Source organism: Pectinophora gossypiella, chromosome 11 (assembly GCF_024362695.1).
Source record: "Pectinophora gossypiella chromosome 11, ilPecGoss1.1, whole genome shotgun sequence".
Lineage (NCBI taxonomy): Eukaryota > Metazoa > Arthropoda > Insecta > Lepidoptera > Gelechiidae > Pectinophora > Pectinophora gossypiella.
In genome coordinates, this window is record NC_065414.1 from 3691463 (window position 1) to 3763551 (window position 72089).

The 72089-nt window shown below is 38.2% G+C and overlaps 3 protein-coding genes and 1 long non-coding RNA gene across 15 annotated transcripts; 3 read left to right on the forward strand and 1 right to left on the reverse strand.

Annotated features, from left to right (window-relative positions):
* Window positions 1-4636: 4636 nt before the first annotated feature.
* On the forward strand, window positions 4637-27095 carry LOC126370666 (protein groucho-like). 10 transcript variants are annotated; one of them, XM_050015642.1, is made up of 18 exons: window positions 4637-5035; window positions 5263-5360; window positions 5991-6054; window positions 6138-6182; window positions 6840-6977; window positions 7795-7827; window positions 10831-10959; window positions 13062-13190; window positions 13806-13934; window positions 14973-15026; window positions 16885-16998; window positions 17685-17845; window positions 18129-18390; window positions 19031-19210; window positions 20475-20553; window positions 20889-21053; window positions 22364-22563; window positions 25213-27095. In XM_050015642.1, exons 1-18 carry the CDS (start codon window positions 4994-4996, stop codon window positions 25318-25320), a joined length of 2130 nt encoding a protein of 709 aa, XP_049871599.1. In that variant the 5' UTR covers window positions 4637-4993; the 3' UTR covers window positions 25321-27095. The 10 variants fall into 10 exon arrangements, with proteins under 10 accessions (XP_049871599.1, XP_049871604.1, XP_049871605.1 ...); XM_050015647.1 differs by having other exon boundaries at window positions 13806-13919; XM_050015648.1 differs by having other exon boundaries at window positions 13806-13907.
* Window positions 27096-28350: 1255 nt separating this feature from the next.
* Window positions 28351-47031, forward strand: LOC126370658 (conserved oligomeric Golgi complex subunit 1). 2 transcript variants are annotated; one of them, XM_050015624.1, is made up of 14 exons: window positions 28351-28653; window positions 28869-29036; window positions 30244-30392; window positions 34605-34759; window positions 35590-35818; window positions 36985-37117; window positions 37814-37986; window positions 38892-39191; window positions 39913-40147; window positions 40916-41261; window positions 41607-42047; window positions 42765-42947; window positions 43611-43684; window positions 46122-46255. In XM_050015624.1, the coding sequence occupies exons 1-13, from the start codon at window positions 28517-28519 to the stop codon at window positions 43674-43676; spliced, it is 2715 nt and encodes a 904-aa protein (XP_049871581.1). In that variant the 5' UTR covers window positions 28351-28516; the 3' UTR covers window positions 43677-43684; window positions 46122-46255. The 2 variants fall into 2 exon arrangements, with proteins under 2 accessions (XP_049871581.1, XP_049871580.1); XM_050015623.1 differs by lacking the exon at window positions 43611-43684 and having other exon boundaries at window positions 46122-47031.
* A 1556-nt stretch (window positions 47032-48587) lies between these two features.
* LOC126370739 (uncharacterized) lies at window positions 48588-53356 on the reverse strand. 2 transcript variants are annotated; one of them, XM_050015773.1, is made up of 4 exons: window positions 53200-53356; window positions 51981-52275; window positions 50716-50808; window positions 48588-49272 (listed from the first exon to the last, which is right to left on the reverse strand). In XM_050015773.1, the coding sequence occupies exons 1-4, from the start codon at window positions 53209-53211 to the stop codon at window positions 48998-49000; spliced, it is 675 nt and encodes a 224-aa protein (XP_049871730.1). In that variant the 5' UTR covers window positions 53212-53356; the 3' UTR covers window positions 48588-48997. The 2 variants fall into 2 exon arrangements, with proteins under 2 accessions (XP_049871730.1, XP_049871731.1); XM_050015774.1 differs by lacking the exon at window positions 50716-50808.
* An 11109-nt stretch (window positions 53357-64465) lies between these two features.
* Window positions 64466-68655, forward strand: LOC126370770 (uncharacterized). Its single transcript, XR_007566915.1, has 2 exons — window positions 64466-67283; window positions 67356-68655. It is a non-coding gene; the product is annotated as an uncharacterized LOC126370770 (long non-coding RNA).
* Window positions 68656-72089: the final 3434 nt, after the last annotated feature.

Consider the following 72089-nt stretch of genomic DNA (forward strand, 5'->3'; position numbering starts at 1 on the left):
CAAGTTTCATTCCAATCTGTTTCTAATAGGTACCTTCATATGAAAAGTGGCTGAAAGTTGGCTACCAATTTCTTGTGGCGAAACTGATCATAGGTGAGAGAGTATGTTTTAATGTTGGTAGTATAGTTTCTAATATGGAAAAATAGTTCAATTGTGTGGTTACAGTTCAGCAGAACAATTATGAACAGTGAAAGAAATATGTGAATGGTAGGTACCTACCTATATGGTTTCATAATTTCATTAGTTCTATATAATAACCTATTAAAAATGATAATGACTGTATTATAATTATGATAAACAGAGTGACATCAACATTTTTTTTTATATGTTTTTGATAAACAAGGTCTAATTTACAAACAATTATGTAAATATATACAAGTTAAATGAAGTTAATATACATGATATTTTATTCAGATAATAAGCAGATATTATTACAAGAAGTGATAGGTGGTCTTGTGAATTCATTGAGTCTATAAATACAGTGTTTTTAATAACATAATACCTATAAACTAGGATCTTTTATGTTTAAAGACAAAGATAAATTATCACCATGCAGTGTAAACATTGGAAATGTACTCATAGAAAACTGACTTGGCTGGCAACATGGATTCTAAATTTTCTTATCAGATTAATATCCTTCGCAAACACGATACGCAACTGTAACATTTATACGACAATGTTTCAGACAAAATATCATGATCACCAGTACATATTTTCTTTATGTAATCTGATCACAAATTACGTACACAGAAACGAATTGCGAGATAAAACATGGACGGACGTATAACTGTATCTACTCGCCAATAAGATTCCTTTCCACTTTCACAATAATTTAAAGGACAAAATAAAGTTTATAACGTAAAATAGACCCAGAAACTCCGTGGCGCAAACATTTTTAAATACTTACTTTCAGTCGTGTGAGATTTCCATCCCGTGCAGCGTTGAAAACGGCTGTTTTGAAATCCATAATGGTTCTCTTTGCGACGCAGAATTATCACAATAAACAAAATTCCACTTCAACAACAGCACTTTCTTCTGAATATAATCATTGAAAATGCACTGTTTCACGTAATAAAAGCAACCAAAATTGTTTATTTCAAAACACTCCGACACAGCACCTCGCGTTTTATCGAACAGCTGCAACGACACGACACGAGCAACGGCCGACGCACGACGATCTGCCAATAATAGAGTTGCTTAGACTTCGGATTTAAATATCACACTAATATCTAAATAAGTATCAAGTATGTAACTAGTACTCTCCTACTTACCGTTCTTCAGTAAAATAATTGTAGCGACCTACTGCTCTCTGTGACTGCTCTGCTTCTTTAATTTACCTTTGGAAGTAGTTTAATAGAAGAAGAAGAGAAGAAGAATTGAAAGGAATTAAGTAAAAAATACGTAGAGGGTCGTAGGTTCCTGTTGTGACAATATTCCGTTATTTCAATACCTACAAAAAAGAAGGTAAGGCCGCTCATTCCCAGTTATTCACGAGTATTAGTATTAGGTATAAGACGAGCATGACAAAACAAAAAGGAGGTATATTGTATGCACATACAAACGTAATATAAAAACCGGGACTCCATTGTCCCGAGATATGGAAACGACATACAAATAATAATAATATCTTTATTTTACAAATAATCATAAGAAGTATTCAGGAAACAACTTGCAGTCACTTTCAATAAAGCAACACCTAAAGAAAGATAGATGTAGTAATAGGTGACCTAAACTATACAATCCTTCATGGTGATACCCGGGAATATGAGCTGCTGAATCTATTTAATATTAACCAACAGAGGTCTTCAAAGACCGATATCAAAATAGTGGTACAGGGGAATAAGCTCCAGACATACCACCTTGAAATAATTAAGGGCTCGTAAGTTTTGATAAACACGGCACACGGCATAAGTCTTTTTCCCAGATTCAATATTAGAAATCACACTGTACTATCTCAGTATTCGATAAGTATCGAATACGTAGAAAATAAATATTGCGCAACTCTAGGTCAGATTTAGCCTCAGAACAATAACTAAAGCATAGAAGGAAGGCTAAAATAAAAATTCAGAAACTATAAACCGGCTCTCTTCTAGCTTACGACACAAACTATGAGTGAGAAAAGGACAAATGATTCGCTCTTTGCTTCATTTTTTCCGAGGTTGTCCAAACATTAAATGTCAGGCTTTTTAGCGGGAAACGGGAACGGGACAGTTGCTTTCTTCATTGAATAATCTAAATAATTAATACGAAGTGGTGTTTTGTGGTTAATGATCGCATTAAGTTAGTCGGAAGACATTCGCGAGTGTTATTATATTGGAGTATTCAATAAACAAAGTGTATCTGCCTATTTTCGCTTCGTGCTAGGAAGCCGCTTCATAGCTCAAAAGTTTATGCGGACTTTTGAGTTAATTCGTTTGGGGTTCGGAGTAGGAGTCTACTCCGAGGGTGGGGGCTTAGGTTTCATCATCATCATTCATCACCTTTCACCATTTCATTAATCATCAAGGAAAAAAAAATACGTCAGACATGGCTGTATGGGCATAGTTCCCTTTGCCTTACCCTTCGGGGAAAACCAAACCAAAAAAAAAAAAAAACATTAAATGTCATTTGGACCTATTGGACTCATTTTAACTCGGCCAAATAAATATAACATAACATAAGAAGATTTTACTTATATTTATCGAACTATTTAACACGGTCGCGTGAACGTTGTTTACGAGTGTCTTGTGTTCAGATTGTTTTAAGTGGTAATTTAACAATATTTTTCCAAATAAATGGAAAGAAACTTTTATTTATATCAAATAATTGAGTGTCTCGACTCAGTGACATTATGTCTTGTGTGGTATGGGGCTGCAGCTCACATTCAGGAAGAAAAGAAAATAGCCAACAACTTCTGTCGTTTCATCGGTAAGTTTTTTGTAATTTAATAGTGAAATGTGAACTGCTGAACAATTTTAGGAAAGTAATATGTTTTGCTGAATAGATTTGTAGCATAAAATATTTGAGATATCCATTATATTATACGATTTATCGATGAATACGGAATTGATTTGAGGTTATGTTGATTGTCCATAGTGATGTACTAAAATTATCGATACTTTTAATTTTTAGATTTCCTGTTGACGATAACAAAAAGAAAGAATGGATAATTCGCATTGGATTCTAAATAAGTACAGCCGTATTTGCTCGAAACATTTTACTGCGGATTATGTGTGATATGTGTGTTCCTAATTCGAAGTGGAGACGTCTTCGAGACGATGCTATTCCTACATTGAACATTATAGATCAGACAGATGAAATGGTAATTACGGCCGAACACCACACACCCGAAGTCTCGACGGCAAAAGGGACAAAATCGTGGGTCCGCGTTAAATTCCCATATTTCGCCAGCTTTTGGCTAGCGGCCCACTCGGCAGCCGCCCCTGCGGTTCGAGTAGTACGGGGCAGGTGCGTTGCTGCAAACGTGCAAGCGCAGGTCGCGTCCCACAATAAATCACGCCCCCTCCCCCAGGGTATGAGCGTGAGCCCATCGGGCCTCTTACCGTCTGTGCGGCTTAGACCCGGCGCGGTTCCAATTTGCACGGCACGTCGATCGACACCAGTGCACGGCGGATGACATCATAAATAAATTCGAATATTACAAAATACTTACCGATGAAACGATAACAGTTTGCTATTTTCTTTCCTTCCTGAAAGTGAGCTGCAGCTCCAAACTAATATAAACCAGACAATATAATCCAAAAAATGGTTAGATACTTACCTATCAGAGACAGAGTCTCCTTTCATCAAGAAGAAGATAATTGCATCCTACAAAAAGAAATCTTGAAAAAAAAATTATCGACATTAATTGTAAGTAAATTTAATTTTATCGACATATTACTAAAGTGAAACCCAACACTAGGCAATGAAAAACCTGTGACAACCTACGAAATTACGAAACAATTTTTGTATATGCGTCTTTGTCTAACATTACGCCAGTTCCGTAAGATAAAGTAGAGCAGAATTATAGAGTTCTGTTGCTATTTTAGCCTTCCTTCTATGCTTTAGTTATTGTTCTGAGGATTTAGCACAGATAATCAAAAAGTGTTGCACATAAACAAAATGTACCTTTTAATAAAATTTACTACTAAAATAATCCAAAAATAACTAGCTTTATGTGGTAATTTTTGCATTACTATTATTTTAAATACGCATTACTTACTTGATTATTTAACATGACTACAACTTGTAAACTTGTTGTAGACGGTGAAAATAATAATATGGGTAGTTTTTCGTGGGTCACACTAGACAGACAGACTATAAAAGAAAGTCACAGTGAAACTATACTTTAAAAATATCAAAAAAATACATGTTCAATGCGCCATCTATTGATGATTGATTCAAAACTTTAATAACGTAATCTAAACATTTAAAAATGTTGACAAATAAAATTAATTTAAACTCAATGTTTATTCGCATGTTTAAAAACTGATACAATTAAATCCATAAAATAATTCCAAAAGTGTCCAATACACGAAATATTGTCGCTTGAAATTAAATATTATTAAAAGTTTCCTGTTATCGGCAATAGATGTCACAGGTGTAGAGTTCTTTTTGTGTAAATAATTTATCTGTCACGCGGATGAAAAATGATGGATGACATGACAGCCGAACAAAAATTATTACGGCGTGGATTTGTAGTTAAAATTTTGTGAAACTTGCACGCTTACTGTAAGAAGTATTTGTTATACAATTTGTTGTGTGTTTTATACCGTTATTGGTAATCGTATTTAAGAATTTTATAAGTGAAGATAATGACCGATATTTCAAAAGTTTTGAGTCAAAGTTTGTGCATATCATTGTCCCTCTACTCGAGTTCCCCGGTGTTTTTGCCGTTATAGCAGCAGGAAACGCGTTTACCTGGCAATGTTGAAGAGAGTATTCGATTTACATGGAACTGAAAGAGATTATTTTTGATTGTTTGTGTTGAAATCGTTGGATTTATAGTGACGAGATGTACCCAACGCCGACGCGGCACCCGGCGGCCGCGGTAAGGGTTTGTGTTATTTTCTAACTCCACGCTTTCTGTTTTGTTTTTACGTCACATTTGACTGAAAAAACATGGTATAATTCCAACTTTAAGGTTAATAAACAAAGTTAGAAGCATCATCTTACTAAACTTAAAGTACCTTGCCTCTTAAACTTGGAATTGTATTTAGTAACTTAGCTCTTTGGGGATGTTTTCATGTTGACTTCCTTATTGTGTTTGTATTTAATTTTTAGGGGCCACAACCTACTCCAGGACCTATAAAATTTACAATAGCAGATACTTTAGAGCGTATAAAAGAAGAATTTAACTTTTTACAAGCACAATATCATACGTAAGTATTGTGTACTAAATAGAAAATAACACATGTTTTTGGTTGATTGTGTTAAACTTTAAATTGGGTTAAAGGTGTGAGAAAGTGTTAAGATATGCTCTGTAACACTATTATCATAATAATCTTGTATTGTAAGTGATCATTGTGTTCATCATCATTTCATAAAGAGGTAATGGTTACCTACGCAACTGGCAATATTTTCAGTAAGTTATTGAGCAGAGGATGAATTGTTAGTTGCTTACTAATCAATAATATACTAAATATTCAAATGTATGTATTATATACTGTATCTAAAGCAACAGACAGATAATTTATATAATATATTATTCCTCACTAGCTGGCAGTGAGAATTGATAGCGGGGGTTACTTTTCATTGTCTTTTTTCTTTTTAACCAACTTCAAAAATGAAGAAGGGTATTAATTTGTGTATCATTAAAAAGCCTCCTTGTTTATCTGTGTTTTTGACTCATGTGGTATGTGAAAAAGTATACTACTATGTAACTGCTTGCAAAAAGCAAAAAAGTGTAACTACTTAATTGTGTTTTAAAAGTAGATGGAGAGATGGTAACTGATAACAGAGAGAGAGGGACAGAGTATTTTATTTTAATAGCAACATTATTTTTATTTCAGATTAAAATTAGAATGTGAGAAACTAGCTAGTGAAAAAACTGAAATGCAAAGGCATTATGTAATGGTAAGTTGCTTAATAAAATAAATACAATTCTTTTTATATTCCCCTAAATATTTTCAGACTCATTTTGTTTTTTCTCTTTGCAGTACTATGAAATGTCTTATGGATTAAATGTTGAGATGCATAAACAGGTATGAATATATATTTTTTTACCTATAAACTTAATATCTGTCAATTGCTTGCTAAATGGCCTTTGAACCTCTGGTAATAAGGTATCTGCCAGGAAGATGGAAAGGTTTGTGCTTGGTAGTGGTATGTGTAGATGCTGTATTCATAATTAATTTGATATTTATATTAAGTAACATTACATCACTAATGAACAATACTCTTCTTGGTGTAGCATTCTCCATGCAACTTTTTTAGGGAATAATAGAGCCGTGGTTTCTCTCTTGCCTTCCGCCCTGCAGTACTCTGTCTGACGCGAGTGGAATGGCGCGTTTTGTTAGAACTGAATTATGAGTATCTGGTAAATCATCATGATCAATAATCATAAATAAATATAAGCTCACAGCTGGATGATGGGCTGATTACTTGTCACAGTAGGGTTCATCATATCCATCTTAGGACTGTATCAACAGTGGCTGCAAGTTGTCTTTGATTACTTGTGGTTCTGCCCACCCCATAAGAGATAACGGTCGTGAGTATGTCTGTATAAGATTACAACTATATTCCATATTTGTGTAACCAGAATGACACATCCAACGAATTACGAACTAAGTACCCACATTTCACCGAGCTTGTGAGGTTTATGAGTGTATTTGATGGATTTTATTTTCTTTTTTTTCCAGACGGAGATAGCAAAGAGGTTAAGTGCTATAATAGGGCAGGTGCTCCCTTTTCTAGCACAGGAACATCAGCAACAAGTGGCCTCAGCTGTCGACAGAGCGAAGCAAGTTACTATGACCGAATTGAACTCTATCATTGGGGTAAGAAAGTCTACATATCACATCTTTCTCTGTTGTATGTATGTATGTAGTCCAAGTGAATAAGTAATTACTACTTTTTATTTTAAAATTCATAAATAGAATTTGAATACCTTTTGAATATGAAATGAACAGGCTTTGTATCGACATTAGTGATAGATAACAAATACTGTACACAACTCAAACTACACATATTAACCAGTAAACATTAATTTTACCATACTTAACACATGAAGAACTAAGGCTGCTTAGCAATATGGCCGCCTATTGTGCTTATTTAATGCGAATTCTACTGTCCCATGTATTTCATATTATCATATATGCAGTAAAGAATTATCGATTGATTAAAGAACTCTGTTTCTGCTCGCGTGTTCGTAGTTAGTACTATAATTCTGGAAACTACCCTATATCCGTCCGTATAATATGTGTGCCAATTTTCAACGAAATTGTTCCAGTTGTTTAGGTGAAAAAGTTATATATAAGCTGATAGACTTTCGCATTTATTTTAATAATAAATAAGTATGGAGAAAAGCAAAATGATAATTCTTTCAAGTCTTGTAGTATATTAGACTGCATATTTGTGTAGGTGCCAAAAATGGTAAAAGCGAACAGCGCAGGCGTGAAACAGATGGCCATCATCTGGGTTTCCAATTTTTCATAGTCTTGTAGTTTTCAAGACTAGATAAGAGTGGATTTGTTAGGTACGCACGCGTGTTCCACTTTAGGCCACAACCGTCACTTACCAACAGGTGACATTATGGTCACGAGAACCTATAGTAAATAAAAAAAAAGACAAATTTTCATTGCATATTTTCCACAGCAGCAACAGCAGCAAGGTCTTCAACAACTTCTAGTAAGTCCAAAAACTTTGGATTTCATAATCTATGGTTTTATTTGTGTGTTGTGATTAACATCTCTTTACATTGGCACATTTTTTTTTTCATTTTGTAGCCAGTTACTAGCCGGTATAAATATAAATTGCTTTTTGATTTATTTTTAAATTTATGTCATAATTTTTAAGCTTATCTCGGAATACAATTACTTTTTAATTTGCACCGTATTGATGTAATCCTAAAACTTCATTGTATTCATTTTTTAATCGCTCATGTAATAAAAATTGTAATAGTTATGATAAAGGCGAAGCATGTAGTAACATAAATGGGAAATAGTTAAGTTGTCAATCATGCATATTTATATTATAGAAAAATATATATAAATAATGGAGCCGAATGTGGCAGACTCAAACTGTATTTTAATTTTACGTGTCTAAAACTAGCTCTCTTGAATATTTTGAATCTTTTAAAAATATTGTTTACGGCTATCCGGTATGAGTATTATGTGGCCGCAATCTAACCCGATGAAGTATTAGTTTGCGGCCGGGGTGGACCTATCTTGGTTGATTTTGGCGCCCCCCATATTTCGGCGCCCCCCATATTTCGGCGCCCCCCATATTTCGGCGCCCCCCATATTTTGGCGCCCCCCATATTTCGGCACCCCCCATATTTCGGCGCCCCTCATATTTCGGCGCCCCCCATATTTCGGCACCCCCCATATTTCGGCGCTCCCCATATTTCGGCGCCCGGTGCGGTGGCACACCTCGCACCGCCCTATGGCCGCCGCTGGCGAGAGAGTAGTTTCCTCACTTCTTCGCTTTTGACCATGCTCCAGCATACAAGGGAAATAAAACTCAAACTCAAAAATTTCTTTATTTCAGTTGGTAACATAGTTACACTGTGATTGAGGGACTTTCTAGGCCACGTTCCCCAAAAATAATATAAATGGCGCTGTCGATTATAGAAATTCTCGTTATTTTGATCAGAATAATAATGGGTGAAAGGTGTAATTGTGCCTGGGTGTAAAAGGGACATCATTTATACCCAAAAACAAAGATAAAATATGCATCTCTGTTATCCATGAAATTAGAACGTTAAACGAAGGAGAATCTTTACAGCGCAATCTATATTGTTTTTTGACTAACATAGCCTGGAAAATACTGTCACGAGCATTAATATGTATTCACTTTGGTACCATGTCACATTAACTTTTTTGACAAATTGAACTGTAAGTCTCACTAAATGTCAAATATGTTAGTGCGACAGAGTTCTAAAGTGGGTACATTATATTGCTCATGCATGACTGTACCTCATATTATTTTTTTATATGAACATATTTTTGTATAATGTCTTATCCACCTAAAACTACTGAAGCTAAACACGTGGCCACTAGTAAATACATATTAACAATAGCTAGCAATGGAAAAACTAATTGGATTTAACTGTTTTATTGTCTAACCTCACATTTCATTGTATGTAGCACTGTTGATTGTATGATGCCTAACTCGTACTAGCAATAAAATTGCTTTTAAGATGTCATAAATTGATTGTTAAACAAACTTTGCGTCCATATCTACATGTTATTTTTATTATTTTAATGGTATTTTAAATATTATTACATTGAATTGATATTCATTTTTATCGTTCTGCACTGTTGTAGGAGATTATTTGATTTCTAGAACGTTTCATTTTGTTTTGATCCTGTAAACTTTTGAAGCGAATTGAATTATTAAGTAGCTATCTTTAGTTGTTACACTTACGAAATTATTTTTATTCAACCATGATAAGCCTTAAATCACATCAAATCATTACAGCCTCCGTGGTCTAGTGATAAGAGCGTTAAGCTTACGATCTGGAGGTCCGGGTTCGATTCCCGAGTGGGGACATTGGTCGAAATCGCTTTGTCTTTCCTTTCTTTGGTAAGGGCATAGCAAGCTTGGATCACCTGATTGGGCGAAAAAGTAAGATGATTTCCTGCTTCGGAGGGCACGTTAAGCCGTTGGTCCCAGCTATTAGCCTTAAAACCACCTCCATCAACCCGCGGTAGAGCAGCGTCGTAGAGTATGCTCCATACCCCCTCTGGTTGAGTGAGGGGAGGCCTGTGCCCAGTAGTGGGACGTATATAGGCTGTTATGTCATGAAAGGCTTAAATAGTATGTTGGTACAAGTATTAGATTATATTATTATTATGAGTAGTATTTTGCACAGTACATCGCAAAAGTCCTCAAGAATTAACGGAAAGCTTTTCTGCCCCTCGCTGTTAATGTTATCTGAGAGATATAGCGCAACGGTGTCTTATTGGTTGACATTTTTCATAGACAAAATTTAAATCGCGTTCTACATTCGCTGTATTGTATTCTGCTCGTATAACTACTTGTAGTCTATGTAACTACAACATAGCGAATGTAGAACGCGAATGCGGAACGCTCGAATAAGTATTTGACCCCTTCTGTGTGATAGGATCTTTAAATAGTCAATAAAATACCACCCGAGACAAAAATGCAATTAGGTCAAAAATATACAAGGGTCGTTCTTCTTTTTTATCGACAATAAAAAGACATTTTCTCGATTTATCGGATTTAACATCTTTAAAATTATAACGGCAATAAATATTTTAAAACATCATATAAAGATGTGTCTGTAGAGGACTATTTAGTGGTTCTCTTTATCTTGGTAACATACTTTTCTTTGCAGGCGCATTCCAAAAAATATTGTGACAGAGTGGCCCTTTTCATCGGAGACAGCATTTCAATTTACCACTCTGTTACATAATTTTGTGAAAAACGATCAAGCTACGTTAATAACTAATTGAGGAACCGATTAGTATTTTGCTTGTATTTTGAGTATAATAAGATAACTATATTTTTGGACAATCAAAACATGAAATAAAATTCTAAAACATAACTTATCAGAAGCAGAACGAAGGACAGATCATTGTCGATAAAAAAGAAGAACAACCCACAAAACAAATCGACAACCTTTTTTCGAAGTCGGTTAGTAAATACTTATTTTTGTCGTTGCAGCAGCAAATCCACGCGTCCGCAGGCCTGCCGCACGGCGTAGGCGCAGCCGGTGGCTTACTAGGCGCAGGCGGGCTCCTATTCGCTGGTGGAGCGCCACCGCCGCCGCATTTACCGCCGCCTGCGCATAAAGTTAGTCGACACATACGCACTTAATAAATAAAACATTTATTTACTGTTCATGTACACGTGTTTGTATTATAAGATAGCATCAAGGCTTGTATCTCCGAAGGGGTAGGCAGAAGAGGTGTCTTTTTTATTTTATATGGGTAACATCATGTGTCTTCACGAGTCATGTACGGAGAGTCGTACAGTCATGAGCAATATAATGTACCCACTTTAGGACTCTGTCGCACTAACATATTTGACATTTAGTGAGACTTACAGTTCAATTTGTCAAAAAAGTTAATGTGACATGGTACCAAAGTGTATACATATTAATGCTCGTGACCGTATTTATCATATCATGCTCAGGTTACAGTTACCCTACGGGGACCCTACCATTCAGTGATGCAAGTGCCTCCGTGGTCCAGTAGTTGAGCATTGGGTTCCGCAGGTCCCGGGTTCGAATCCCGCAAATCACTACATAACAAAAATCACTGTGAGCTCTGGTTTATTGCCCGAAAGTAAGATGATCCGTGCTTCGGAAAGCACGTTAAACCATTGGTCCCGGTCACTGCATCGGTTCATAATCGACATAAATGAGCCGATGCAGTAGACACATTTTTTTGACGTGAATTATTGTAGATTTGCCGCAAATGGCATTAAATACTTGGCCAGTCAGAGTACACCCGCGCCTCTGCGAACGTTCCGAATAGTACCGTAAAACGGGGTAAATTGGTCCAATCTTTACTTTCAATTGGAATTTTGACCTACTTCCGTAAGTCATAGGCTATGCAACTTTTTATCTTAAAGATGTGTCATAAGCTCTTCTTTATGATAAATAGCTTTAAATTCCCAAACTAACGTCATATTTTAAGAAAATCGATAAAAAGTCGCTTGGATTCCAATTTACCCCACACGGGGTTAATAGGTCCTACAGAGAGGTTAATTGGAATTTTCAATAGGGTTGAAACAATTAGTTTTAGTTCTTACTAGCGGCGTCTCGCGACTTTGTCTGCACTGTATCTTAATAAATTATAGCCAAAACCCAATGGATGTCGCCGTTCGATAGGGTCAAGGTGTCAACCTTGCCAACCAAATTCTTCCTCTTTAATAACTTTTTTACGCATAACTTGCGCATTTAAAGAATAGATTTAAAAATGTCGTCCGCGCGCATGGTTTCTCGTTCACACTATTTAGCTGTCTACAGTGTGTGAGCGAAACAACATGCGATCGAATTTCAAATCTATTCTTTAAATATATGAGTTGTATTAACTTTTTTACTCGGAGTAGGAATTATTGTCTTTTTGAATGTCATTACCGCACTAGTGCGTAATGGGACACATGCTTTTTCGAGAAATTAAATTAAAAAAATACTTAGCACCAAAATCGGCATTATTATGGATCAATTATGAGCAAATGTGTTGAAAAAATAATAAAAAGAAAATGTAAAAAAAGGGTATAAGAGGTTTTCTTGTTTACGACTGCAACATGATATAAAAACTGTTTACCTATAGGTATAAACGTGTATATTACATCATATATAACATAGATTACCTACATCTTACTCACGAATTAGGTGGATTCGATTTTTGACAACCCTATTTAGAGATTCCAATTTACCCCTTAGTCAAACCAAGTAACCCCTACTTCGTTCCAATTATACCTGTACATGTGCCTATTTCCCCCCGTTGCGTTCCAATTATTCCTAAAAGAATCTAAAAACGAGTGCCTGACTAAAAACTAAGATTATCAGTGAAATTTAGCAATTATTTACTTAGTTACTATTATACATAATAACAAGTCGATTTCAACCCTTTTTTAAATAAAACAGCAAAAACCTGAAGTTAAAAAGTACAATTTTTACGTGGCTAGGAAGACCTTACTTTAAAACGGTTTTTTTAGGTGAATCCTGATTATTTCGATAAAATTCACAGTGTAGCCAATAGCAAAAAATGTAGGTTCGTTCAAAAATACAAAAAGTATTGACCTAATCAAAAATAGTATGACAGTAACAGAGTGGTTTAGAAAAGCAGAGTTTTATTCCAATTTACCCCGCCATTCCTATTTACCCCGTTTTACGGTAAATTCCCAAGCAGTTTACATTACAAACGCCCCCTTGAACTCGTTAGGTGGAGCTCCCTCCTCCAGCAGACGTGAAGCCTGTATTGCCTGGAGGGCCGCCGCCTCCGCCACTATTGCCAGGCCAGCCGCCACCTCGGGAAGACGAAAGACTGCTCGCCTCTAGAGCTTTGCAACAGGTATTTATGGGAAAAAATACTTAACGACCTCGGTGTTGGCATCACGATCCGGAGGTCCCAAGTTCCAATCTTGGTCAGGACTTCACAAAAATCTCGTCATTACAGGCTGATCACTAGTTGTCCGAAAGAAAGATGATCCGTGCTTAAGCCGTAGGTCTGGGTTACTTACTGATCTGCTAGTGATACGTAGTTACATGATCCACGTCAGGGGTCTTCGGCGGCTCAATAATAACCCTGACACCAGGAATGCTGAGGTTGGTTATCTATTTCACGACCCAGATGATAGAAAAATATATGGTTCATTTCCCGGGGATGTCAAAGTCTTGGCAAAACCATATGTTTTCAGGACAACATGGAGCCATTTAGGTAAATGCGGTCAACTTTAGAATCTATGCACACAACTTTTTTTAATGAGCCTACACAATTTGCCGACAAGTTGTGTGAAACAATGTCCTACTTAACCGCTGAGGGTCTTGAAACTAAAGTCGTGTGCATAGACCCTTGGCTATACCATTAGGACACAGTGATATTGCGGCGAATACGAATCCATTTCTACAGTTATAGTTCATGTATCTAAACGACACAACTAAACATCATACCGTCTCTTTCCTGCAGCGGCGTTCGGTATCACCCCATGAGCGAGAGCAGAAATACCGCCCGCCCCGCTCCCCCGTAGAACCGGAGGCTTTAGACGTGAAACGCAGAAAAGACGAGAAGGTACTCAGCCATGTGAGTCTGTGTAGTGTATGTGGCCTTTCAATAGTTCCGCTTCTAGAACATTCCAAGAAATTCTCGGCGTTTTCCTTGAAATTTGGTGGATGTTAACTTGTGGAATTGGTTTGTCAGGATTTTTATATGGTTGATGGGCCTTATTAATGGCCAACAGACAACCTCGAAGGCAAAAGGGATGTCTACGATGTTGGGGTATTTGGCGTCGTAGCTTGGATTGGAGTTTCATGTTGATTTGTATTGAATATTTATGTGCAAGTTTATGCGCAATGGTGCTAATTCCTGTACACATCATCTAATTTTATTTTAAGTTATACCTGTCATTTTCAGATAGACATAAAATTTATGGAACACACGTCAATTTTTGGCCGAAATTAAAAAAAACCCTCCCAAAATTTTGTATTGGCCAAGTTGACGTGCCTATTTTGTTCGCCCGGGATATTCATACATACATACATACATAAACTCACGCCCGTTATCCCTAATGGGGTGGGCAGAGCCACAAGTAATCAAAGACAACTTGCAGCCATTTGATACGATGTCGATGTCGTGTCCCGGGATATTCAATCATTTTAAAATTAACAATTGTCAATAATCCGTCCCTTTCCTTTTCGACGGATAAGAAAATGACGCGTGTGTGTTGCTGTTGACCTTATAAATAAATAAACATCTTCTTTAAATGATTTTTCTAAATGTTTTTGTTACTCAGTCAATATCCCGATTCTTTTAAAACGTTATATAATATTAAGACTGAATTAAAACCAATATTCGTTTAAAAAAAGCTTTTATCCTTCTCGTGCATACATCGCACTTTCATGAGCCTTTCCATTCTACTCTTATGAATTTCGACACTAGAGAAAAAAAATATTGGGGGAAATCACATTTTAGCATCTGCACCACATTTCATTTGAAGCTTATTATGTGTGAAGCTGCATGACACAAAGAGTTTGCTTTTCACCTGTCATCAAAAAAAAAAACACATCAAATTATTGCTGTTTTGGTATTGTAGACTTTTCGTGAGTTAATTAAGTTATATTTTTTATTTATTTTTAGGATAGCGACGCTGAAAAGAGTGATCAAGATCTTGTTGTTGATGTTGCTAATGAGGTAAGATATATACAGTATGAACTATAAGGCGAAGCCATATGGTCGTAAGACCCAAACTCTTTTGTAGGATCAGAATCATTTATTCAACGTAATTATGATAGATAAACTTGTTGAAGACATTTTTGAATCTACGTCATTTCGCAAGGCGTTAGTGGCTGCGGAGAAGAAATGACAAGAAACTGCAAGAAATCCAGACCCTATTGATAACTATTTTGTCCAGAAATCTGGGCCGCGGTAGAAAGGACGAAACAAAACAAAACACATATATATACTTTTTGTAATTATTTCTTTATATTTTGGTGAAATAAAGTGTATTTGTATTGTATTGTATACAGGACGAAACATGATAGAAAGGACGTTATCCCTATGACAGTTTTTATAGAAACGATGGGCACAACCGCATTTCAATTGAACAACTTGCAGCTTCAGGAGTTAAAAAAGCCACATCGAAGCAATTCGCTTAAAACAAACAAGTGCTCAATGTCAATAAATGTCAAATAGTAATTGTAGACAATTGGGTAGTTTCCTAGGTCAAAGATAAATTATGAAATTTACATTACTAAGTAAAGACATATCTAAAGGTGACAAAACTTTTCTTTTTTCTATTTAACTTATTTAGGAATTTTAATAATGAAAAATGTAATAATGAGTGCTACATTTTGTCACGTTTTTCTATGACGTCACTGGTTGTTTTTCCCTCATTCAGCGCTTATCGCTATCGACCCGCTAGGGTCGATTAATTCTTTCAAATACTTTTCCTCTCAGACGACGCCCTGAGCTGAGGTTCGCGCCCAACTGGGCACCCTCAGGCCTGTTGTCTTAAATGTTGTGCCGGGTGAGCCTTCAGCGCTCCCCATTTGTCCGGCCAAGTAGTTAATGCCATCCGCGGCAAATCTACAATAAGACACAAAAAAAACTGGTTGTTTTTTCATACAAAATCCATATCCATTTCATGTTTTGACTAATTGGCCTATTAGCGTATTGCAACATAAAAATACCTTTTAAAAAAGGTTAAAAAATAATAATTCTTTACATTTTAATTCATGTTATATTTTTATCTCTATCTCTTATTGTCGGACGTGTTTGTAACCTTTTGTAATTACTTAAAATGAATTATATGCGAAGTGGCAAAACAATCAGGGTTTTTTACTATAGTCTACTAGAGGTGAAAGTAATCAAACAACACTCAGCAATATTGTTTTTTTAGAAAAAATGCTTCAATGTGGCCTTTTGAACGCATTACCGAGGCTGAATTTGCTAACAAACGTACCTGTAATGTTTTGATAAAGCATACACAGGGTGTTAGTGACATCGTAACGAATACTCAGGGGGATGATTCAGACCATGATTCTGAGTTAATATCAAGTGTAATTTTTCGTCGCAAAATCCATGATTTTTTTTAGTTTTTTTTTAAATTATTTTCAATTCTATACTTTTGCGATGGAAAATTCCACTTGATATTAACTCAGAATAATCAGCTGAATCATCCCCCTCAGTATTCGTTACGATGTCACTTACACCCCACACAAGTACATACGGTAGCCATACAAGTAGGTATGGGTGTTAGTGACACCGTAACGAATACTGAGGGGGATGGTTCAGACCATGATTTTGAGTTGATATCAAGTGGAATTTGCAGTCTGAATCATCTTGAAATTTTTTGTGTTTTTTTAAATTATTTTCAATTCCATACTTTTGCGACGGAAAATTCCACTTGATATCATCTCAGAATCATGGCCTCAATCACCCCTCAAAGTCTTCGTTACGATGTCACTAACACCCTGTATGTACACATTACTGTTTATTGGACAAATAACAAACATCTTATGTATGCTACAGTAATAAGTGTACTTGTCAGGAGGAACGAGGGTCGCCAGCGAGGACGGAGGGAGAGAGGACAGAGAATGGAGCCCGACCCCCATCCAGATCCGGGTCCTCCTCCAGTCGGTCTACGCCGAAGAGTTCTAAAGACGTAAGTGTATGGATATTATACAGGGTGCTAGAGACACCGTACCGAATACTGAAGGGAATGTTTCAGCTCATGATTCTGAGTTAATATCAAGTGGAATTTGCATCGCAAAACTCATGAAAATATTAATGTTGTTTTTTTAAATCAGAAATCAGAATCGTTTATTCAACGTAATTATCATGGATAAACTTGTCGAAGGTCTATGTAATATTTTTGAATTTACGTCATTTCGCAAGGTGTTATGGCTGAGGAGAAGAAATGAGAAACTGGAACAGCAACACATCTTTTAAAAATTATAAATTACAAATTATTTTCAGTTCCAAATTTGCAATTTTGCAATGGAAAATTCCAGTATTCGATACGGTGTCACTAACACTCTGTATATCAATCGGCGTGTTTTCAACAAAGTCTTATTTAACTTGACTTATTGTTGATTTGCGTCGGACGACAGCCTCTAGTAGTGTGTGGTCTAGTAGTTAGAACGTAGGGCTCGACGACCGATGAGGTCGAAATCAGTTTGTGAGACTGTCCTTTGTTTGGTCCTTACCAAAACGTCTGCAATGGCTCTCCATTGCCTATCCCAGTTTCGAAAGCTATTTTAAGTCATTCGTTTTGCTCGATGAATTAGGGTTGGTGAGATTTTTTTATAAGAAACTTTACGATGTTTAAATAATTCATTCTATTTACAGGAAAAGCCGGGCACACCAGGAGCTAAGATAGGCCGCGCGTCTACCCCGACAGGCACGCCCAGGCCGGCGGGGTACGGGTTCCCAGGGTACGCAGGGTACAGACCACCACACCCCTACGACAACCCACACCACAGAACTAACGGCGTCGCGCCCGCTAAACCGTAAGTGATTCTTGATTCCTCACTGTTCGGCTGGCTGGTGACATCTTCCCTTAAACTCCACTCAACGAAGAAAATAGGGGAAATTAATTATACGTGAAAAAGCGAGTTTTTACTTTGTAGTTTTTGAGATACAAAAAACTAAAAAAATGAGCCCTTTTCAGCCCCAGAAATCAAAAATCAATTATTTTTCACTTGTGTTTCAATCTCATTTGACTAGAGAAACCACCCTCCACCTTTTTTAGCCCCCTGAAATAACTTGCAAATATCAATCTCTTGTCCACAGAGCATACTCCTACCACACATGCGGCGGGCCTCTACAACCCGTCCCATTCCCAGCCGACGCGTTAATAGGCCCGGGCATACCTAGAGGGGCGAGACAAGTAGCCGCGCTACCTCACGGCGAAGTGGTATGCGCTGTGGCCCTGTCAGTGAGCAATGGAGCGAGACACGCGTACACTGGTGGCAAGGGATGTGTTAAATTGTGGGATATCACGAATCCGGGCTCGCCTAACGCGCTGGAACCTTTATCGCAGCTGGATTGTTTGGTGAGTTGGTTGAAGACTTGCGGCACGCTGGGTGGTGAGGATGGTATCCCGACGTGCCGGCAGAGTAGGGGAATAATTGGTGATAACGATGATAAATTAGAAGCAAGCAGCAAGCAGGAATATATACAGTTTATTAAAAACACTTCACAAACAGTATAGGAATATACATAGTTCACAATATACACAAAATAATCAAGAATTAGAGGGCACGGCCCTAAACAGTATAATATATTTGTGTTGTTTTTATGAAGGTCGGGGATGCAATGAGTCAGTGTAAAATGAAAGGAAATGCGGAATGGAATGAGAATTTTGCAATTTAATGTGCAGAGGTTGTACTCTGTTACAGACTTATATCTGGGGGGTTAAAAAGTCCGTAATGATACAATTCATATAAAAACGGTAAAGTAAGCGGAATCCGTGAAAAACGGGATAAAGCTAGGGAGATGACGACTGTGACGGCAAATTTTCTTTATAAGCAACTATCGACTCTTATTACAGCCTACACCTGAAGCGTCGGACCTCTAATTGGGTAGTGTAATAAGCCCTTTACTTTTCAGCATCGCACTGTAAAGCTTACTGTTTATAACTTCATGTTTACTTTATTTTACTTCAATCTTTATAATTGTATCTCTTATTACAGCAAAGGGACAACTACATTCGGTCAGTGAAGCTGTTACCGGACGGACGTACGTTAATAGTGGGGGGAGAAGCGTCGACGCTGTCCATATGGGACTTGGCTTGTGGCACGCCGAGAGTACGGGCGGAACTTACATCGTCCGCGCCCGCTTGCTACGCTCTAGCCATCTCTCCAGACTCGAAGGTAATACAATATACATAAATTCACACCTACTTAACGCCTACGCCCTAATGCCGAAAAACAGCTACTGCTCCCTCTGAACCTCCCACACACACACACACAAACACACACACACACACACGCGCGCACGCGCGCGCGCACACACACACGCACACGCACACACACACACACATACATATATTACTCCATACCTAAAAGTTTTATTTTTGTTAAGTTTAAATATTTTTATTGTTTCATTATTGTCTCTTTTGATATAAGCAGTTAAAATTTTTCATAGTGCTCTGTATTCTGTCCGTGTGTCCGTTTTGTAAATATTAACATAGGAAATCGTGCTCTGGCCCCTACGATACAAGCTGAGCTTAGTGCAGGGACCGCCGCATAACTAAAGTAATTGGTCATATTATAGTTGTCTGTATTTTTATTAATGTAAAATTGTAATACTATGTTTCAATAAAGATTATTATTATTATTACTTCAGGGTAAGCAGAGACAATGGAGTTCCATTTGCTTCGATCTCGACACACTTCTCTGGCCTCCACATTTATCAATCGATTCATACACGCACGCCGGTTTAAAGTAGATCGTACTAAACCTTTTCTAATAACATCTCCAATTTGGTCAATGTACGCCCTTCTAGGTCTTCCTCCGCCAGCCCTAAAAACCTTCGTTTTATATACCGCTTTCGTAATCCTATTATCCTTCATCTTCTACTTTTCCATAACAACTTGACATTCGCTTCTCAATCTAATTCGCTATATCATTTTTTTTTTTGCGGGGCGGAAGGCAAGAGGGAAACCACTGCCCTATATTTCCCTAAAACAGTAGCATGGAAAATGCTGCACCGACAAGAGCGTGGCTCTTAAATTGATGATGATATTTTACATCACTTTATCACTCTTATCTTATCACACGAAACGTAAGGTAAAACAAATCAGAAATACTACGCGCTATACGTCACGCTAACCCAAGACGATTATACGTCACGCTACGCCAAGATTGGTGTTATAAGTTTCATCCCTTTGTCTTTATGCGCTAAAAAAAATTATGTTCTGCTAGCTGCAGAACGGATGGTCCGATTTGGTCACTATTTTTTTGCGTATCAGTACATCCACCACCAGCATTTGATAATTTCGAAGAACATCTTTTTTACAATTTTTTCATTGTTGTTTTGTGAATATTTTAAAATTATGTTATTGTCTTGTTCTTGTGTGTGGCGTTCTTCTACTGCTAAAATCAGCTCATGTTTAAATCTTTAATTTACTTCCAGGTATGCTTCAGTTGCTGTTCCGACGGTAACATCGCAGTATGGGACCTTCAGAATCAGACTTTAGTTAGACAATTCCAAGGTATGTCCTTTTACTATTCTATAAAAAACCGATTATGAGATTGTTTTTTGATCGTCTTAGACTGGCTTCTATTTCTAGATACACCACATAAGCCCACATACATTACACATACTTACACATACCCTTACACACCCTCACACACACGCAGACACATACGATATGTAAAAAATAGCTATGGAAGTTCGGAGCCTCTTATTACAAGCAACTTCTTGCTTAAAAGCAGACCCCGAGCCCTTGTATTGTAAAAATCTACTTTTAAAGCAAATAACATATTTTTTTAGATTAGCATTTTGTAATTTTTCTTTGACCCGGTCAAATACCTTGTTCATATTCAGGGCACACAGACGGCGCGTCATGCATAGACATAAGTCCGGATGGGTCGCGGCTGTGGACGGGCGGGCTGGACAACACGGTGCGCTCGTGGGACCTGCGCGAGGGCCGCCAGCTGCACCAACACGACTTCTCCAGCCAGATATTCTCGCTGGGATACTGCCCTACTGGTAACATACTACTACTCGTAACTACTAACTGCTACTGGGTCCAATACAGTTGGCCTGAATCACTCAAAGCAACTGATTAGACCTTTTTCTCAAAAAAAAATATCAGAGTCCTTACACTCACTAGGGGGCGGGTAAGAATCTTAATAAGGGCCCTCGCGGGGCATTGCAGACTCAACAAGCACCTACGTAGAATGGAGCTAACCGAGTCCCCTTTATGCAGATTCTGTTTAAAGGAAGATGGGACGCCATTACACCTATGATGTGCAGGTGTGAGGCTCTCATACACAGTAGAAGCCGAGCACTGGGGGGGCCACATAATGGATCCCCAGGATGTCACGGAGCTACCTCCCAAAAAGACGATCTAATCGAACGGATCGGTCTAGAGGAGTTATAAATATGTAGGGACTTGGCCACAATAAATCTGACTAGGTCGCAGTGGCCATTCGGGCTGCATTAGTTTGAGCCCTCTTGATTCACAAATAAAAATAATAATAACATACTACTACCTATTTTATCTACTTCGTCCACTGACATCCTTTAACCTCGTAAGTACCGGATTTCCAGACACAATAGTTAAACAATGGGATTTGGATTTTAAAAGGCATCTGGTTCTGATGACGATAAACAAGTATACCACATTCGCTAAGGATTTTTTGTAAAAATATGTCCTAATTAATTAACGTATGCATTAAGTTATGTGGAATGTATAAGTTCGTTCCCTCAAATTAAGATGTTATGGCTGTTAAAATAAAGTGCATTATCGGTTGTACAGTGTCGTTACACGCTGTCGCTTGTGACAAGATGCGCCGCGGACACTTTTTAAAAGAGATTGGTTGTCTACTTGTTATACGAGGTCTGTGACTTCGTTCTTTCGTTTTGGCTCAATTATAACACCGGGAAATGTAGATGAGATTGATTATCGAGAATAATTTACACGTAAAAATAACCAATAATTAAATATTAAATAAAATAAGTAAATATTAACCGAAACTGATTACGTGCCTTCCAAAAGATGGATCATCTCACTTACGGACAATCTTGTGTTCAGCCTACAATGTCCTAACTACGGAACACACTGATTTTCGTGATATGGCCTCACCAGAATTCGAACCCGGGACCTCCGGATCGTGACCCCAACGCTCAACCACTGGAGCACTGGAGCACCTGGGATTCGGAGACATTCTTTTAAAGCCTTACATTTACGCGAAGCGTACGTAATAATGTTGTCAGTACTAGGCAGTTCACTATCACCAGTTTCTCGGGAAATCTTACCAACTTTTCCCATGATACGATGTCTTATCCGTTCACAGGTTCATGGCTAGCAGTAGGTATGGAAAATTCGCACGTGGAGGTGTTGCACGCGGGCAAGCCAGACCGCTACCAGTTGTTGCTCCACGAGTCGTGCGTGCTCTCACTCAAGTTCGCGGCCTGCGGGAAGTGGTTCGTGTCCACGGGGAAGGATAACCTGCTCAACGCGTGGCGCACGCCTTACGGCGCGAGCATATTCCAGGTACTAACAACAACATAAACAGCCTATATAGGTCCCGTTTAGGGATTGCAATCCGGAAAAACGGATCCGGCGGATCCTGCATCATTTAATGGTTACCGGATCCGGTACCAATATACCGGATCCGAAGACCGGATCCGGTGCTAGCAGTTTGTGGGAAAATAATATAGCTATTGCATGACTAGGTACTTTAAATGAGATATTATAGTTACTTGATAATTAATATTGTTAGTTATAAATTGATCTATCTGTAAAAGTGAAATCTAGAAAGACTGAGCTACTCGTTACGTCGTAAAATTATTACTAGTTACCTACATTACAAAATTTTAATTGTTTTCTTGTTGTCTATTTGTCTTAGCATTGGTTAGCAAATAAAGTCGATTTTATATACACTTCTCATCAAAAAAATCGAAACACTTCCGTTTTCATTGTTTCTGTCCGAATTTAACACAAAAAAGAATTCATACGATGAAAAAAAATACATGAATGTAGCTGGCAGTTTGGCCATTACAGTAATAAGCGAAAATTCTAAATTCAAAATTAGAATTTCATTTGTTTATCTTATAAACGAAATGAATCACTGTTTTGAGACAAATGTGTGTTTAGGGTTGGAGTACATTTAGCGTTTAAAAACTAAAAATTGGCGCCTATCCTTAAACTTTTTGTTTTTTATTTCAATACTGTAACTTTGGGACGTCTGAAAAAAGGTTTTTTTTCTAAAACGTATGGATACTTCGCCCACAGAAGCCGCCCAAGTTGTGGCATTGCTGGATTCTGGCCTTAGTCAGCGTGTTGTGGCTGCAAGACTGCATCTAAGCCTGTCATCTGTTCATAGAGTCTATAAACGTTATCGGGAGACTGGTTTGTTCACGCGCCGTTTAGGATCTGGCAGGAATCGGGTCACTTCTGAGCGAGATGATCGATTTATTGTAACAACTTCTTTAAGAAATCGACGCCTTAACGCTTTTCAACTGCAGCAGCGGCTTCGTGTTGTACGAAGGGTGGCTGTAAGTGACTCTACAATTAGAAGAAGGTTGAAGGATCGTGGACTGGTACCGCATAAGCCAGCAAATGGGCCGAAATTAACTGCAGACCATCGAAGAGCGCGCCTTAACTTTGCACGTGAGCACCTAAATTGGTCATACCTACAGTGGAGCAAAGTTCTCTTTTCTGATGAGTGTAAAATTATGCTGTATGGTAACGACGGAAGGAACAAGGTCTACAGAAGAGACGGAGAACGCTATGCACAATGCTGCATTGAAGAAAAGGTCAGCTATGATGGCGGTTCGTGGACGGTTTGGGGAGGAATCAGCGCCGACGGTAAGACAGAGCTTGCTTTCGTGTCTGGGCCACGTCTGCCTGCACTAAACTGTCATCGGTACGTCGAAGAGTGTCTCGAGCCTCATGTGATGCCCTATGCATATTTTATTGGCAACGGCTTCATATTCATGCACGACAATGCTAGGGCTCACACCGCGGGCGTCGTACGAGATTATCTTAGCGAAGTCGATATCTCTATTATGGAATGGCCAGCAAGAAGCCCGGACATGAATCCCATTGAACATCTGTGGGATGAATTAAAGAGACGAATTCGAGCAAGAGATCCTGCCCCAGAAACACTTAGCCAGCTGCAAGATGCAATCCAAGAGGAATGAGACAATATACCACAGCATGTGATCGTGACTCTCATCCGATCGATGAAGAACCGTATGGAAGCAGTAATTAGAGCTCGGGGAGGGAATACAAGTTATTAAATAAACGTTTTTTAGCTTTTTTTTTTCATTTACGTGTGTTGTTTTATCCATTTCCTTTATACTCCATACGGAATAAAAATGACTCATTTAACAAAATACGAAACCTATGAAAAATTCATTTAAATTTAGAACATTAACATTAAGATTTGATAAGCTCATATTACTCACTATTAAACGACATTTAACATTTATTCCTAAATGTACACATTTTTCTGATAATCCTGACAAAACGTAAACTTGCAAGGTGTTTCGATTTTTTTGATGAGAAGTGTATTTGTGACTAATTTTTATAAACTACCTACATATAAGTGCAGTGACACTTGATTAACTCACTTATTTTGTACTAAGAAGCGAAAATCGTCTTGATTTAATCAGTCCGGCCGGATCCGGCCGGATTGGTGGGGATCCGGTCGTATCTGGCCGGACTGAAAATGACGCCGGATTGCAATCACTAGTCCCGTTGTTTGGCGTAAGCGTTCTACCAATCAACCGGAGGGGCTATGGAGCATACTCCACTATGCTGCTTCACTGCGTATTTTTACGACTAATAACCGGGACCTATGGCTTTACGGCCCTCCAAAGCACAGAATCATCTTACTTTTTCGGACAATCAAGTGATTCAAGACTATCCTTACCAAGTCTCACAAAGTGAACACGGACTACCAGAGTGAGCCCAACTCTCTAACTAGTAGACCACGGAAGCTCTTGAGGAACGGCAAAAATGTACATAACTTTTTGAAAAAGCACATTTTGATTACATTTTTACAGCAAAACCTAAATTTTATTCAATTTATTTATTATGGATTTAATTGAAACTTTTTTTTTTTTACTTAGATTTGTTTATTTGCTAGAACATAGTCTTATGACAGGGTTGATAGTCTCCCATTTTTATTTCCAGTCAAAAGAATCATCATCGGTGCTTAGCTGCGACGTGTCAGCCGACGACAAGTTCATAGTGACGGGATCTGGTGACAAGAAGGCGACAGTCTACGAAGTGGTGTACTGAGCTGAGTGACAGCGGTAATCTCATAGGCAATAACACGGTCCACTACTGTAGTGAGATTCTGGTTTGGCTGCTGTGTTCGGCTGGTTGAGGAACTGTTAAAATGTTACCTCTGATGTACCTCTGACTAGCCCTATTGGGAATATATCCGTGAGCTTTGTAGATCTCTCAAACCTCCTTTGATTAGACTTCATGCATTTTAAATATTATGGTAGTTTATAATTTTTTAACGTATGAGGGCTAATAATAGCAAGAAAAGGCCCGCCTTTGTCCTTCATTACAAAACATTTAATTACTAAATACATTCCATACATTTAAACTGGGAAAAACAACGACATAATTACATTTAGACTAAATTGTCTTAAGGGGCCTCTACGTATTGGCTTCGGCCCCACGCACGCCTTCTAAAAGTCCGGAATTCCATAGGTCCGAGATAAAACACTTTATTGCACAAAACATGTTTAAAAGGTAGCTATCAAATTAACGCATTCACTATTTGGAGCCTTTTATAATAATAAAGACGGCCAGCCGAACACAGACAGGCAAACTTCGTTTTATAGTACATTAAGAGTATGTATGACGAAGTACTAAATATAATTTTAAAAATAATATGTATCAAATAGATCAATGTTGCACCGTTAAACATGGATATGTTTAGTATTATTGTATATTTTTATAATTAAATAAGGAAAAATCGATTTTTTATTATTTTCTAAGTTGATAGTTTCAACAGTCCGTTTCTTACGAGTATTTATTATGTTAGTAAGATATAGATTTATAATTTGTAATATCCAGACTGATAGACTCAGGATAGTGCTGATGTTCTCAATAGGTACGCTTTGCCAACTTATCTTTAGTTTTGGGGGAAAACTGTGGTGCAAAAGTCGTATTTTTTAATCGTCCAAATAGTTTGAAATATTTTCATTTTATTTTTATCATTCCAGCCAGTTCAAAATATAAAACATATCAAAGATTTTTAAATATAATCAAATTATAAATGGAATATAAAAATACGCATTTGTTCTAGTAATCAGTCATATTTTTCTACACATAGTTTTCTCCTTCTATAGATAATGTTGTCCAATATCAATAAATCAATTCTCAAATAAAATTTTGCACTTGAGATTAGACTAAGACTACTATTTTTACCACTAGCAAGAAACTCAGTTTAACACTGGTTTGTGGATAATATCTTGGCAATAATTATTAATATAAAATGTATAAGATGTAATTTGTAATAAGAAAGTTTTTAAAAGAGAGTATAATATGTTCCTATTCTTATTTCGACACGCTAGTGGTAGCTTCAGTTGCTTTTATAGTGTGTTAAATAAGATATTAAATGTAACTTGTGCCTTGTTTATGATTAATATTCACCCGCCAGTGAGAAACAAATGTCTTTCAGTGTTACTAAATAGTAGATATGCTAATGTGTGCGTCCCTTTATTTCGCTGCTCATTGCGCTTATAAAATTAGTACAAGATTATAGTTCCTTTATTTTACGAGAACAATTTAGTAATCGATATGAAATCTGTGTATTTATGAATGTTAAAATCTGTAACAGAAAAGGTTCTTTTGTACTTATTAAGAAAATCATATTTCATGATCTGCAAAATGTGATAAAGCAATTTTAATAGTTTCTCCAGTGACGTCGAATGAATGCAATTTTAGTATTTAATTAATACGACACGTGAATTGAATATGTGTAGTTGACCAATTGTTATTTTTATGCAAATCTTAATGGATTTACTTTTAATTATATTTATTATTTCGATAAATTTTGTTTGTTTTTGATTAAAAATCCTTTCCTTATTTTTTCGATTCGTTAGGTACCAAAAAGAAACAATGGCAAATAAATGAAAAACTCAGTCTGTTTACCTTTGTGGAAAATAAACGTGAGTCTACAGTACTGCCATAATATTACTATAATCCCTAGTGAAATGGGTAGAGCAGAGCCACAAATAATAAGCAACCAACTCGAAGCCACTTTTGAAATTATACGGCGCCTTACGATGAATATAATGGCAACCATAATCAATGGTCAGCCCAACGCCAACATGATCCTCAGCAACTGCTTTGGATCACTGTAGAACTACACTGATGCCCAGCTAACTGATGGGCAAGCAAGATATGCATACGCCTCGCTCGGGAGAGGGAGGCTCATATTTAGTGCTTAGGTTTAGTTATAGACTTGTTTCATCTACTAAGGTACAAGGTGAAGAAGCTGTTTTGTATTGTCTGTTCTCGAAACACCGATAAATTGCAGTAGGTATATATATATACTTCCTTGTAAGTACTAAAGAAACAAAAGCAATGTTTTGCCGTAGAATGTAAGTAAGTAAGTACTATTCTCCACCCGTTTATATAAAACAAAAGCTGCTTATAACGGAACGTACTCATGATGACATTTAGCGATGACACTAGTGTGGCTTTTCGGCGGGAAACGGGAACGGGACAGTTGCTTTCTTCATTGAGTAATCTAAATAATTAATACGAAGTGGTGTTTTGTGGTTAATGATCGCATTAAGTTAGTCGGAAGACATTCGCGAGTGTTATTATTTTGGAGTATTCAAGGAACAAAGTGTATCTGCCTATTTTCGCTTCGTACCGGGAAGCCGCTTCATAACTCAAAAGTTTATGCGGACTTTTGAGTTAATTCGTTTGGGGTTCGGAGTAGGAGTCTACTCCGAGGGTGGGGGCTTAGGTTTCATCATCATCATTCATCACCTTTCATAATTTCATTAATCATCAAGAAAAAAAAATACGTAAGACATGGCTGTATGGGCATAGTTCCCTTTGCCTTACCCTTCGGGGAAAACCAAAACAAAAAAAAAAAAAAAAAAGATGACATTAGTGTTCTTATAGATAGACTTGTATTTATCCAATGTCTGACATGAATACCGAATAACTTAGAATAAGATGAATACACCCACCATTGACTAACATAGTTGTCTTTGTGTACCTAATTTACCTTTTTGGATAAGCGGCTGTGTAATATTTTTTTTTTAGTTTGTCAAAGATCATATAATACTGTCAAAGTGCTCCAAACCACATTCGTTATGGAATGACGAGTTGGCAAGTGTTATCAGTGTATTATTTTGCGGTATTTGTGTGAATTGCTAAAATAATTATGCGCCTTTGAACAATATACACATGTGTTTTGAAATAATTAAACAATAGGAAAGTGCTAGTTCCTTCAAAAATGTCACATCAAAACTTACTGGACATAGTTCCCGATCAACTATTTCAGACCCATTTTATTGGTGATATAGATCAAGTCCAGAAGAAATTGCAGTATGAAATCGAAAGGAAAAGAGAAGAACTGCGGGCTATGGTTGGGTACGTGTGAATAACTATCGAAATTACTTCAAAAGACAGCTCTTGTTTGATTTCCATACATTTTTATGCCTTCCTTTCTCACTTACCAATCTGAACAATTAATGTGAATTTAGTTATAATTTCTATTGTGAGTAAATATCTGGTTAACATATTCAATAAGAGATTGTTAGAACCAAAACTGAAGAACCTATATATATTTATTAATCTTTTCGCAGTGAAAGATACCGAGACCTCATCCATGCAGCAGATACAATTGAAGAGATGAAGGTGACATCAGCAAGCACTCTAAACCATATTGAAGAAATGATGACGGCCTGCAGAAAACTGCATGATACTCATCTTATTGGATTTAGGATTGATGACAAACCTACACAGTCACAAAGGTATCTAGATTATACTGAAACTGGTTGTAAAATGAAAATCATTTATTACTACAGCATATCACACACATAAAAACAATACATACACATAACATACATAACATAAACAGCCTATACGTCCCACTGCTGGGCACAGGCCTCCCCTCAATCAACCAGAGGGGTTATGAAGCATACCACCAAGTATGCTCCATTGCGGGTTGGTGGACATATTTTTACGGCTAATAGCCGGGACCAACGGCTTAACGTGCTCATAAAAACAATACAATGATATCAAAAGAAAAAACAAATACAAAATGACGAATTTATAAGTGACCTACATTAAAATATAATAGATATAACAGTTACAATTAGAAAACTTAAATGGAAGCGGGCAGGTCATACAGTTAGAGGGAGAGATAAATGGTCCAAAACAATTCTATTTTGGATCACCAGTAACAGGAAAAGAAAAAGAGGTATACCTATCAGAAGGTGTGGAGGACGAAATAAAACACAGCAGGGGAGGATGGACAACAATAGCAAAAGACAGAGAAAAATGGAAGGAGCTGGGGGAGGCCTTTGCCTGCAAAAGACACACAGGCGAAAACAAAACATAAAATATTATTTTATTATTATAAGCCATTATTTCTTATTCTTTTTTTTATTATTATTTTATTTTATTTTTATGTTTTATTTTTATAAAATATATGCATATAAAATAAAGGCTTAATAATAATAATAAAAATACATTAAATTGGTTTGTCTGTTATGTGGTTTTATGAACAAAAGTCGTCTTCATCTGAATGCAATTTTTCAAAAAAACTACTACTTTCACTATATTTTTTCGCACCATCAGGTGACACAAACCTCCTTACCAAACAAAGGACAGTCTCACAAAGTGATTTCGACAATGTCCAAAATCGACCCTGGACCTCTAGATTGTGGCTGTAAAGTTCTACCCACTAAACCGCCGAGGCTGTTGAGGAAAAAAAGTAGTTTACTTTTTTATTTATTTGGGTACAGCTTATTCTTAACTTTATGAACCTGGAATCGAACGTGGACCTCCAGATCATGGTTCTAATGCTCTAAACATGGAGGCTGTTAACAATAACAATAGCACTTAACTATTCAACTTCTCATCCACTGAGATACCAGAGACAATAGATTTTACAATGTGTCTGATCGAGATCTGCATTCCAGCGTTCAAAAATGTTAAAGTTGTGTTGTCTTTTAGTTTCCAGTTGAGCTCAAACCCAGCACATGGAATATCAGTCCAAGTAAAACTGCTGATGGAGATACCTGAGAAGATATGGATGTGCATTGAGGCAGAAGACTTTGTTAAGGCCACACAACTGTTTATCATGGCGAGACATGTCAACACAGGTAGAAATATCGTCGCTGGAAATTTCAATTGACGTAAGGGACAAATGACAGGTTTTCAGGAGAAACAAAAAACATTTCTTGATACTTAAAGTCTCATAACTTTTGTCATTCTAAACGTATTGAAAGATGTTAAATACCAAAATTCTTAGAATTTTCTTGTCTACCACTTAAAAATAGAATTACTTTAATAACTAGCAAAATAAGAAAGTTACTAACCCTTACGCCCTTGTGTTATTTAAAAAACTTCCCTTACAACCATTAGGTAAACATTTTTTTTTGCATTTTTGGGTTGTAAAGGTCAGATTTTTTAATATTTTGTGTATTTTTGGGTCGTAAAGGTCAGTTTTTTAAATATTTTGGTAAAATATTGAAGTAAAGGTCTGTAAAAATTCACAACAATTGGTCAAAATCACTTATATTTATTGAAATTATAGTTGAATTTTACTTTGAGACATCTAAACACCATGTGCTTGAATATGTTTGCCGATTTTTAATAATAGGCAAATTAAAAAACACATACTTATTAAATATTTGTGTCATTTTAAACTTAATGTATCTAGTTTTGTTGAAATGTAGGTAAATTACCTATAGTCTTAGGTTATCAGATTGAGAACAACATACAACAGAATTGACAGAATCGCACTTCACAGACACATTTTTCTTTTTAGCTTTCGGCATCGTTAAAAAGTATCGCCCTTTGAATTGAATTCTAAAGAAAACGTGTCCTACTCTGATGGCGCTTGAACGCAACCACTGTGAACGCAACTGAGGAGCCGAGCCGTTACCGTGCGCCGCGAACCCGCGAGCGGGTACGGGTAGTGAGGGCCACAAGGCTCCGTCCTCTCCCCTTTACATTTTCATGGTATACTAGTGACATTCCCAAATCCCCTAACACCGAACTAGCCTTATTTGCGGATGACACAGCCATCTATTCTTCGTGCCGTGGTCGAGTTATGATGACCGGAATTCTCCAACGCGCGGCCTTGGGCAAGTGGTTTCGCAAATGGAGAATCGAGGTAAACCCGGAGAAAAGTGCAGCGGTGTACTTTTCAAAGGGCTATTATAACACGCCACGGTCACGCCGTCAACTTAAAGTCATCAAGATGTTTGGCAAGCCGATCCCTTGGGAGGAGCAAGTCAAATATCTCGGCGTAGTCTTAGATAGACGTCTTACTTTCAAGGCACATATCAAACGTGTGCGCGATCGCGCCGCGTGTGTAATGGGCCGTCTTCATTGTCTCCTTAACAAGCGTAGTAAATTGTCCCTAAGGAATAAGGTGAAAATCTACACGACTTGCATCCGTCCGATCATGACCTATGCAGGGGTAGTTTTCGCTCACGCGAGTCCGTCTCAAATCCACCGTCTACAGGTAATACAAAATCGTTTCATGCGGAAAGCCACGGGATCTCCGAGGTTCCTTCGAAATGAAACTCTGCACATTGACCTAGATCTGCTAACCATTGCCGAATGGCTCAAATTAGTTCAAAACTTTTTTCGATTCTGCTCCGCACCACCCAAATCCTTTTGGTAGTTGCGGCTTCTGAATGCATCCAGCTTAGGGACGGTACTGAAAAGTATCGGAGTCCGAAGGACGTAATAAACGATCCCGACGACCCGATTACTCTAGCCATAGAGGCAGCCAATCAGCTCGCGACACCAAACACTTCAGGACCCCGATACCGACCCCACCGGCGTGGTCGACGAATTCCCTCAATCAGCGCTTAATCGCTATCGATCCACTAGAGTCGATTAATTCCTTCAAATATTTTTCCTCTCAGACGACGCCCTGAGCCGAGGTTCGCGCCCAACTGGGCACCCTCAGACCTGTTCTCATAAACGTTGTACCGGGTGAGAGCCTTCAGCGCTCCCCATTTTTCCGGCCAAGTAATTAATGCCATCTGCGACAAATCAACATTAGTCACGTCAAAAAAAAGGGTGTGGAGGGGATTCGGTGCACGTACACGCTGGCGTAGGCATAAAATGTACGGCGAAAGAGCTGAGTAGTATAATAAGGTCTTAAGCGAAGTTCTATCTTTGTTTATTTCTAAATGAAAGAATAATAATTAGTATACCAGTTTAGGTTGTATGGTAAATATAAAACTACAAGATTTTTAAGACAGCGGACTCATTGCTAGTTACGTCGTGTTAATACGTGTAGACATAAATGACAAAATAAATAACCACAGTTACTTACGTCCCTATATCAATATTGTATGTTATAATTTCATGTCAGCTTTAGTGTCGTAAAAGACAGTGTCATATTTTAAATATATTTTTTTATAAAACAAGACCCTTACATCACTTAAGTAAAACAAAAATGTGATATACGTCATACTTTCAAAATCTTGGGTCCTTTACGCCATTTTATTCAAAAATATCAGAAAATTCAATCGTTAATAAAATAAAAAATATGAGGGCTATTGGTATTTCAAATGTATCAATCGATGGAGAAAATCAAACTCTATCGAATAATGCAATAAAAAAAAATTGGCCAAATGTCCCTTACAGCAATTGAAATTTCCAGCGACGATATATTTTTTTTATATATTTAGTTATTATAAATAAATAAAAAAGCTTTCTATTTCCCTTACATTGTAGCAAAAAATATAATATTTTTACTTTATTTGTAAATTTTTGTTAGTACCTACTTCTTATCTTAATTCTGTGTTAGTATTGTTAGTAAGGGCGGGCGGTTGGCGATTTACCTGTGCGGTAAAAGCCTCCTCCAGGTTCTTCCACATGATCCTAGCCCTTCCTGTTCTAGCAATTTGGGTAATGTCATCATCCCATCTCTTCAATGGTGTTCCTCGTCTGCATGTTTTAAATATTATTATAAATAGGAAACGATGGCGCGATGATCTCGACGGTTATCCAAAAGACTAGATAGAGCTCGCTCAGAACCGGGATACTTGGAAAGACATGGGGGAGGCCTTTGCCCAGCAGTGGGATCATACAGGCTAATAATAATAATAATAATAAATAGGAAAGTCGCCGGGATAAAAAGCAGACAAAACTAAAACTTTAAAAAGTTAAGACAAAAAAGCTTATGACAATTCAATTCTTGATTAATGTCTTATGCGCGATCACAGTTCTGCCAGTATCACCCCTGGCAGGTGACAGCCCTGAATATTCCCCATGTGTTCAGTCCAGAGGTTAGCATAATTATTGGACACACTACAATTCATCACCATCACAAATTTAAGAGCCACGCTCTTGTCGCGCTGTAGCATTCTCCATTCTTGTCTATCAAAGACCAAATGCTTCACCTCCTTATAAGACACGACGTTCGCCTTCTCTTTAATCTGTTCCATGTAAGCTCTTCTTGGTTTTTACAGTACTATACAAAACGCCTTAAATGCGCATTAACACAACACTAAAAAACAATTACAAAATGACAAGAGAAGCTCAATCGGCGGCCTTCTTGCTGTAAATTCTTCCATTGAACCTTAGGATGAAACGACTTGCTAACAATGGAGGCGGTACAGGTTTTTCTTCTCCTATTATCCCCTGTTGGGATGAAGGGCTTGAACAACAGATCTCCAATATGCAGATATGCAGCCTCTGTAACATGCTACCATAGCATAACGGCCTCCGTGGTCCAGCGTTGGGTTCACAATTTGGAGGTCTCGGGTTCAAATTCCGGTGGAAACACATCACAAAAATCACTTTGTAGTCCCTACTTTGGTTATAGGACATTACAGGCTGATCATCTGATTGTCTGAAAGAAAGATGATCCATGCTTCGGAAAGCACGTTAACTACGTCCCGGTTACTACTTACTGAATACTGATGTGAGTTAGTAGTCGTTACATGAGCCATGTCAGGGGCCTTTGGCGGCTCAATAGTAACCCTGACACCAGGGTTGATGGAGATGGTAATCCACTTTACAACACACACGAGGAAGATGACATGGCGGCATTCTCAGTCAACCGAGCGTTGCCAGGTCTCTTTGGGTAGCCCCCTTTACAATACAGGCATGTGTAAATAAAAGATTTTTGGTTTGTTGCGTGTTTTGGAGTGGTGACTGCGGTTACGGAAACGCAGTGAGTGTCGACCCCTGGCAAGATGGTGGGACGACTTGCAGGGGGTGGCTAGAAGCGAATGGACGCGTAAAGCTGAAGATAGGGCTTTGTGGCGCGCCTTGGGAGAGGCCTATGTCCAGCAGTGGACTGCAGTGGGCTAACGATGATGGTGATGGTGTTTCTTATCCAGGTCTACAACTGCAAATCGGCGGCAAGAATGTGAAACCAGGCTTCCAGTCGTTACAGAGACTGGTTCAGCAACAGTGGAACTCCATATCCAACTTTAATCAAACTATAATAAACGTCTGCAGAGATAAATTGCAAGATGTTGATATTACTGTTGAGGTAAGACAATTTTCTATACTTGTTGTAAAGTTTGGACCATGATGCGGTTGCGGCCAAGTAGTTAATGCTATTTACGGCAAATCTACTATAGGATACGACAAAAAAAAGTAAAAAAGGTTAAGGACGGATTAAATGACTGAAAGTCCCATAGCAGGGAGTTTTAAGTGGCCTTTTTTTGTGGCATAGTAGGTACATCTATTTACAAAAATAATGAAACTATACTATACACGATCTGGTGAAGGTCGCGGGAAGCCGCTGGATGCGGGCAGCGCAGGACCGATCGTCGTGGAGATCCTTGGGGTAGGCCTATGCCTAGCAGTCTGGGCGTCTTACGGCTGATGATGATGATGATGATGGTGTTATACACAGTAACTACGGAACTACCCTTTATCTACTATTGCCGATGGAGATCTGTGTGCAATATTTTATGTTTCTTTTTTAAGAACGTCTATGGCTCTGTGCCGAGGTTTTTCTTGTAGCTTCTTTTCCCCGGCTATACAGGTTGTGAGAAGCTGCAGTAGTTTTAGGCGGATGAGACGATCGTTACGTAAAAAAATACGATTCAAAGTGTAACTATGTTATCTACTGAATAAATAATTTTATGTACTATGAAAGAATTATCATCATGTCCAAACAGTATCCTGCGACGGCGACTCCTAAATATATATCCCGGGTCGTTGTTGTGGTGGGCTCTGCTGTGGCTGTGGTCTTGAACAACCGAAAAAATATCCATATAAAAATATAGTTAACGGTTTTAATTTTAACATTTCTGTTTCACAATCGTGGCCACCGCTTTCTATTTTGCGCCCTAAAATTCTCTTTAATTTCAGGCAGCCAGTTCCTGCTTAATTAGTCTTTACCTTATCGACTCTCAAACTATGGTGGAACTCCTAAACTCTTTGATAGCCTTACAAAGCAACAGCAGCCTCAAATCTACCTTACAGTTTGACCTTACAAAGATAATAGAGGGAGACGTAAAAGCTAAGATTAAGGAGAAAATAGTCAATGGAGTGAAAATTGTGTTGAAAACTGTTGTGTTGGTCTATGCTTGTTTTGTTGGTAAGTAGATATTTTAATGTGCCATTATTGATTTACTACTACCGTGTAGATACAGCGCTTGTACGAAAATGTGGCAATGTGGTACACAGCGGTGTATATGTCGTGGCCAGATCATAGAATTGATCATTTCATGATGTGCTCGATCATTTCATGAAATGGTCATATTTCATGCAATAGAATATCATTCGTGGGCCACATCATGATGTAGTTTATCCAGATCAATGAACACAAAACGTTTAACGATATGATCAACTAAATGCATGATTACTTCATGATATGGCCAAACGTTGGCAATCATATCGTAAAATTAGTAACATTATCCACCGGTAGAGGCACCAGCCGATTATATTTAAAACTTGATTGATATTATAATCATTCAATTTTCCATATCGAATATGTACATAATTTTGATCCTAAGAAATTAACCGACTATTCGCATTTTTATTACACCACATAACATGAACACCGCGTACATTAACGATTGATATATCATTAAACGTTGACGTTTCAACGATATGGTCAACTTAAGTTCGCCATTTCATGAAATGGTCGAACACATCATGAAATGATCAATTTTACGATATGGCCACGACATATACATTCACTTTGTGATCCTGTGGTACACCGGCTTGCTTCTCAAACAGGGAGCGCCGGTACGAACCCCGGTACTGGACTTGCACCAATGGATTATTGTTTTATCCTAAGTGCAATTTTCACTAACACAGTTTTTTTTTTTAATCTTTATTTAATGAGCTTTGTCTCAAAAGTGACAATGCCGTTCAATACAGCCTCATAGAAAATAAAACAAGGCTTGAAACCCAGACGCAAGTATTCACTCACATCTCAATTTCAAACCCCGCTTGACCAAATTGTATAGCATCTTGGCCTCCTTAGATAACGGAAAAGCCATAATGCTGTTACATGCACCGATCTGATAAAATTCAGGACACATAATCTGCATTGTAGACTAACACAGTTGGTTCGACCATTATAGACGGCGAAACCACCCACCACCTACCACGTAGGTCTAACAGAAAGCTCGATAAGGTTTTAGTTCATCTTGCGATGGATGTACCTCTAACTAGACCCATTGTGCGTACAGGTGTGCGTTTCTAAATATACATTAAAAATGCAGATCCAACTATATTTATTTTTAAATATTTCAGACAACGACGGAGGTGCTGTGCTAGCAAAATTAAAGAACTTATTTAGAAAAGATTCGCAGCCATTAGTAGATTTAGTGCACTTTAGTGACCCAGCTGCTTTAAAACTTCTACCGTCTGTTATTTCTAATTATAGGTAAGTTTTTTTTTAATTTAAGAGATGGCGCGACGACTTGGACGCTTGCTGGAGGGACTGGCGGAATAAGGTCCGCGAAAAATGGAAAGAGGAGGCCTTTGCCCAGCAGTGGGATCTTGTAGGCTAGTTTAGATTACATTAGATTTTTTTAAATTTGATTTCTTACTAAGGTACCAGAAATACTTACACGCAACGCCCAAAAGAAATGTCTATCTACAGCGAGACTGTACAAAACTAATCGATAGCGCTATGCGATATTATTATGAACCAATTCTATTCTTCTCTTCGTGTAGATTGTGAGGTGGATTACCAACCTCCAAGCTGGTGCCAGGCTTACTATTGAGCCGCCAAAGGCCCCTGACATGACTCGTGTATCGGCTACATATTTACAGAAGTAACCGGGACGAACGGCCTAACGTACCTTCCGAAGCACGGATTATCTTACTTTCGGACAGTCAGGGGATTAGGCTGTAATGTCCCAATGAAACTAGGGATTACAAAGTGATTTTTGTGATGTGTCCCCACCGGGATTCGAACCCGGGGCCTCCGGATCGTGAGCCCAACGCTCAACCACTGAACCACAGAGGCCGTTTTTGTCTACGCGATTAATGATCCACGTGCGATATGCTTATGCAAATTTACGGCTAGTTACCCTTTTGCTATACCACAGTCCCCTTATCCCCATATCATTTTCAGATTAACATCCAACAAAGAAGTGGAAGCACTACCAAAAGAGGTCATAACGAAATGCGTCCAGAAATGGAGTGTCTGGGTGAAGTCGTTCATAGATGACAATGTCCAAACTTTATTGCAAAATATCACCAGAGTCAAAGTATTGCATGAAATTAGAGAAGAGGCTTTTAAAATAGGTACGTAGTTTTCTGGTGAGTCCAAAGGTCGCCTGGCAGCAACGAAAAATAAATCTTGAGACATATATATTTCGTAATGTACAGAATGTACGAAGGCTTCTGTAAAAGACCTTCTGTCAAATCTTTAAGTTAGGTAAGCGGACTCCATGAAAAACGGGATTTGATGGGAGACGATGGTACGAAGCAAAGGAGTAAATTTGTGAAGGCATGATTATTAAGTCTCTTTACAAGCGTCCACTTGAACGGGACGATATCTATACCATCTAACGGCCTTTAACTAAAATGCCAGTCGTGCGGCCACTACTGTCGCTCTCGCATTTGACTTTACAGCCATTTTAAAAGCTGTCACAAGACCGCTGCTTGAATCATCTGGCAAACATGTAAAGACCTGAGATGATATAAGCTGAACATCCATCAGTACAAACTCATCAACTGCCAAACGACGTCCATAAGTACAGCTTAATCATCTCAGGTATGGACCATAAGGAGTGTCTACATTTTACTATTTTTATGAGTTGTCATAGTTATGTCTGCTGCGGATTTGCTGATTTAGTGAAGTTTTACCTTTAAAAGTATCAACACGTGTCCTAACCTGTTCTGATTCAATTAAAAAATATCTATATCTTCTTTGTATGAATTTGTATGGCGCAAGGCCCGCTAGACCGTTCCGTCACCGACCAACACCGTAGCGCGCCATGCACGGACGGGCCAGAATTCCCGGTACATACGGGGATAGAACAGCATTGTTCCGTTGCGGTGGGCATGGTAACGTCCGGCATGCGCTGGTCAGTGCCTGACACGGTCCTAGCACTGTCCTGGTATGATACGGTGTAGTGGACACAGGCCTAAAGTGAACGCGCAGCTCAAGCGTATTAGAAATGATCAATCTTTTTATTATTTAACAGAAACACCACCGAATTGGACAGCAATATGCTCTTCATTAGACATACCAGAAGTCCATGTATGGTGCCACTACTTCCAACCACTTCTGACGTCTCGAGTCAAGACTATAGTAGACAACCGTTGGCTCAAAATCTATGATTCGTTCAAGACTCAGATACTCACGGATTTGACTAGAGTCTCCTCTGAAAGTGAGATGGAGAAGGAATTTGATATAAACTGGTTTGTGTGGAAAGATTTGATTGGCGAAACTGTTATCGAGTCCAGAAGTGATGTCGTTAAAGTCATGAATTCGCTTATGAAAGGTGAGTTTAGGAGCTAATTATGGGTGGTATTAATAAACTAATCTCAGCTGAGACTGCCCTCAAGATCATGCCTCAGTTTTTATATAAGAACTGTCACATTGACATAATCTTGAGGGCAGTCTCAAAGCTGATATTAGTTTATTAATACCACCCTAAAAAACTAGCTACTAGCGTAGCTTGCTAGCGAACTCGTGTCTTCAACACCGACTGTAGCGTATTTGTTATTTTTTGTCTCATGCGATCTTAGCCTCGATCTCTTACATCAGTTTCTTCCTTTTGTCATTTCCCTTAAAGTATAATTCATTTTTGATGCGTTTTAAGTTTGATGCCCATAAGCTCACGCCTATTTCCAGTCGGGGTAGGCAGAGACCACGGAATTCCTAACACACCACTTTCGTTTCTTTCACTTTCGTCAAAGACTTAATGCATCCTCGCCGGTTTAGAGTATTCTTGACCAACCTTTCTTTTAAACATCCTGTATCTGATCGTGGTATGTACGCGTTGAAACACATAGAGCCAAATAATTGGGATAAGCGGATAGGGCGCCAGATATTGTTTGCGGTTTCGTATAAAACCTCTGGTCCTGTATGCATCAATCATTAAGTCATTGAAACCTTGTTTTATTCTTTAATATAATCTACTATTTCATCTTCACCATAACTATAGATTTTATTTCTCAGTTTTCCCAAAATCCAAAATTCAAATAACCCTTGTTCCTTAGGTATGTCTCGACAAGACCGAGGGTTTACTCCAAACCTAGAAAAGCTCTGTCAGACGCTAGACAATGAACTGCAGAAGTTGTTAGAAGACTTGAAAGTCTACCTGTACCAAGACAAGAAGACGAGTAGCAAGCTGATCTTCGCCTATGATGAAGACGATGATAGCGATCAAATCTACAGCGACAAAGGAGATATAGAGCAGTATTTGAGGCATATATCCGGCAAGAACATTCAGAGGTTGGTACACATGTTTTATTTCATATTTGGAATTAAACGTTTTGAGACTGTACCTTTTCCGACTGATTTGACAGACATTTCATAAGAACTAAAAAATATATTGATCACTATTGATAACCTGGTATCCGGGTGCTTGGAATTTCGTGTTTCCTACCTACCCCAACGCGAAATAGGTCTGATCTTATGTATGTATGTGCATAAATCTAAACAAGTACAGCACTTGGATAACAATTTGAGAAACGGACATTCTGTGTAAACTTGTTAGTTTCGGTGTAAAACAATCCAGCAGTTCAGACAGCCTTCAGATAGTTTGAAACTATTCAACGTAGCATGATTTGGATAATTAAAGCACATAATAACGGGTTCTTACCGCGTTTAAATGGGGATATGAGACTCCCGATATTTCGACACTGTTGCAAGTGTCATGATCACGGGATGACCAACCATGATTTGGATGGCAACAGGACAGAGATATATAAATCGCCCAATATGAAAGAGACGAGAGATATGTTACTCCACACATGTACGGTCACGAGCATTAATATGTATACACTTTGATACCATGTCACATTAACTTTTTTGACAAATTGCACTATAAGTCTCACTAAATGTCAAATATGTTAGTACGACAGAGTTCTAAAGCGGGTACATTATATTGCTCATGACTGTACTCATTGGGGTAAGTGTGGCACCGGAGATCGAGTCGGCGTTCTACATGACCACAGTGCCTTACGTGTCAATGTTAACTATGTTTATAATTATCCACAGCATGCTTCAATACATCAAAGCCTGCTTTGACGAGCCAACTTTTCAATCCACTGATCTCCAGAAGAAGACCACATCTATATACACAGCAAGATTCACACAAGCAACTATTGTCCTAATGCCTAATCTACGCAAGTGCTACATTCCCGAAAATTACAATCACATAGGCATGATTCATATTGAGGAAAATGCTTTGAAAAGTTGGAATGACATTTGCGCTGTTTTGAAGGAACATTGCTTGTTTTGTTGGGGCAAATGGGTGGCTATTGTGGTCGAAAAAGTTGTCGAGTTGACTAAATGTCTTCCTCAAGAGTTTACTTTAGAAGCTAATGTGGACTACTTGATGATGGTAAGTTGATAACAACATTGAAATACTTAATATTACCTGTACTATATTTTGGTTTGATTAGTGAAAGGTACCAACCTATTAATAACTCTAATTCTAACTATCATAATAGCTCTCGATCGATGAACGTGTGTATAAGTATTTGACAGACAAGCAAAGTTCAATCGTATTATTTGATAATTGAATTAAATTTTGCTTGGCTGTCAAACATACGTTCACCGCTTGTTTATTGTTTATTGGTAAGGCAGGGGTTAAGAGAGCCTGACACTTCTGTCCGTCTGACTAATAAAAGAAGCTTTAGTTAAGAATAAAATCTCCTTTGATAATAAACTTATTACATTTTTCTAGCAATGGGATGTCATTAAAATAGAAGAGAAAGACGAAGAAGGTAAAGTAATAGAATCCACCATAAAAGTACCAGCCGGTCCTTCTTTGAAACTTCAAGAATACTTATATTCTGTCAGTCGAATACTAGACGAAGTCGTACCTCACACGCTACCCATAGAAATCCACACATCTTTCATCGAAAAAGTTACTGCTATCACTTTCGAACATTACAACAGAGTCATAAGAGAAAAGGACACGGATATAAACCAAAGATGCGCGCTTCAGTTGCTAATGGATATTCGACATTTGACTTTGCTATTGGTACCTCGAGAAAATAAGAAGTCTATGGAATTTTCTTCGGAGATTTGCGAGTTTTTGAGGCAGAAGATTGATCCGTTTGATTATGATGTCTTCTATCCGTATATTCAAACTAATTTGAAGAGATCTGTCCAAAGAGTTCAGGTGGGTATTCTATTTACTATTTACTTTTTCTGTCGTGTAAGTTGTGAGGTCGATGACCGAGCTAGTATCGAAGGCTTAACTTGTCATCCAAAGACAAATTGAAATTAAAAAATATCTTTATTCTATTGGTAACATAGTTACACTTTGAATCCTCAATTTTTACATATATCAGCCTAAAACTACTCCAGCTTCTTACAACTTGTATAGCCGGAGAAAAGTAGCTGCAAGAAAAACCTTGGCATAAAGCTGTAGAAGTTCTTGAAAAAATCCATAAAATATTGTTATACAACTTAGTAATTTAGCTGTATAATATCGGGTCCCCGACAATTAATCCCATGCATTCATATCTTCTAAATAATCACGGTTCACATGCCACCTCTCAGTAATGGAGTATCATCAACCTCGCTACTCCATACTGGGTTAGTGGAGGTGTTTGGTCTAATAGCCAACCCATTCGACACAGTTTTTCTGACGTGGCTCAACATGATCAATAATTTGACTCAGAAATAGAAGCCAGTCTAAGATAATTAAAAATCAATCTCACTTTACTTTTCGATTTTTTTTTTATTTCTTTTTTTTATTCTAATAATGAGTGCGACTTTTGATCGCTTTTATTGATGACGTCACAACACAAACTCCAAAGAAAAATTTCGTTTTGACGTTTCGTAAAAAGTATCTCATTTGACTAGGTTGTCAAGTAGCCTATTCCTTTTTCAGACACTCCTAGGCAGCCTGATCCTCCATCACGGCCAATTGACCGGCATTATTGGGACCAAGCCAGTACTATCCGGCGGGAGTGGGGATAAAGCGGCTACTGTACTCGCAACGGGCGATTCCCATTGGTTCTCGTTACTGCCCGTAGCAGCGCCACCTAGCGCTTTAAAGAAGCAGGATAAACCGGTAAGTTTGAATTTTACTTTGTATTTATGTAAGTACCTAAGAACCGTGGTAGGCTGGTAGCCCAGTTGGTTCGCTTGTCTCTCACTTTGAGGTCGCAGGTTCAAATCCAGCACAGGCCTAAATCAATAATTGTCGAATTTGTTTTCGAATTCATCTTTTGATCATAAACGATTATCACGTGCTCAGCGGTGAAGGAAAACATCGTGAGGAAACTCAAATTCCCGAGATGTATTTTCGGAGGTATGTGACCTAACCTGTATTGGGCTGGTATTCCCTTCGCGGGTTGGAAGATCAGGCAGGCAGTCGCTTCTGTAAAAAACCGGACCTGTCAAATCTTCGGGTGAGGCTATGTGTGTGATTTGTTGTGAATGAGTGGACGTATGTGTGTCGCGAGTGTCTGAGGTTCTGCGAGAAGATGAATGATGTGTGAAAATTAAATGTTTTTATATTGTTTACACTTAAGTTTCTTATGTCTAATTATATTATTATTTATTATAAAAGTTTATATTGAAAGTTTCACGGCGCATCGACGCTTCTGCACTGTAAAGTAGTGAAATGTAAATAAATAAATGTACCTCTGACTACCCCGATAGGGATATAGTCGTGAGTTTATTTTAATATGTTATTTTTTAATTGTGTTTGTACTGAATTTATAACAAACAGTATCCACATCAGATGGAAGTTGGCAAAATAAGGAAAGTTAAAAATCGTCAATTCTTCATACTGTAAACCATGGGGTATGATTAGTGATTTGAGAGTAAATAACACGTTTAATAAACAATTTAATATTACCGTAACTAATTCTTGATCACGAGTCGGTTTTTGGTTTCTTTCTTTTATAGCATAGCCGTATGTACTAATAATTTGCATGTATTTCGTGTCAAAAGTTAATGAGCGATTTTCCAGGTTACCAAAAAAAAGGCGCTGTAAAAAACAATCCTTCGTCCTAATTTCATGGATAACAGACATATGCATCGTTTATCTTTGTTTTTGGGTATAGATAGGGTTGCCATCTCTAACATTTGGAAAACAGGACGAGAAGCGTGAAAACCCCGGTTTTTAGAGTCCGAAAGCCGGACACGTCAACAAGATCTTTTAAACATATTCAATGTAATAAAAAACAATTGCAAATGTCATAATTTACCTTTTTTATTCATTCATAATTTTAACAAAACAGAATCATATTACAATTTGTTACAAATTGTTTATATAAATCAGCTTTTTTAATTCTTGAAATAAGAAAACAAAACCTTATTAAAATATTAAACAAAAACATAAATATACTTGGTTCGTCGGTTGATCGTGGTGTGCGTGCGAGCATAGTGCGTGTGTCGCGGGCGGCCCAAATTTCTTTATTTATTTTTTAAAACCCGGTTTACAAATACAACCTTCCCCGGACGGATGGCAACCCTAGGTATAGATGATGACCTTTTTTATTACACCCAGGCCCAATACATCTTCCACTCATTATTATTCTTATCAAAATAGAGAATTATCGAGAAGCAATATAGGTAGCAACATAACTCTGTACATATCTGATCCAAATATGAAGCAACAATTATTTTTATACAGGGTGTTAATGACATCGTAACGAATACTAAAGGGGTGATTCAGACCATGATTAGAATCATGGTAAAAAAGTAAAAATTAAGTGGAATTCTTGTTTTTTTAGTTTTTTAAATTATTTTCCATTCCATACTTTTGCGACGGAAAATTCCACTTGATATCAACTCAGAATTATGGCCTGAATCATCCCTCCAACTTTTCGTTACGATGTCACTAACATCCTGTGTATGCTTCTGCTATTACATTAGATTTTTGAATAATTATTTACCCGAGTAATGAGAAAATAGGTAATTATCGCGTTAAATCTGGTCAGCGCCATCTACATTACTTTTGGCGAACGTAGCCTGGGAAGTCCTTCATTGGATTCACAGTGGTGCTAATTCCTGTACACATCATCTAATTTTATTTTAAGTTATACCTGTCATTTTCTTATCCGCCGAAAAGGAAAGGGACGGGTAATCGATAGGCATAAAATTTATGAAACACACGTCAATTTTAGGCAGGAATTTCAAAAACCCCTCCCAAATTTTTATATTGGCGAATAAAATTAAGTTGATAGCACATGTCAAACGGGTCGCATCCCAGCGAGCTATCATTTTAAAATTAACAGTTGTCAATCATCCGTCCCTTTCCTTTTCGGTGGATAAGAAAATGACGGGTATAACTTAAAATGAAATTAGGAGGTGTCTGCGGGGATCGGAGCCAATATCTTATAACATCTAATTTTATGTTTCCTTCATTACATGTTATATAAAAGATGAGAGCAGGCGTGTACCCAGCAGCGGGATATAAATGCTATAATGTGTATTTTGTGTTTATTTTATGTCTTGTTTGTGTCGGTTCGACACAAACAACCCCCAAACCAACCCCCAACCCCCAATTGCGTGTGTACACATACACTCACACACACACACACACACACACGCAAATGTACACGCACAAACACATACTTACGCAAACACACACACACACACACAATACTACGAATTGGTGGGCGAAACGTTAATTGGAGAATCATTAAGTGGGGAAATGCTTACGGGCGAAACGTCAATTGATAAATAATTAATTTGCTGAAAAAATAATGGGTCATACTTTCTGTGGGCTGAAAGGTGACTGTCAAAAGATTATGTTGATGAATCTTTGATTGATCTACTGTTCTGTTGACGAACAATTCATGGATTGAACGGTTGTGGGCTTTCAGTTTCAAATTCGAACCCCGGTACCCTGCCAATGAGTTATTAATTTACCTTACGTGTAGTGTTTTCACTAACGCAGTTGGCTCGACCATTATAGACGGCGATACGGCTCACCACCTATGTGAGGTGTGGTACTTAGTTCTTGCGATGGATGTTTTTCCTCTCAGACGACGCCCTGAGCCGAGGTTCGCGCCCAACTGGGCACCCTCAGGCCTGTTGTCTTAAACGTTGTACCGGGTGAGAGCCTTCAGCGCTCCCCATTTGCCCGGCCGAGTTGTTAATGCCATCTGCGGCAAATCTACAATAAGTCACGTTTTATCTGAATAAACTTTTATTTTTTATTACTACCTCAATTGGGGTATTAGTTGTAAGTTTATGTTATATCTTGTATTGACCTTCTGTTTGTTTCCAGACAAAGAAAAAGCCGGTATCATCAGCGAGTCCCAACAAGTCCAAGTCAGATATATCAGAACTGATGACCAGCTCCCTGCCTATCAACTTCGCCAACGCTCGATCTGGTGCCGCGTCGTTCTTCAACTCCATGACCAGCGATTGGTTTAGCGGTTCTTAGTAACAAAAAGGTAACGAGGGTCTTGTCAGGCTACTTTCCTCAATAAATATGGATGGCGCTGTCCAGATATTAACGTCATTATTACCGATTTTCTCGTTACCCTGGTACATAATTATTCAAAAATATAATGTAATTGAGGAGCTCGGTGTCGCAGCGGTAAACGCGCTCGGTCTGCGATTATTGAAGTTAAGCAACTTTCGCAAAGGCCGGTCATAGGATGGGTGACCACAAAAAAAAGTTTTCATCTCGAGCTCCTCCGTGCTTCGGAAGGCACGTTAAGCCGTTGGTCCCGGCTGCATTAGCAGTCGTTAATAACCGCCAATCCGCACTGGGCCCGCGTGATGATTTAAGGCCCGATCTCCCTATCCATCCATAGGGAAGGCCCGTGCCCCTGCAGTGGGGACGTTAATGGGCTGATGATGATGATGATGATGATGATGATGATGATAATAATGTAATAAATAGAGTCATATATAAAAATGATGTGGTATAGTATTATGTTGCTACCTACATTACTTCTCTTTATATTGATCAGAATAACAAGGGGGGTATAATACATTTATACCCCCTTGTCTGTTGATCATATTGATCCATGAAAATAGAAGGTTAAACGAAGGCAAATTTGGACAGCGCTTCTATATTATTTTTTTTGGGAACGTAACCTAGAAAGTCCTTTATTGGGTATCCTAGGTCAAAAATAACATATAAAATTCTAATTATGTTATATAAGGCTTTACTAAATAAAGACAGAGACAGAGAAGATCTAAAACTGATGAAAAACATTTTCTTTTAACTTATGAATTTTAATCAAGAAAGACATAATAATAAGTCTGACATTATTACGTTTTCTAAGAATCGTCACAGTGTGATTTTTTTATACGAATTCCATAGTAATTTCGTGTTATGATTTTTTGTAAAAAGTCACTAATTTGGCTATTTGGAAACTAGCCTATTATGCAAAGTTATAATTCATTTAGGTTTATCTATTTAATTTAAAACATACGTATATTTTCACCCCAACAGTTGGGTAGTTTCCTAGGTCAAAGATAAATAAAGAAATTCTGATTATTACTAAATAAAGACACATCTAAAGGTGACAAAGGTGATGGGTGACCACAAAAAAAAAGTTTTCAACTCGAGCTCCTCCGTGCTTCGGAGCGCTGTCCAAATTTGCCTTCGTTTAACCTTCTATTTTCATTGATCAATATGATCAACAGACATCATCTTTAGTCTTCCTTTTCGGGTATAAACGCTGTTTGAATCATCTGATAAAGATGTAAAGGCCTGAGATGGAGATGGAAAGGTGACAAAAAATGTTTTATTTTTTGTTTTTAACTTATTTATAAATTTTAATAAAGAAAATTGTAATAATAAGCACTACATTTTGTCGCTTTTTTCTGCTTTTTCATGCAAATACCATAGTAATTTCGTGTTTTGATGTTTAGTAAAAAGTAACTTATTTGATTAGCTGGAAACTACTTTGATCCTTGAAAGTATAATGTGTGAATAAAAACAACATTGAATTATTTATAATGTATTAAATTCAAATGTTTAATAAAATTTTGTTATTTAAAATTAACTATTTTTTTATCCATACCTACGTACATTAAAAAAAAAACGGTAACGGACAGTTGAATCCGTGATAGCCTTGTTTGGAGAAGGCGACACTTACATCGCGGTGTCAATGGTTCTAATTCTATTTGAGGCTCTAACTGCACTCACTACACAACTCCACTACATTCGAGTTTGAATTCATGTTTGAATCATAGATAATTGATATCATGGTGGTTTCCAGGATATGTACGGTCACGAGTATTAACACTTTCAAGGACAGAACGTCTAGTGACGTTCTGATTCCAAGGTGCCATACTACCTATTATGAACCATCAATGACCCATAGCCTCTGTCCGTGAAAGGGTTAATATGTATACACTTTGGTACCATGTCACATTAACTTTTTTGACAAACTGAACTGTAAGTCTCACTAAATGTCAAATATGTTAGTGCGACAGAGTCCTAAAGTGGGTACATTATATTGCTCATGACTGTACCTGGTTAAGGGCAATAGGCTCGCCCCCGTCGAGGAGTAGGTGTGTATACTGAGTAAACATCTCTGCCTACCCCTTCAGGGATATAAGCGTGATGCCATTACATGCTATACTATAATATTATGCATTATTATCCAGTACATACATTATTGTAAACCTAACAATTAAGAATCGATCTATTGTAGAAATCTTTTAAGTCGTATGAATGGCATTGTCTCATTCTTTCATCTTCTAACACAAAAAGAGATTAAGAAAACAATTTATGTTGATAAATAATTACGTATATTGTTTGGTAACAAAACATCAGTGCAACAGTATTTATAAGGTAACCAAATTAAAGAACACTTACCTATACAAATTAGTGCAAAATTATGGATATTTTATTTTTACCTTTGATGGGTTTGCTCTAGGCCCCAGACCTGCCCGAAGGCATTGACGAAGCCTAAGATGGAGCGAGCTCGCCCAGAAGGTGCCTGTTCACTCTGGCCTTATTTAAAATACTTATAGGATATTTAAATACTTAATAATCTTTGTACTAAAATTGTGTAGGAATTTATTGGAGATATGAATTTATTTATGTATCATTAATTTTATTAACTAATGTTATCTATTATAATATCCATAATTTGGCACTTACATCTGCAATAGTCATTTTATTCCGTCATTTATCTAAGCATCAGTATCGGCTTTCTTCGTTTCTTCACCGGCCTTTCTTCCAAGAAGCCTGAAGTTGTCATTGTAACCATCATTGTAGCCTCCGAAGTAATTACCTTGGTTACCAGGGTAACCTGGTCTGAACTGGTTGAACCCGGGTCTGTTGTAACCTGGGTATCCTACGTTACCACCCGGGTATCCTATATTACCACCCGGGTACCCAGCGTTACCACCCTGGTAGTTAAAACCTGGGTAGTTGTTGTAACCGGGCCTATATCCGGGACGGTAGCCTAGAAAGAGAAACAAAAACCCTTTTAGTAAGTACTTATGCTTTTAAACTGTTTACGTATTAAACTTTTTTAACGGCTATCTTGTAGAACTATTGGCAGACTTAAAAAGTAAGTAGTAGGTAAGTAGGTTAAGTTTTTAAGGCTACTTAAGAGAGCAGGAGGAGTTTCGTACGCTGCTATCTCAGTAATATTACGGGTAACGTATCAATCAAATCACGGGTAACATATCACCAGGTTAATAACTTATAAATTATTGAAAAATAATGAACATTATCGGAGATAGAGTCTAACGGCCTTACAAATAAGATAGTGAAGAGAAATTTAAATCGAAAAATGTAACTCTGACGGACTTGAACCCGGAACGGAACTTGAGCTGTCTTCAGGAGGAGGATCCGGTGGTGTTATGGTTAACACGCTCGTCCCGGCTTGACAACAGCTGCGGGTACAAGTCCCGTCCGAGACAGAATTTTATGAGAATTTTTCTTTTTGTGGGTTCCGTCTTCTTCTATCGTGTGGGTTGTGAGATGGATTACCAACCCCATCAACCGTGGTGTCAGGGTTATCACTGAGCCGTCGTAGGCCCCTGACATGACTCATGTAACGACTACGGACTTACATCAGTAAGCAATAAGTACACAACACATCAGTAGTAGTAAGTGTGGGATTCGTAAGCACGGGCTATAGAAACAAAAATCCTTTAAGAACGTGAAGTTGACGTATTTCACGTCAGTCACTTTTTTAAGGTGTACCGGATTTAAACTTGGGGGTTGGTTTAGCACTAGTTAGAGAGACAAGGTTACGCTAGGGTTAAGGTATTCCGAGTTTATTTGTAGACATTTTGGTTAGTCTTGGGTTATATGATTTTCTTTATTTGATTTATTTAGTCTCTTGTCCAGCTTATGGTCAGTATGTTATGCTAGGTTTATTGATAAGGCCGTAAGTATCTCTCTTAAATACAATCATAGTAAGAAATGATAGTAATCTGTTTTGAGGTTTAAATACCTGGAAGCAACCCGGATGGATTTGGGACTCGATATAAATCCAAATCACACATGCTACGGATATAATTTTAATTCAAATAACCTTGAACTGATACCGCATACCACACCCGGCCGTACACCTTGCTAAGTAATAAACAGTGCATCCAACGCACGCACATGCAAACTTATTTATTGTCATGCAAGCGGTGACTACAATATCCGTCAGAACGCACTATTAGCATAAAAAAACCACTGAAAGCGACCAATGAGAAGGTAAGTAATAAAATTGATTATTTCTGCATTACTTTTGTTAAGTTTTAAATAAAATAATAGGTAACTCAGTAGATAGTATAGAGTAAGTACGGACTTATAATAAACTTTCCGATTTTATCATTAATTAAGTTCACCCAACCAACAACCTAATGTTAGTGAGTTAATAACATTCGTAACGGCATACACAAACCTCCAGGGTAACCTGGACCGCCGAAGCCTCCGGGATATCCCCCGAAACCTCCGGGGTAACCCCCATAGCCGCCTGGGTAACCACCGAAACCGCCTGCGTATGTAATTTACTCGGCTTAATAGATAATTAAGTATTAAGTATATAGACTAGAAGATTGTATTCCTAGTCAGCAATTTATCCGGCTAAGTAGAATAGCATCCGAGGCAAATCTACCTCTGTAATGAGTTAGGTATCTCAAAAAGGGCCCGATTTAAATAACATAATGGCAAAAGATTTTGATTTTGTTTGTTTTGAAGGACATTACAGGCTTGAATCACCTGATTGTCCAAAAAAGTAAGATGATTCCGTGCTTCGGAGGGCACGTTATGCATTTAGTCCTGGCTATTAGCCGTAAAAACATCTCCAACAGCCCGCAGTGGAGCAGCGTGGTGGAGTATACCCATACCCACTCCGATTGATTGAGAGGAGGCTTGTGCCTAGCAGTGGGACATGTGTAGGCTGTTTTTTTTAAGAGTTGTCTAAAGGCCCCTTGATTCCTTGATCCCTTGATTGTGTCTTTTCCAACATTACTATTACATTGCAATATTCGCGCCGTAGGCCGACACCTGTCACCATATGGTTCATTATATCCATCTTTAGAATTCAGTATCAAATGATTGTCATCAGATTGCATATGTACCGTTTTATGAATATAGCTTATTGTTCTAATTGTACTATGGCGTAGTTAAGTAGTCCTATAATGATACAGTAGAGTCATGTAAGTACCTGGTTACTGAGTCACTAACCTTCGTCATTCTTATAGTCACCCTTCGGATTTACCCCAATTATACAGACGTTTATACAGATAGGTACATTTTGTTAATCACACGGTATTGTCTTAACGCAATTATCACCTTTATTTCCCCTATAAACCTTAATGCATATAGAGCTGGAAAAGCGGGCCTAAGCGGGATTTTGCTAACGGTTTCTTACAAAAACCTTGGTCTTGGTTTGTAGAGATACTCAAGAAATTAAGTGCTAAATAAGCATCTAACGCCTCTAATCGTGTAATTCAGTTAGTAGATTGACATATAGAATAGAAATGCTATCCTGTGATTGGTTGCAGGTGAGAACTTCTGTAAATTCTTTGAAATTTTAGCCAGTCATTGGAAAGGATTCTATTTGTTAAGAGAAACTGAGTTATACATACACGCAAGCAGGAGGGCTTGACACACTCACACAGTGCATTAAAATAACTATGTACTTATAGAAAAAAACAATCTTACCTCCATAGCCACCTTGATATCCACCCTGGCCTGGGTAACCTCCTATGCCTCCTCCATAACCCGGATATCCACCTAAACCGGGGTTGTAACCAGTGTTGTAACCGGTGTTATAACCTGTGTTGTAACCGGTATTATAGCCGGGGTTGTTGTACCCGCCGCCGTAGCCTCCCTGATACCCGGGTCTTAGCAAGCCGTAGCCCCCGGTACTTCTTCTTTGACTATCTGTGACGTCATTTGTCTCGCCGAGTCGTTGTGCCGTCGCCACGGTCAACGAACACGCTAATAAAAATATATTCTGAAAAAAATAAAACAAAAACTGTTCAATTATGTTGTAGTAAAAAAATGCTTTACCTGAGACTGTCACTATAGCAATTTATTTGAAAATTAATTGGTTTATAGTGTTGGAACAAAGTAATTAATTTTTATTTATGCCTTCATTATTACGATTTTTTACTGAAAAGTTTATTTAAGTAGTTTAATTTAGCCAACGTATCGCGCGCGAGGGAGTTGTTATAATAGTCAATTTGCTTTAATTAATTTACATTTTGGATTGCTTCAATCTTTTTTCCATGTAATTTTATTTTGTAGGTACTTACTTTTAATTTAGATGTAAATTTTGCTTGTTTAATTTAGGTAGGTACGCAAAAAACCACGATATTATTTAATTGATTCTTCTTGTGTTGTTTTATAAATTTGAGTTTATTTACTAAAGTGTTTGGTGTTTTATAAATTATTCTATCCAATATTTGCACCCTTAAAATACCTGTAAGTATATTTCTTTAGTTATTCAGTATTATTTTAAAGTATCTACCTAAGTATTTATATAGGTAGGTATAGGTAAATTTTGACTTGTGTAATATTTTATTAGACAAATAAAATAAAAAAAATCTTACAATTTTTTAAAATAATGTATTTACACTCAAATACCTATTCAAGTAGTTTATTCTTGACTCTTTATCCGCGATTCACACGTGTTGGCAATTGTACCTATAATATCACTTAATGTTACAGTACACGCGTGTTTAAAATATTGTTTAATGATTCCATAAATTACTTTGAAAATTATTTAATTGAAATATTTGACAAAAATAATTCAAATCACAAAACGCGAAATAATTTTAAAAATTCTAAAACCACTTCTAAATTCAAAATCACTTCACTAACAAAATGGAATACCTAATTATATTTAAAAATAAAAACGTAATAATAAATATCTCACCAAATAATTCATATTCGGAACACTACACTGCACGTTATACTTGCTGCACTATCGACCACACAATCGCTATATCCATCTGACGCCGGCTTTATATCACATTATTTGTCAAGAACACAGGTTTTTACGCGCTTACTCTGCCGCTGTTGTAGATATAATTGATACAATTATGCTACAAATATTTTTCCTATACTACGGATGTTACTTTATGTCGACAATCGGAGATAGCGCAAAGAGGAAATAATCTATATTTCTTTAGGAAATTCATTATTAACCTGTAAGAATGTTTGTTATTGTTCGAGCCCTGTTAGTGTTTTTATCATTGATAAGATTACAATTTCTAATGTGAGCGTAGGTATTATGTGTATTTGACGATATAATTAAGACAGTAAAAACCCAGGAGAGGTTTCTTGTATCAAAATTATTATGACTAATTTGAGACAAGGCTGTTGCATATCTAACAAACCTAGCGATGTAACACATTGTTCTCTAATTATCTGCTTATTAATACATCTCTGCCATGCCAGTGTAAAATACCTACTTCCTGTTTTTTTTTTGTTTATGTGATCGTCCATTACTAAATAGTTACCTACGTAACCTACTACTACTTCTAAGTATAGTGCAAGTACGTCTAATTGAGTTTCCTACTCTAATCCCGTATTTCACAGGGTCCGCTTACCTAACCTGAAGATTTGACAAGTCCGGTTTTTTACAGAAGTGACGCCTGTCTGACCTCCCAACCCGCGAAGGAAAAACCAGCCCAATACAGGTTAGGTCACATACCTCCGAAAATGCATTTCTCGAGAATGTGGGTTTCCTCTCGATGTTTTCCTTCACCGCTGAGCACGTTATAATCATTTATGATCCAAATATGAATTCGAAAACGAATTCGACAATCATTGGTTTAGGCCTGTGCTGGATTCGGACCTGCGATCTCAGAGAGGCAAGCGTTCTACCACGGCCTACTCTTACTTGGGTGAATATCAAAATGTGTCAAGTTTGGTGGCGACTGTCATATAATTTTTTCGTGAAAAATTGGGGAAATTGGGAAAATTGGGAATTGAAAAATTCCTTTTTCATGTCGGAACCGAGGATCCTTTTGGATCTTTTTCATGTCGGAACCCATGTTTCACGAAAAAATTATGTGAAATTTCGCCACCAAACTTGAAATTTTGAGATTCACCCACTTATAGATTAAGAACAGAAGTTTGTAATTGCTATAACATTATTTTTGTGGTGCAACAATAAACGCTATGGTACGAAAAAAATATGTAAGTACGGGGAGTGGGTGTGTATACCATACGCCTACCGCTTCGGGGATTCGGGTGTAGCTATGCTATGTTGTGTTGTAAATATGCATCCAATATTTGGAAAACAACGAAATACCTACAGCGGTCCATCGTACTGCACACAATTAAGACAATTATTTCTATCGGACATGGAAATAGAGGTCATTTGATCCATTTTATCCCACTGCTGGGCTAAGACCTCAGCTGTCTTCTGTTTCCCACGATACGTGAGAGGCCTAATACCCATTGTTATTCATTTAGTAGAGGATACAATGTTAAAATTTGCGAAACAAAGAGTTGCAATTTGCGATAAGGAAACTTCCCATACTGAATTGCCGTTCGACGTCTGATGATTTGTAGGCGTGGTAGATAGTTAAATCAAAAAGCATATTAATCAATTACTCCCCTTATTCATAATAGACGTACAATCAAAAGTGCAGTCACTGAGCCCAGCTAGTGATGAAATTATGAATCATTAGTTGTCATAATTATAATTTTTTTTTGACGTGACTTATTCTTAAGTATATTTGATTTGATTTGATTTGATTTGCCGCAGAGGGCATTAACTACTTGGAGCGCTGAGGGCTCGCACCCGGTACAAAATTTAAGACAACAAGCCTGAGGGTGCCCAGTTGGGCGCGCACCTCGGCTCAGGGCGTCGTCTGAGAGGAAGAATATTTGAAAGAATTAATCGACCCTAGTGAGTCGATAGCGATAAGCGTTGTATGAGGGAAATTCGCGACCACGCCGGCGGGGTCGGTATCGGGGTTCTGTCATATTTATAAAAATTGATGTTTTTGTAGGTGTTTTTGGTCTATTACAGAAACGACATGTAACCAGGAGTTCTTTAAGTGCAACCAGTTAAATTATTACTTTGCCAGAAACTGATTGGACTTTTACACCATATCGTATACTTATAGATAAACTCACGCCTTCAATCCCAAATGGTATGGGCAGAGACACAAGCAATCAGAAGATAACTTGCAGTCACTTTTTATACGATGTCCTAAGAGGAATACGTAGGTACAATGATAAGGTGGCTCATCATGTTAGAAAGGACACAATCCCTTTGTCGGTTTTTACGACCTGTCTGGAAAGATAGGCAGCTGAACGCGTTCTATGGTTTTTATTCTTTCCCGTTATACTCCAATTAACAAGCCGTTTATAACATAAATATCCTATATCTACGTTCCACTGATAGGCACAGATATCCCCTCAGTCAACCGGAGCATGTATATAGCATATTACTCGAAGCGGGCTCACTGCGGGTTGGTGAAGTTGTTTGGGCTAGTGGCCCTTTGGTAGACGGGTTAGAGTGCCTTCCGAAGCGCGTACCTAATGGTCTTACTTTGTCGGACAATCAGGTGATTCAGCAATGCCCTAGCCAAACAAAGGACAGTGTCTTAAAGTGATTTCCGAATGTCCCTTCGAGAATCAAATCCAGACCCTGTTGCTATGTCACTGTACCTAGCGATTGACTATGATCTGGGTCGAAACGAATACACTTAATACATCGCTAGCTTTTCTTTTCTTTATATATTTTTTTTAAGGAAACGTAATTAATTTCATAATTAAAAAGTAGACAAGTAATTACAGTTTATTTAGAACTAATAGCCTATACACATTTTGTTTTCTTAAAGTGCCTAATTTGAAAAAAACATCGCTGGCAAACTGTTACGGCTGGAGTTAATTTTTATAAAAATTAAAACGAAACAAATGACATATTGTATAGATAGATAGAACTAATATAGAACTAATTATTAAGTGTATTCGTTTCGATCCAGATCATAGTCCATCGCTAGGTACAGTGACATCCTGTTGGTTTTAACAATACAATAATCTAAAATATTATAATGAGAGTCTGTCTAACAATTCATATCAACGCGATGTCTATACCGTCTGGTCTAGATAGTTCTGCTCTAAGCTTCGTTTTATAGCATTGACAAACACCTATATTTTTTGGCAATCCAACCCCTAAGGGATTAGGGAGAGTGAAGGATTACACGTGGGCTTACCCGCTACTGCAGTTTACAAAACTGCTTTGGAAAACATAATCGCATTATACCAAGGCTTTGTAGGATTCAGTATTATAAATCATTAAACTGTGATTGCTTACAGAAAAGACTACCTAATTAGCATAGCAGACTTAACCAAACAATTTCAATTTGGCTACCATTCCCTAGGTGGGGATATAAATAGAAATCAATAGCGCGGAAGGGAGTATTATTTCATTGTTATTATAAAGCGCACAGTAAATACATACAGTATGATAGGTAACTTCGTTCTATATCTTCTTTGCTGGACTGGGACACATTAAATGGCCCGGATCGTGCAGACACCTCCTAATTTTATTTTTAGTTACACCCGTCATTTTCTAATCCGCCGAAAAGGAAAGTAACGGATGATTGACAACTGTTAATTTTAAAATGAATGAATACCCCGGGCGAATGAAATAGGTATCTCGCTGTTAGGTATACAACCCGTTTGACGTGTGCTGTCTACTTATTTCTGTCGGGTTATTGCCAATATAAAAATTTGGGAGGGTTTTCATAATTCCTGCCTAAAATTGACGTACTTAGTACTTATGTTATGCGTTTCCTTTTCGGCGAATAATAAAATGACAGGTATATGCTAAAATAAAATTAGGAGGTTTCTGCAGCAATCGGGGCCAATATACTTACTAAGCTTATATATTTCCTCGGTGCGAAATAAAAACCACTGCCCTATTTTCCATAAAAAAGTAGCATGGAGAAAGCTACACCGACAAGAGCGTAGCTCTGAAATTAATGGTGACGAAACTAAAAACACATTGTAATGTGTTTTGCAGCCATAACGCTTTATATCCTTCACCAACCCGCAGTGGAGCAGCGTAGTGGAGTATGCTCCATACCTTCCCCGGTTGATTAAAGGGAGGCCTGTACCGAGAGGATGTATACTTATATCTACTTGATACATAAAAAGACAAACATAAACAGCCTATATACGTCCCACTGCTGGGCACAGGCCTCCCCTCAATCATCCGGAGGAGATATGGACTATGGAACATACTCTACCACATTGCTCCACTGCGGGTTGGTGGAGGTTACGGCCAACCTGATACACTAGCGCATATTTATAGCAGCGCGATCCTAAACGAAATATAATGGTTTATATAGCGTAGCCTTAACGGGGAAGGATAACGCAAGGATAGAATGGTAATGTGGAATTATGGTGTAATTTTATTCATTTTTACTGTAGCATTGTTCTTCCTAGTGATGTAAGTTGTGGAGTAAGGCATGGACGTGGTAGGTATTACGTTTTATTCTATGGCAATGGATATCTTCTTACACTTTAAGAGTGATTTGTAGTTGCTTGTAACTTTAGAACTTAATAAATTATCTTGCGTAGTATATGATTTGTTTTATGTGTCTTTATTTCTAACATTACGTAATAATACGCGATGAATTTATATTTCGAATCACGAATAGCACGTAACCAAAGGCTTTTTGGCGGGAAACGGGAACGGGACAGTTGCTTTCTTCATTGAATAATCTAAATAATTAATACGAAGTGGTGTTTTGTGGTTAATGATCGCATTAAGTTAGTCGGAAGACATTCGCGAGTGTTATTATATAGGAGTATTCAATAAACAAAGTGTATCTGCCTATTTTCGCTTCGTGGCAGGAAGCCGCTTCATAACTCGAAAGTTTGGTTATGTTTTGGTTTTCCCCGAAGGGTAAGGCAAAGGGAACTATGCCCATACAGCCATGTCTGACGTATTTTTTTTCTTGATGATTAATGAAATGATGAAAGGTGATGATGATGAAACCTAAGCCCCCACCCTCGGAGTAGACTCCGAACCCCAAACGAATTAACTCAAAAGTCCGCATAAACTTTTGAGTTATGAAGCGGCTTCCCGGCACGAAGCGAAAATAGGCAGATACACTTTGTTCATTGAATACTCCAATATAATAACACTCGCGAATGTCTTCCGACTAACTTAATGCGATCATTAACCACAAAACACCACTTCGTATTAATTATTTAGATTACTCAATGAAGAAAGCAACTGTCCCGTTCCCGTTTCCCGCCGAAAAGCCTATTTTTATTTAGCCTGGTTCTCCCACTGCTGGGCAAAGGCCTGCCCTCTGAGCTTCCTTTTAACAACCAAAATATCAATAATATAAAAATATTTTCAACTTTAAAAATGAGGGACTTTTATAAACAATATAGATCGCGTTGTACAGCCTTAACGTGATAATTACCTATTTTCTCATTATTCGGGTAAGTACATAATTATTCCAAAATACAACGTAAAGGCAGATGCATGATTAAAAATAATTGTTGCGTGATATTTTTTGGGAGCTTGATTTGCCTCACCTCTCCGCAGAGGCTACTTTATTATTTAAGCCATTAATGATTTAGGCCGTGAGCCGTTAAAGAGTAAGGGACCACGCGCTGACTGTCTGTCTCGCTCATACACGGGGTAATTCAGCACTTGGTATGAATTATAAGTCGAATGATTTTAACCTACAACAATCAGTTCACAGATATCGACTTATTTTCTATTAGTAAATCTGGGCTAAAGTCGCAAGTTGCAGGATCAACAGGGTTCAGATTTTAAGGCGGCTGATATTTATGTATATTATATCGTATGTATCTATGTTCATATACTATATACATATATATACTTATTGTAGCACACGTAAACACGCATATACATGCAAACACACTTAAACACACACACACACGTTACTTTTAGCTTGATAAGTTTATACAAATTGTTAGCTGTGTTTACCTTTAATTGGTTACGCATTTAGAATAATACCTATGTTTGTTGAATAAGCGTAGTAATAATGTTGTAACTGTTGGTAAACCTAATAAAAAAAAAAAAAAAAAAATGAACAAAGAGGTTTGTATGGAGTATCTGGGTTATTCACATTAAGGCCAACACAATAACATTATATTATTTCTCTGTCATCATCTCCCTTATTATCCCGTTTTTCACAGGGTCCGCTTACCTACCCTGAAGATTTGACAGGTCCGGTTTTTATAGAAGCGACTGCCTGACCTTCCAACCCGCGAAGGGAAAGCCAGCCCAATACAGGTTAGGTCACATATCTCCGAAAATGCATTTCTAGGGAATGTGGGTTTCCTCGCGATGTTTACCTTCACCGCCGAGCATAATACTATGTAAACATAATAATAAAGTGCTTAATATTAGCACTTATAAGGACATGTTAAGGACAGGAATCCCCAGAAACCTTAACATAGTTATTTTACAATGAATTTTGCATTAAAGCCTAGTTTACCACCTACAAAATGACCTTGCTCAGAAAACACGTTTGCTGACTAACATGACCTTAAATATTAGCCTATTATTGTATACTTAAATAAAAAGGAGCTCGGTGGCGCAGCGGTAAACGCGCTCGGTCTGCGATTGTTAAAGTTAAGCAACCTTCGCAAAGGCCGGTCATAGGATGGGTGACCACAAAAAAAAAGTTTTCATCTCGAGCTCCTCCGTGCTTCGGAAGGCACGTTAAGCCGTTGGTCCCGGCTGCATTAGCAGTCGTTAATAACCATCAATCCGCACTGGGCCCGCGTGATGGTTTAAGGCCCGATCTCCCTATCCATCCATAGGGAAGGCCCGTGACCCAGCAGTGGGGACGTTAATGGGCTGATGATGATGATGTATAAAATCCTGATAGACCTATTCGGAGTACGTGTGACTCGTATCGTATGGTCACAGGTTTGAAACGCGGCACGAGCTCTAAACCAGTGAATTCAACTCATAGTTGAATCATGATGATGATGATGACGTGATCCAGCCGATTTCGGCTACGGCGACTGCTTCAACTCCGACTCGCATGTGGCTTATTCAGCCAATCTTATTGGAAAAGATCATCGCACGAACGGCCTCCGTGGTCCAGTGGTTGAGCGTTGGACTCACGATCCCGGGGCCCCGGGTTCGAAACCCGGTAGGGACATATCACAAAAATCACTTTGTGATCCCTAGTTTGGTTAAGACATTACAGGCTGATCACCTGATTGTCCGTAAGTAAGATGATCCGTGCGTCGGAAGGCACGTTAAGCCGTTGGTCCCGGTTACTCTACTTACTGATGTAAGTAAGTAGTCGTTACATCGGCCAACTCTTGCGGTACAAAGATGTGCTCAAACGCCACATGAAAGGATGCGGCGTGGCCCCATCGCGGTGGGAGATACTGGCCCAGGATCGGCCGCAATGGAGGCATACTGTGAACACCAAGGTGTATGGCTTTGAACAGAAACGTCGGGAAGAGCTTGATTTGAAACGCGACGAGCTGAAGGCCCGACCATCTGCGGCCATAACTTACAACTATATCGGAGGTGTGCTGACGTGCAGTGAATGTGGCCGTACATTCGCTGCTAAGATCGGTTACGTCAGCCATATAAGAGCGCATCTTAGGCGTTCCTAGATTGGAGACTTGTCGCCATGGCCGAATACGGCTGGATGGATATATATGGATATATTCCACCTCACAACCCACACGATAAGAAGAAGATCGCACATAGCGGGCATGTGAGCACACCATTTAAATATGTATAATTGATCGCCATAGGCGGTCGGGCTTCCAATTCATCGCGCTTGGCGTCAAGCTCTAAGCGCCGTCGATGTTCAAATTCATGAACTTTGGTGGTTTGGTGTGAGTTGAATCATAAATAACATAATGTGGTTTCTAGGGCAATAGGTTCTTCCTCTAAAGCATGAGACTTAAACATAGCTGGCGAGGGATGGATGTATATAATATACCTCTGCCCACAATCAATATAAGAGCCACGCTCTTGTCGGTGTAGCATTTTCCATTCCAGTCTATCAAAGGCCAATTCCTTGACTTTCCTATAGATAAGACACGACGTTAACCTTTTCGTTAATCTGTTCCATGTAAGCTCTTCTTGGTATAAATTCGTCGTGTCTAATTAGGCGTCCAATCATCTTACCTCTTCTGTCCTCAATAATTCTCAGTATTTGTCTCTTTTCCCTTACTCTTACTAGAACTTCCTCATTTGTAACTCTTTCTGTCCAAGTTATTATTTCCATCCTCCTCCAACACCACATATCAAAGTCCTCGAGTCTCTCTCTGTCCATCTGTGTCAGTGTCAAAGTTATTATTGTTTATAACATACTTATGTGGCGTATGACAAGGCTGAATGTATCCAGTGCCAAATAAATTCGACTCACGCTTGGCCATATGTCACATCGCTCGCCCCCGCACCTCACCTCTCTCTCTTGGGTGAAAGGCTTGCTAGGCGACAGGTGCACTTTTAACTCGCTCTGAGATTTTTATATAATTTATTGTGATTGTGTGTTTAGTCTGTCCTATCCGTGTATGTTGATGAACAATAGAAGATACCCATCATAGTTCGGACTTTTATTTATAAAAGGAGGCCCATCTCCTCCTCACTTATTTATATCTAGTGAGGATGATTTTTACTGAATTATTTTATAAATTGCTAACTCGCTAGCGTTATAGAGTAGCTCTATCCGGAGAGGCTCTCTCCGGTTAATGAGGTACTTCAGGCTACGTTCCTCAAAAACAATATAGATGACGCTGCTAAGATTTTTCTTCATTCAACCTTCTAATTTCATGGATAACAGACATATGCATCATTTTTCTTTGTTTTTTGGTATAAATGACCCTTTTTATTTCACCAAGGCACAATTACATCTTCCACCCATCATTATTCTGCTCAAAATAAAGAGAAGCAATGTAGGTGGCAACATCATTTTATTCATAATGTAACTCGAATATCAAGCAACAATTAGTTTTATATACGTTTCTGCCACCCATCCTATGTCCGGCCCTTGCGAAAGTTGCTTAACTTCAACAATCGCAGACCAAGCGCGTTTACCGCTGCGCCACCGAGCTCCTCAAGATTTTTAGACAACTTTTTTAAATTAACTTAAGTAATTAACACAATAAACATATTAATTACGTTATATCCGTAACCAAGTCAAGACTTCAATAGACTTCCATCTCAAAGTCAAGACTAATTCGCTTCAATAGCACAGCCCACAACTACACCTAACGTAATAACTTCCAGAGATTCGCACCTGCTTTTTGCTTTCTTATCTCAGAGCCGGGGTCTAAATGCGTCTATTGTCCTGGTATGAAGTCCCGACTTCCATTCCAGGGTGAATCAGAGCCAACGAACAATGGACCCCGGACGGAATTTCTCCCGGCGCTAATTAAGAGGATTCTATTCTCGTCAGGTTTTTTTAAACAGACCTGAAGTGGGTTATGATTGAGCGACGGCCATTTGTGATTTCAATAGCTGACGAAGTCGGAGCCTGGTTTCTTCGCAGCTATGGGGGTTTTTGAAATGGGTGCTGGGGAGTGAAATGTTTGATTATTGGGTCTCGTTTATAGGCGTGTTTTGCGGGGTGGGGAACCGCGTTATGTCAAACTCGCGAGGAAAACGCGTTTGCCTGAACGCGTTTACACATCGCCATACGTTTGAATTCGAAATGTAGGTTCTTTGCAGCATTTTGGTATATTCGCATTATCAATTTCGCGCTAATATCGTTGTTGTTACTTATGATAAGCTTATTATAGCGATGATGATGGGCAAGTCTGGGGCCAAGAGCAAACCCATCAAAAGTAAAAAAGAAAAAAATATATATACTGGTAATCCAGTGGTTTTTGCACGGAGTATCCCGGCTGTGAATGAACCCTAACCTAATACCATCGAGTCTCCTTCTTCTTATCGTGTGGATTGTGAGGTAAAATACCAGCCCTATCAACCCTGGTGTCAGGTTTATGATTGACCCGCCAAAGGCCCCTGACACATTATGTAACGATTAATCACTTACATCAGTAAATAGTAACCGGGACCAACGTGTGAATTTCGTTGTTGTATAAGGATTCATGTTACATGTAACTGGTAATTCAGTGGTTTTTGTACGAACTGTCCGGGCTGTAAACGAACCCTAACCTAATACCATGGAATAACTAAAATACTAATACTTACCTACTTCAAATTGTCTACCGACGACTTGTGTCTTGTGTAGATAATTTGTTTCCTATGTATAAACCTACTTACTACGTATAATGTTTGAATCACTGAATGACGTTGCATGTGGTTTTTATTATTATGATCTCAATTTCTCCAAATATGTACCCAAACAAAAGTGGGTCAATTCGCTAGGTTCTAATAAAGTAGGTAAGTAGGTTCTAATAGACATCACAACAGAAATCCAGCTGGAAAGGAAAAATCCTTGGATATAAAAGAAAAATCATCGCAAAAACTTTTCAAGACTTTATTTTAATGGCATTTCCATTTCCTTTGACATTAAATAAAATGCGTACGCTAATTAAAACAAAAAATATTCAAAAGACGGAAAAATCTGGGAGATATCTTTGGATCCACATTTCATTACCTACTGTTATGTGACGTATTTTTGTCAGTTTGTCTCAAGTTATTTTGGTATTTTTTACATTATTTATCTGTCTCGCCTTCCTGACAGACTTCTCGATCATTTTTCTGGTGAAATCCTGTAATTGGCTTTTTTGTTTCTTTTTTTTTTGAATCTTTATTGTTTTGTTTGTAAGCTGTTGGTCCAAGTAATAAATAAATGAATAAATCAGCTTTACGACGGGCACCCCTCGCGAGAAGAAGGTTAGACAGGAAGCAAGCTTAGACATATTTCTCAAGTGTGGGTTGTGAGGTTAATAACCGACCTGATCAACCCTAAGGCGGCTCAATAGCAACACCGGACAGGGTGGCTCATGTGACGACTAGGCTTGGTAAATAGAAGCCAGGACCGACTGTTCAACGTGCCCTCCGAAGCATTGATCATCTTACTTTCGGACAATTGGGTGATCAGCTTGCAATGTCCTAACCAAACTAGGGATCACAAAGTGATTTTATTTATTTATTTATTTATTTATTTATTTATTGAGTACAACTACATCATATATATAAAACATTCACAAGTAATACAATTATTAAAATTAAGACTTATATATGTCGGAGTTAGTTATGAATTAAGAAGAGAAATTGATCAAATCGGAAAATACAATGAAGTTGCAACACTTCCATCATGAAGTTGCAACGCTCTGACGTCAGGTGGCGTACGAGCAGAGCGGGGTGAAGTCGAGGGAGTCACTACAGAGTCGTCGTGTCGAGCGGACGTGCACTGCCGTTCTAGTCGGGCAGTCTACCGCGAACCATCGTCATGAGCGGACGTGTCGAATAATTACGAGGAGTGCTATAGTCGCTCACCTATAACTTGTAGGGACGTCAAGAAAGTGTGATCGGAAAAGAGTACCTAGCAAGTACGTTCACATGTCCCGATGATTCGGTCCGAATATAGGAACCATGGGTGGTGGAGGGCAAGTAGAGGGCGAGTAGCCCCTTCGCGCTAACGTCCTTATGCGCGCTAGATAACGAGAGACTGTGTAACCGTTACGAATACCGTGACGTTGCCGTGAGTGTGTACCTTATGCTGTGACTTTATTTAATCGTGATACAAAAACTATGTGGAAGTAAATAAAATGATTGTGATACTGATGACGGCCATTATTGTCTTCTAACGCCCACCCTCCATTATGATGATGATGTTACGACCGACACCGACCCACTGCTACGACATCAGAAGCGGGATTAGTGAACTTGGATGAAGACAATGTGATGCGACGTTCACAACAAGACAATGCAAGTTTTGATTATCACAATCAGAAGAAGATTATGATGATTATCACATTCGTGTGACCACGTGATGAAGATGTAGTCTACAGCCATGCCTGAATTTGGAGATGGACCTGAATTTGAAGTGACCTTGACCTTGTTAATGATCGACATCACTACATGCCGTAAGATATGATGGAGTGAACATCACAATATTTCCATACTGTGTGCAGTCGTGTTTGGAAATTATGGTACCTCAACTTGGAAACTGTTATTACGGTGAGTCGTTTTCATACTGGAACCTTATTGTTATTGACTTCATTGCTGGGTGAATTTCCGTTTCTAATAATGAGGAAATTGATTTAAAATTAACTTGGAAATTATTATTTCCCTTTGTTTAAAAAGAAAATTTACGAGACATATTGTGTCAATCCGTGTCAATAATATCGCGTTTTCCAATCTGTTTTCATCATCGTCAAATCTTTGTATTTTGGTCTAAAAATATTTCGAATTGGTGTAGACACGCTTAACCTGGGTGGTTAAAGTTGTATTTTCTCAATCCATGCGAAAAGAAATTAATCATGACATGATAATTGAGTCTCGATAAATAACGTGTTTTGTAATCTACCGTCATTCATCAAATGTTTCAAAATTCAACATTCTTTATTGAAATCTTTTTAAACCGGTTGAAAGAAAGTCACTTGAATACGATAATACAGTGAATTCTTTTGTTTCATGTCATAACTTGCCACGTGGTACGGCAATTGGTGGATTGCAAGCGGGGATGAAAATGGCGCGGGCTGAGCCGTAGCCGTGTAAAGTGACGACATCATGGCAGCGCGTTGTATACCAGCCGGACTTGCTGCGCTGGTGCTGTTGAAGACCTAAACCATGTCACAAGACCAGTGGTTGATCTTTTATTGGAAATTCTTATACGTCCCGGTGAGTCGTATCTGTTTCACCTGATTTGAAATATGGAAAGTTTTAATAGGATACAAACGAATATAGTGCAGAAAGTTCTCTTTTGTTAACTTTAATTAAATTGGAAATCGTAATGAAGTGAAGTAAACATTGCGAAGTAAAATGATTTGGATTACGATTAAATGAAATAGGCTTAGAAAATGCCCGAAACAGAGTAAATCATTAGTGAGAAAATTGGAGCAAAACATTCTAAATAATGATAATACCGAATTGGTAATTGTTTAAATGCGGTAATATTTCCTCGAGGTGTTGGTCGCTACACTGTGACTTTATGACTTGTGTGTGTGAGAGCAGGGTGCTCTGTCGTTTTGTGGTCGTGGACCATGGTGGCCATCCCGGGAGGGGATGATGTGACTCATGACTGTTTTGTAGCGTAACGGCAGTTTGGGGAGGAATATTACAGCCTGTTGTGCTTTGCAGTAGATGTTGATTTAATTGAGCAATGAAAGCTATGATTGACCTGTTTCGGAGCAACTATGATAGGAAGCTGCGCACTTGTAGTGTTCGGGGCTGCAGCCACTTTTGTGCTGCTCGTCTTAGAAACTACAGGTATGCGGTCGAAGCCCGGATTTCATGTTGACTTTGTATTTGGTCATGACATTGTACCTGAATCTAAGTCATGTTGAACTCCGGTAGAATTAGTCAAACGAATTAGAAATTAGTGATGTAGAAGAAATTGTGTAACCCATTGACCTGTTTCGGAGCAACTCTGATAGGGAGCTGCGCACTTGTAGTGTTCGGGGCTGCAGCCACTTTTGTGCTGCTCGTCTTAGAAACTACAGGTATGCGGTCGAGGCCTGGATGTCATGTTGACTTTGTATTTGGTCATGACATTGTACCTGAATCTAAGTCAAGTTGACTTCCGGTAGAATTAGTCAAACTACACGAATTAGAAATTAGTGATGTAGAAGAAATTTGTAACCCATGGACCACTATTCTACCAACTAAAATGTAAAGTTTGTGTGCTAGCTGTGTTGAGATATCGTCACTTGGTGTAAGTGGCATGAGTTGCTGTCGCTCGATTTAGGTGGCAGTGACGACTGTGTTGAGATATCGTCACTTGGTGTAAGTGGCATGAGTTGCTGTCGCTCGGTTTAGGTGGCAGCAACGACTGTGTTGAGATATCGTCACTTGGTGTAAGTGGCATGAGTTGCTACCGCTCGATTTAGGTGGTAGTGACGCCTGGTTGTGAGATATCGTCACTTGGTGTAAGTGGCATGAGTTGCTACCGCTCGATTTAGGTGGTAGTGACGCCTGGTTGTGAGATATCGTCACTCAGTAGAGTGGCATGAGTTGCTACCGCTCGATTTAGGTGGTAGTGACGCCTGGTTTTGAGATATCGTCGCTCAGTAGAGTGGCATGAGTTACTATCGCTCGTTTAGGTGATAGTAACGACCGATGTGTAAAGAGTAATTGGATTTTCAAGTTTGGTTGTTTATAGTGTGTGAATACTGGTCAATGGTCCGTGTATTGTTAGTTGATGATTTATCATGATGTAATGTGAGCTCATGTAGAGTCACAAGTAGAGCTCGTGTAGAGTCACAAGTAGAGCTCGTGTAGAGTCACAAGTAGAGCTCGTGTAGAGTCACAAGTAGAGCTCGTGTAGAGTCACAAGTAGAGCTCGTGTAGAGTCACAAGTAGAGTTCGTGTAGAGTCACAAGTAGAGCTCGTGTAGAGTCACAAGTAGAGCTCGTGTAGAGTCACAAGTAGAGTTCGTGTAGAGTCACAAGTAGAGCTCGTGTAGAGTCACAAGTAGAGCTCGTGTAGAGTCACAAGTAGAGCTCGTGTAGAGTCACAAGTAGAGCTCGTGTAGAGTCACAAGTAGAGCTCGTGTAGAGTCACAAGTAGAGCTCGTGTAGAGTCACAAGTAGAGCTCATGTAGAGTCCTTTATAGAGTCTCATGTTAGGTCAGGAATGACCGAGCGAACTTGGATACTGTGCTGTGGTATATTGTTTCAGATTAACACACGAGGACGTGTGTCACGCAGGATGGCCGTGTCGGAGTTAGTTATGAATTAAGAAGAGAAATTGATCAAATCGGAAAATACAATGAAGTTGCAACACTTCCATCATGAAGTTGCAACGCTCTGACGTCAGGTGGCGTACGAGCAGAGCGGGGTGAAGTCGAGGGAGTCACTACAGAGTCGTCGTGTCGAGCGGACGTGCACTGCCGTTCTAGTCGGGCAGTCTACCGCGAACCATCGTCATGAGCGGACGTGTCGAATAATTACGAGGAGTGCTATAGTCGCTCACCTATAACTTGTAGGGACGTCAAGAAAGTGTGATCGGAAAAGAGTACCTAGCAAGTACGTTCACATGTCCCGATGATTCGGTCCGAATATAGGAACCATGGGTGGTGGAGGGCAAGTAGAGGGCGAGTAGCCCCTTCGCGCTAACGTCCTTATGCGCGCTAGATAACGAGAGACTGTGTAACCGTTACGAATACCGTGACGTTGCCGTGAGTGTGTACCTTATGCTGTGACTTTATTTAATCGTGATACAAAAACTATGTGGAAGTAAATAAAATGATTGTGATACTGATGACGGCCATTATTGTCTTCTAACGCCCACCCTCCATTATGATGATGATGTTACGACCGACACCGACCCACTGCTACGACATATATATGACAATTACAGTGTACATAGCATCTACAAATTAGTAATAAAATTAACACAGCAGTCTCTACTTATTTAAATATGAATAAAATATGAAAGTAAAGTAGAATAAAAAAAAATATATGAACTTATGAATTTACTTATTACTTACTAAATAGTTAAGAATTTGGACTTAAGTATTTCAGGACATTTCTCACAAATCTTGAATGAGTGTCATGGAACACATCAAGGTTTTCAACGTGACCATTGGCGAAATTGTATTGGTTTAAAATTCTAGTCATCGGTGATTGCAAACCCAAGTTTGTTTTAGACGGAGGGGTGTAAAAGATGTTTTTAATTTTATATCGAGGATATTTATAGGGAATTTTGAGTGAAACTTTGTTAAGTAGGTGATCGCAGTGAATATGTCCATTGATTAGCTTGTGTAGGAATTTCATGTCCAGTAGAAATCTTCTGTTGGCCAGAGTAAGCATGTCAAACTTATCGAGACGCTGTCCATAAGGTTGCCGATGAGAAAAACCTCTGCTACAGTAAGCCAAATGTCTGGTAAAAGCTCTTTGTATGCCCTCAACACGTTGTGAATGAATTGCATAGAATGGACTCCATGACGTACTGGCATATTCGAGATGGCTACGCACAAGAGCATTATAGAGGAGGACCTTGGTTTCGAGGCGTTTAAAACTAACCGTATTTCGCTTAAGAAAACCAAGCATTTGGGCAGCTTTTTTAACTGTCTTATCAACATGAGATGCGAATGTCAATTGACTATCCATAATAACGCCCAGGTCGCGTACTTCCTTCACCTCCTTTACAGCTACGCCGCCTATCTCGTACATAGTAACAAGTGGTTTCTTTTTTCTAGTGTATTTAATATGAAAACATTTGTTAACATTGAGGGACATACAATTTTGCTCGCACCAGGTTTTAATCGCATTCAAGTCATTCTGCATAAGGAAAGCATCGGCATTGGAATGTATAGAATTATACATTTTTAAGTCATCTGCAAACAGAGAAAATTTTGAATTTTTGATATGATCTGTAATGTCATTGATGAAGACCAAAAAAAGTATTGGCCCAATATGGGAGCCTTGGGGAACTCCTGATTTAGCAAAATATGCTTCAGATTCATAACCGTCAACCACCACGCTCTGAGATCTACTAGAGAGGTAGGACTTGAACCATTTGAGCAGCGATCCTTCGATACCATATATTTTAAGTTTTTGTAGAAGAATGTTGTGATTAACTCTATCAAAGGCGCTGCTAAAGTCCGTATATATGGCGTCGACTTCTGATCCCTTATCCACCTCATCAGATATATCTGAAATAAAGGGTACTAAGTTGGTCAGTGTAGAACGACCTTTTCTGAAGCCATGTTGGTTATCAGAGATATTTTTATCGACATACGATGTTAACACAGGACACACGAGCGACTCGAATAGCTTAGAAAAACCTGAGAGAATTGATATAGGTCGATAGTTTTGTATATCATCATGATTCCCTTTTTTAAAAACTGGGACAATACGTGCTTTTTTCCATTGATCAGGAAATACCCCTTCATCAAGAGAGCGATTAAAAATCAAAGTTAGTGGTAGAGCTAGCGATGTACCACAGCGTTTTATGAACAGAGGAGGGATAGAATCAGGTCCTGCTCCCTTTAGTGCGTCAATTTTTTTGATATTTTTCAACACATCGCGCTCATGGAATTGTAACTTATTTATACAATTATCAGAAGAAATGTTGGTTATGTTTAATGATTGAAGAGGTATGTCTGAAGAATAGGCCGATTGAAAGTGAGTAGCAAACAAATTGGCGATATCTGAACCTGACTCAACAGCAACACCATTCAATTGCATTCTAGCTGGTATATTAGAGTGACCACCACGTTTATTTTTGATGAAGCTCCAAAACAATTTAGGATTTTTTGGGATAGAAGATTCTATACTATTTTTGTATTCATTATAGCATTTATCGTACAACTTATGACAACGACTTCGAAGTAATTTATATTCGATTTCATCGCGAGGATTTCCATATTTACGGTGTCTAATACGAACCCTGTCTTTTTCTGCCAAGAGCTTAGAAAGCGCGAATGAAAACCATGATGGTACGTTGGATTTCTTAATGTTACGTTTAGGTACAAATTTATTAATGGTGTGATATAATATATCGTAAAATACGCTAACCATTTCGTTTACAGTATTACAACATACTAGTTCGCGCTGCCAGTCCACTTTTTTAAAACTACATATAATACCCTCATAATCAGCCTTATAATAATTAGGTTTAATATTAATTTTAGGACGTATATAACTAACATCACAGTAGGAAATATTTAAAACTAAGGCAGGGTGGTTTTGGTAACATTTTGTTAGGTTGCTAAGAGGACTAGTCACATATGCTTGGGATGATTTACATAGGATTAGATCAAGAAATCGACCTTCGCTATTACTAATACTATTAACTTGGTATAGATTATTACTAGCTATAAAATCTATTAAAGAATAACCCAGAGCTGCGTTATAATTAGATGGCTCCATATAATTACAGTTTTCTTTGACATTCCAGTCAATAAATCTTAAATTAAAATCTCCTAAAATAACGAGATCATCTGTGTATGGAATAACATTATCAATACTTTCAAGGAGACGCGATAAAGATTCTAGTTTCACTGGTGGAGGCAAATATACTACACAAATGGAAAGCTTTCTTACCGAGCCATTAACGATAATTTCCAATGTCACCCAAAGATTTTCCAAGTTAGTCTCCCAACTTTGTACACGAACTGAAGGAATATCTTTTGAAACCGCCAGCATTACGCCTCCACCCTCTTTTTTTGTACTATTTAAGCAAGTTCTGTCTCTGCGATATAACACATACTCATCACCTACCAACTCACCATTCGAAATGTTACTATTTAACCATGTCTCAGTAAAAGCGATAACTTTATAATTGCAATTATGAACACTTTTAAACAACTCATTAGTCTTTGTTCTGAGTCCCTGAACGTTTTGATAGTAAATATCAAGCATTTTTAACAAATTAGATCTAAATCATTTACTGACATAACAATATGTTTAATTGAGGCTATTAAGGCTTTCAATACTTTTAATGTAAAGTGCTTGATGAGTTTCATCTTTCCGAACAAAAATACGCCCATTTCGAATCCAGATGAATTTGTAGGAGAGCTCCTTGGCTTTTTTACGAGTCGCGGCGTGTAGGTGTTTGTTCGCAGGTGTCAGATGCTCAGTGACGTAGACCGGAGTACGGGTTCCCCCAATTCCGAGGTGGCGAGAGCTCAGCTTGTCTTGGGGGTTCTTCTTGTTGAAGTTGGTGACAGCGGCTAGCACCGTATCGCG

Coding starts and splice junctions, on each gene's coding strand:
- LOC126370739 (XM_050015773.1), bottom strand. Junction 50,809..51,980: donor ATATCAAGGTGGCTATGGAG/GTAAGATTGTTT, acceptor TTACATACGCAG/GCGGTTTCGGTGGTTACCCA. Junction 49,273..50,715: donor CGGTCCAGGTTACCCTGGAG/GTTTGTGTATGC, acceptor TTCTCTTTCTAG/GCTACCGTCCCGGATATAGG.
- LOC126370658 (XM_050015623.1), top strand. CDS start 28,517: ATGTCACATCAAAACTTACTGGACATAGTTCCCGATCAACTATTTCAG. Junction 37,118..37,813: donor TCTGTTATTTCTAATTATAG/GTAAGTTTTTTT, acceptor TATCATTTTCAG/ATTAACATCCAACAAAGAAG. Junction 37,987..38,891: donor AGAAGAGGCTTTTAAAATAG/GTACGTAGTTTT, acceptor ATTATTTAACAG/AAACACCACCGAATTGGACA.
- LOC126370666 (XM_050015642.1), top strand. CDS start 4,994: ATGTACCCAACGCCGACGCGGCACCCGGCGGCCGCGGTAAGG. Junction 6,055..6,137: donor TGCAAAGGCATTATGTAATG/GTAAGTTGCTTA, acceptor TTCTCTTTGCAG/TACTATGAAATGTCTTATGG. Junction 13,191..13,805: donor CCTCTAGAGCTTTGCAACAG/GTATTTATGGGA, acceptor TCTTTCCTGCAG/CGGCGTTCGGTATCACCCCA.